Here is a 72,089-nt window from a genome sequence, read left to right as displayed (position 1 = left end):
CTGGACTGGACATTCTGCTACAGGTATGTTAATTTGGACTGATTAATCTGATAATGATGATGCTGTATTGTGTGAACGACTCCCCCACCTGAAGATATTAAGATTTATTTTCTCTATTCTACAGTCTCAGTCATTCTGAAATCATTTGATGACCTATCCACACTGCTCAGAGAGATCACCAGCAACCGGGCATTTGGAGCAGATGTGCGCATTGAAGCAACAGGATTGTTGCAGAGCATGTCTGAGCCCAGCTTTAAGTTCATTGCTGAGATGGTGCATAAGATCCTTGCATATCTTGATCCCCCAAACAAGATGTTGCAGTCCGAAGACATGGATCTGCTTACAGGTGAAATTATTAATGTAGATGGTGAAAAATGTATACCTACTTCTGAGCAAAATAATAATAATATAATAATAAACTATGCGTATAGATCCTTCCATGCAAGAAATGCAGCTCTTTACAACAAAGAGTTACATGAACTAGGTGCTTCACAATGAACATAAAACATGTTAAAAAGAGATGAATGAAAATAACAAAAAAGAGTAAGAATAAAACACATAGCTTCAGCTCTATTTCTGGTTCAGTAGAAGCAGTAAACTCATTAACCCATTTTTAAAGGATTTGCAATAAACTCCATTTTAGAGGTCTCTTAAAATTTAATCAACTTTAAATAATCTTTAAAATCACTCAGTTAATTTTGTTAATTGATAACTTATAGTATCTTCTAAAAAAATTAATCACTTTAAGTTGTTGTGGGCATCCCCACAGGAACAATTGTTTTGTTATGTATGTTACACAATATTTTAGAACTTATAGCTGGATTTGTTTGTTTTGTTTCATTTTCCTGTCTTTTCATGCAATGCTGCACTTTAAGTTGTGTTATATTCTGTACAGTAACAATAAGGTTTTTTTTAATTTTCTTCTAGGCTTGCAGCTCGTCCGCAGTGCATGCACCTGTCTTGAGAATATCCGCACTGAGACTGAATTCCAGGCAATCCTAGCGCATTGTGACAGTGTCACAAAAAGGCCATCAAAAAGAAAACGGTTTCAAAACACTGCCTTTGCTGACTATGTTGTTGAAGACATCAGCACATATGTAGATACAAATGAAGAAACAGAACTACGCAGGATTTTTTACAGCTGCATTGACTCTGTGTGTGGGGAAATGAAGGATCGCTTTGGGAAAAATAACTGTGAACTGATGGAGGCACTCACTGCCCTGGATCCTGTCCAAGGCACATTCTTGGATGTCAGCAAGGTGAAACCTTTACTTGACCTCACCAAGACACCTGCTCTGGACTCTGAGTTTGAGGTGGCCCGCAAGTTCCTCAGGGCACAGATGGAAGAGTCTTCTCCACCGGATGGGGAAAAGTGGACAATGAAACAGGTGATAAAGACTAGGCAAAAGTTCATTATTGTTTTTATTGTACCTTAAAAAGCTACATGGCTCCTTTAGAATTATTAAATAGCCTATATTGTCATGGCATGGTCATTTGGTGACCTTTAAAAACAAACTGATATTTTTCAGCATCAGGGCTTCATGAAGCAGTGAAACAGATCACACATGATTTGGTTCAATGAGATGACAATTTATTTGATTGTTCAAACTACTGTACTTTTGTGTATATTATTGCAAAGTGTTACCATTGTTCAACATGATGTTGCATTTATATTGTTATCTGGGGAATCATTATGGTTGTAATGAAATTGATTTCAACCTTATTTCTCTATCCTCACAGATCTTGAAACAGTTCCAGAGGCCGCTGGAAGCAATGCCTACCGTCTTGACAGCATTCAAACATGGCCTGACATTCGGAGCAAACACCGCGTCCTGTGAAAATTCATTTTCCACTCTTAAGAATGTGTTCACAGAGCATCGCCAGAGCATGCTTCATCAACGGAAGGCCAACCTTATCCAGTTGGCGTTTGAGAAGGACTTGACACAAAAATTTCGGGATGAGTGGAAGGACATGGCCTTAAGAAGGTTTCACACAGTCCACAGACGCCGCCTGCCACTCTACTAACACACTCACACACTCACACACACGCAAAAACACACAAACTTAGGTCACTTGTAGGCAGAAGGGTTACACTGCTTTGTGCTGCTCCTTGTGCTCCCTAGCTGCTGTAGCTACCTCTCCCAGCATGAATGTTTACTTCAGTGTTCAGGTTGACATCAGTGCTTCTGTTTCCAGTAGTGAAGCTGCTGTATGGTGCTATCTTGAATACATGCTTTGTTGAATAAATGAATGGACACAGCACTACACTATTTAGTTTGTTTGTTTTTTGAATTTTCTGATGAACTGCCCCTTTTTAGTAAGAGGAAAATTATTTCTCCGCACTATAGGAGTGGTCACAGAGCCATATTGTTCACCCTGAAGCAAATAAATTGTAGGTTAAAAAAGTTTGCCCCCCTGAAAAAATGTAATGCCCCCCCTTAAATGTTTTTCTGCAGCCGGGTCTGAGTCAGGGACAAAGAATCGCACCAGTTACGTAAACATCTCACAACTCGCTCGTGGTCTGGGTTCACAGTTGTGTCAGGCTTTGCCTGGTTTACACGCATACACAGGCTGCGACACTGTAAGTGCATTTGCAGGTCGTGGTAAAGTGTCAGCCCTAAAACTTCTTCAGAAGAATGAATACTTCTGTGAGACCTTTCAGAAGGTTGGGGCAGGCTGGACAATGACACCTGAGTTGTATGCAGTCTAACAGGAGTTCACATGTCAAATGTACAGCTCCAAGTCCAGAATCACCAACATCAATGAAATGAGGTATGCACTTTTTTGTGCAAAGAAAAGCGTAGAATCCTGGCAGTTACCTCCATGCTCAGATTCTCTCAGGAAGCACTGTCTCAGAGCTAACTATCAAGGTGCTATCTGGAGAAGATGCCTCGAGAACAACCCTGAAGTTCCTTCCCCAGTTGAGCATGGGTGGTCTAGAGTGGACCAAGATGGTGACTTGCAGCTCTCCATAGACTGGTTCAATGTCTCCATAGGTCCACAAGCAGTACTTGAGTTTCTGTCCTGCTCATGCAAGAGGGACTGTGTCACTCCATCATGTCAGTGTGTTGCCAACAACTTGGCCTGCACTGACCTATGCCATGCAAGACAGTGCAAAAACCAGAAGGATGACTTTGCTGATGAGAAACAATCCTATTCCTCTAATGAGGATTCCGACGAGGAGTTTGATTAGTGTCGTGGCCTTGAATGATGCAATCTGTACGAAAATGTCATAAAATGTCATTGACCATGCCTAAAAGTCATGACCTTGACCTTTTACAGTAATGGCAATGTCATAATTGGGTTTACCACACCTTAAAACATAGGAATCCATGTCTCATTTGTTATTTGTTATACCGTTTTTTAGATTTTCAGCTATGTCAGTGTTCTGCTTAATTTATAGGCATTATTTTCTCAAACGCCATGTCTGATATAACACTGAAAATCACCCCCTCCAAATCAGATAATATGGGTAAATGATACATTTTCTGAATCCTTAGGGTCATGCCAGTATTTCAGTGTTTGGATTTTGTTTCTTTGATGCTCCCTGGTGCCACAGGATTAAAAGACAAAAGATGACTTAGGCGAAAATGGCAGGAAAATGTGTGTGATTAAAAGTTTGAAGAGCTCCAGGGTTGGCTGTACTTATCCAAAATGTTCACAAAAGGATTTAAATGAAAGCCCAGAGTCTCCCCTTTAAAATGATACCAAACATAACAAAATAAAATATTCCAATATAGATTTTCTGCTGTCAGTGTTCTGCTTGATTTATACGCATTATTTTTCTCAACCTTAGTTTACATTATGTGTGATAACTCAAAACAGCTACTCTTGTCAGATGGCCATCATACATCATTGAAAAGCTGAGATTCCAGGCTTTCAGAAAAGGTATGGTAGCCTTTGCCACTTTTTCGGTAACGACCAACCCCTCTGGCTCACGGACTACTGGTGTCCGTCATGTTGAGGTAGCTTTATAGAAGATGCAAAAATTGCTCAGCTCTCTGTTATAATTGTAAACATAACCCACTACACCTACTTACTAATTTCTATACTGGGATAAATATGAAAAAACATAGACTTTGACTGCCACAACTCAGTATTAGTGAACTCTTAGCCATTAATCAAAGTTCTGTGAATCTCACTCAACCCAAACAATCAGTGGTGAAAAGCCATCATACAAAAGAAAAAATAAAATAAAATTCACTGGGCCCTAACATCAAATGTTATACCCATAAGAGTGCATTATGGCTTAAACATTCCCACCAACTCACTGATGAGACCCTGAGATTGGACCGATTGACCAGATAAGTGTTAGAGCGCAGCGCTCAGTATTTGGACGGTATCCTTGTAGCGGAGAAGCTTAATGACGAAGGCTCGTGGTGATCCGCTCTCCTGTGGCCTCCTCCGGAGCGTGCGGTGCACTCTCTATCTCCGGCGTGTCAGAGAGACCCAATATCGATGGTAACCATTTTTCTAGGAAGGCAACGGCAACCCTGCGATCCTCAAGTTTTTCCTTCTCTGACGATTCTCCTGGTCGTCGAGTTGTGCCCTAAGTTCAGCCTCAGCCTGCTCAAAAGTCTGCTGCCGTTCACTCTGCCACCATAACCGGAAACATCACCATGTACTCTTCTGCAATAAGAGTTTTCACTGTAACACAATTATGAATAATGGTGTATCAATACAACATGTAGAATCACTAGTATGGTTCAACAGTATATAGTCAGTACTGTATTGTATGTTCAGTATTCTCAGGTGTCCAAGTGTTATATTAATCTATATATAAAATGCAGGTGAAACAAAAAGCCCAACAAATTCACATTCATCAGTTGAAAGTTTCTCTGTGCTCATTGAAATAAAGTTTTAAGGGCGGGGCCTGCCAGCATGACATGCACTCTAAAACCAAACCAAGAATGATGACTGTATTTAAAGCCGTCTATAAATATTATTGGATGGATGGTAATTGCTAACTTAGTTGGCTAACTCGGACTAATGTCTTATCTTAGAAAATGGTGTGTGAAACTGTAGCTTTTCAAGTGTCAGAAAGAGCTGCTTCCCTCATAGATCTATTTAAAAAAAACTGTAAATATAACCAGAATTGCCAACTCTCACGCTTCTGGCATGAGACACACGCCTTCACTCTCAATCTTACGATGCCCGAACACTTCTCACGCCAAAACCAGTTAAACCAGTGAGATCGTATTATGGTTGGTTATCTATCATGTTGATAGACAGCTGCTCAGGCTCACAGCCCGCTAGTACTAGCCAATCACAGCACAGTAGGGCAGCAGTTGCTTCAAGCAACCCAGGCGGGGAGTTCCGGTCCTCTGAAATGAGGCCAACGCGGAAGTGACATAAAAGTGCATTCTATCAAAAGGCCACCAGGGGGCCTTTCGTGAAATTTTGGCCTCCCTGATTTTATATTTGATGATAAAGCAGGGTATGCATTATGGCGTGGCTACGTTGTGATTGACAGGTTGATTGATTCACAGGTTCAGGAGCGCGGACAGATGGGTTACTGCAGGAAATAGCCGTGAACCTGTTTCTCCTGAGTTTTGTGGTTATAGTTAGTCGTAACAGCTAACTTGGTTAGCATCACCAGATTGCCGGTGTGGACTGTGGTAGATCCAGCCCTTGCAACCTCCCCCGCTCCGTCCTATTGCTCCTCCTGATGCCCATATAGGTAGAATCCGTGTTTTTATATTTCCCGGCATGCACCTGAATTTTTCAAGATGGCGCTGCTCAGATCTGAAACTATTGGCCTCTGAGCAGCAGTCCACAAACCAATGGGTGACGTCACGGATATTACGTCCATTTATTATATACAGTCTATGGTATAACCTGATCTCAAAGAAATACATGACGGGCACAAGCTCTTATTATAATTCCGTGGTGGCAGCACGTAATTTGTAAAATTAATGTCCTCACTACAGAAACAGTACCAGTGTAAAGTCATATAGGATCCTCTTTCATTTTTCCATCAAAATAAAGGTTCAAACAAAGCTGAGTATTTTTGAAAATTTTATTTTATTTTTTATAATACTCTATATACTCTATAATATAATACTTTAATAATACTAAAATAATATTGACTAATTAAATATTTCCCTGATAAAATTTGGTGACAATTTAGAATGTCCAATTGACCTAACCTGCATATCTTTGGAGTGTGTGGGGGGAACCGGAGCACCCGGAGGAAACCCACGCAAACACGGGGAGAACATGCAAACTCCACACAGAGAGAGCCTAGATTCAGAACCAGGCCTTTCTGCTTCGAGGACACAGTGCTAACCACTGAGCCTCCGTGCTGCCCCTGTGTATATGTGTGTGTGTGAAGATATCTGACTTTCCTCCTCCTCGTCGACACCGGTCCAGCAGGAGCACATGTTCCTCCTCATCCAAGAGCAGAAGCGCCGGAAGCAGTTCTTCTTCTTCTTCTTTTTCCCCTGCGGCTGCTGCTGTTGGGTCTTACCTGTGGTCGCAGCAAACAAGTCATAAACAGACTTAACCCTTGTGGTGTTCGATTCCTGACTCCCTAGTCCCACAGTGTTCTCTGGCGCAGCAGGATGAACCATGATGACGGGTCTTCTTGGTCGTGGTGTAGATGGCCTGTGGTGGTCTCCTTCAACGTCCATGTTGTTGTCCTCCTTCACATCAGGTGAGTCCTCAGCATTGGATTCAGACTCCAATGTCACTGTGTTTTCTGGCGCAGCAGGACGAACCATGATAACACGTGGCATTTTTGTTGTTGGAGTGTGCTGGTCTGGCTTGATGTTGGTGATTCCATCTTCCTTCACAGAGGCTGGAGGGTCACTGTCGGCACCATCAGATTCTGCTTTGCAGTCCTCACTGTTGCAAGCCTCATCTACTGATGTCACATGAGTCTTTGAGCTAAAAACACAAACACACACACAGTTAAAACATTATCCTTGATTGTGTTATGAAAGAAATGTTTCTCTTCTATCTGACGGATGATGATAATCAGTGAAAATCATCTTACCCTGTGTTGCTTTCTGTCCCCCCATCTGTTTCCAGGCTAGCTGTGGCTGCTGAATGCTGCTCCTGGTCTGGTCCTGGCTGTGGCTGCTCCTCGTTGCTTCTGGTCTGGTCCTGGTCCTGGTCCTTCGACGGATGAGCAGCTGCCGACTCCGATGCTTCATCACTATTTAAAGACAAACCCTTATTGTTATATTGATGCAAATGCAAATAAATTCACGTCTGACAACATATACTCAGATCACTAGCAATATCACTTATATCTCAGTACACACAAACAAACACACTTACCAAAAGTTGAGGTCAACCGCTGATATGAAAGGGTGCTCGAGGATTAGACTGGCAGTGATCCTGTCAGCCTGATCCATTTGGAGCATACCCTTTAGCAGCTCTATCATCTGGTCCTGATCCTTTTCCTTATAATCACCTTTCACCACAGGAACCTAGTAACAGAAACAATGGTTAAAATCCCCCAGCAGTAAATTTGTACATATGATTCATTAAAAGACAAGAACTAATGATGACAATGATAGCTAAGATCCACTTAACACATACGTATTTGAGATGATCCAGTGAAGGAATCGGGTATTTCCTGTAGCTCTGGGAACTGACACCTGGTCCGTAGAAAAGTAGAGGTGTCTAAAAGAGAGTTATAAATAGCACATCAAGTTTAACTGTTTAACTGTTAAATGTTGGAAATATGAAACAAGTCATCTTAATTAAAAAAGAGATTGGTAAAATATTATGGTACCTTGAGATGCCATTTTCCAAACATCTTCCTGAAGTACAGCGATGACTTAAATTCTTGAGCCTTGTTTAGTAGAAGGTCTGATGGTGGTCCCAGGAGGGCAACCATGAATCGGATCTGGAGATAAAGCACAGCATAATAATAAGATTTGTTTAGATGGTATTACTAAAACTACTCACTTTACTAATGTATAGAGTAATGTATAACCTTGATCACAGCACTTTACTACTGTGGTACTGATGGTAAAAACACCACTCAGTTTTACAAAACTAAAGAGAATTTTACTTTTAACCAGTCATTCTTTAAATAGCAAACTACGGTTATACTTTCAGGATGAGTACATTTAACAGTACTTGATCTATTAAAAACAGAGTGGACAGTATAGGATAGAAGTGACTTACTGTTTCATATTCATCCCACCCTGGAAACGGTTTAAAGCCGAGGATCATGTAGGCCATTACGCATCCCAATGCCCACACATCAATGGCCTCCGAAAATGGAAGGCCTAAAAGGATTTCTGGAGACCTGAATGTGGAAGAGATCAGTACACAGAATGAGGGACACTGTCATACTTTAAAGGTTAAAAGTACAATCCAGCACTAAATACATAAACTAACTCCAGTAGAATATACAATGATGATCAATATCTATATAGAGTTTACCTATAATGAAGGCCCTGTGCTATCATGCCCTGCCTGATCTTGTGTTTGCGCATGGCCAAGCCAAAATCTATGAGTTTGATTTGAATTGGTCTTATCCGATGATCCACCAGCATTATGTTGTCCGGTTTTATATCTGTGTGGACGAGATTCATAGCCGTCAGTGCGTAGATTGCTGTAGCCAACTGTAAGTAGAAGTAATGTCAGTAACAAGGTCAGTAATAAGATTAGTAATATAACATATGAGCATGTAGCATAGTTTCAAAGTGACAAAGTGTTCAGTGCTATGTTTGCTGTCTGGTGGTACTGTACTCATACCTGCTGGACGATATTTCTGATGTCACTCATAAATAATGGGTGGTGGCCATCTATATAATCGTGTAAATCCATATCCAGGTGCTCAAACACCAATGCCGTTCCACAATTTGTTTCAAATGTGCCAAAAAATGTCACAATGTTGAACATGTTCATCATGTGACCCGTCAAGAATTCGAGCACTTTAAGCTGTAGACAAATTTAAAAGGATTAGTTGTTTACAGGTGGTTAATATGTTAAAAGTCAGAAGAAACAGAAAAGCAGAGCTGTAGTGCTTCAATCTCACTACAGATAATTAGTCACTACGTCTTTACAAATTAAATGATTGCCTAATAGTTGCCTTTTTGCACCTGTTATTACCAAATATAACTTCATTCTGGGTACTCTTTGCCAGTGTACAAAGTAAAAAAGCACTTTAAAATAATAAAAATCATATTTCTTACCTCCCAGTGGAGACTGATGGGGTTGGCGCCTTTAGGGATCTTGACAGCCACAATGTCCTGTGTATCCTTTTTTAAACACTGCAGCACCTTACCAAACGCACCCTGTCCCAGAACCTTCAGGAACTGATAATTTTCTGGGAGTTGAACTACAATGTTCTTGGCTTCTCCTTCTGCCATTTTTTTCTCTCAGAAGGCTAAAAAGAAATTGGACATGTTAATTTCATCCACTTTAAAGGACAACAATGTTTTAATTTATTCAACTACAGCTTGACATAGATTGTATGAGCTTTGGCTGCTGTCAAAGGTAAAATACATACTAGGCAGCTCCTTTAAATGACTGAACAGATCTTAACATTGTACATTTCTGTCTTCTGTCCACCTGTTTGTAAATTAAAGTATAACTGGAGCTCAGAAATGTTGCTACATGTTTCTACATTAAAGACAAAGACAGATAACTTACCTGTATCACAGAAGTTGATTTACAATCTGCTTCTTCAGATCACTTACTTGTTAATTTGAGTGTTGTGTGTTCAACTGCTTCAAATTAAATGAGTTCACACAGATGTCTGCTTATATGAAGGAAGTTCCAAAATACCTTATGTCACAAAGTGACATGACATCACATTACTCTGTGACATCATACCACCTTTATAATGTGTATGACATCACATTTTTCCTTTGTGACATCACATTACTTTGTGACATCACGTTGTCACAGCAACATGACATCGTCACAGCAACATGGCAACATGTTAACTTGAGTTTTGAAGGCCTCATGCCATCATAGAATAGAATAGAACTTCAGTTTAAATCAAATTAAAGCACTGAACCATGTACTCTTCTTTTTTTCAACAATATCTTGATTGTTTTTTTCAGATAACAACCCTAGAGCTCAATGATAGGACAATGTACAAAGATATATCAGATAGGTACCAGATCAGCCCATCCCTCCCTCTCAACCACCCCAACAGGTCCGACCATACATTCCTACAGAGTGTGTACCAATCCAGATAAGAAAGAATAAATGCAAACCTTCAGTATATCATAAAACAATTTGAAATTCTCCAGGTTTACCCTTCAAATTGTACATAATCTTTTCACTTGGTATGAATGATGCTAGTTCATTCGTCCATCTAGCAAATGTAGGTGATAATACCAATGCATAGCTATACATTTGTTGGCTGTAATAAGAGCAATTCTAATAAATTTGAGTTGGTTGTTATTGACTTTCATCATAGATGTGTTGCCCAGGAGGATGACTCTTGGCTATGTGGGGATGGTTAGTCCTGTAATATCATTAAGCACTTTGAGTATAGACACCCAATATGAATTAAGACAAGGGCAAGTCCAAAACATATGTACCAACGTTCCTATTCCAGATTTGCATCTTGGACAAAACTGGGAGTACTGAGGCTTTATTTTACGTAATCTGTCAGGGGTAGAGTATGTTCTATGAATAAGATTGTATTGTGTAATTTAATGTCTAAAGTTAAAAGAAAAACACTGACTACTAGTACACAATGATTCCCAATCCCCTTCTTCAAAACTACACTCCAGGGGCCTCATGTACAAAGGGTGCGTACACACAAAAACGTGGCGTACGTTCTTTTTCACGGCAAAGTTCAGATGTATCAAGAGTGAAATGACCGTGGAAATGTGCGGTGCCTCACACCAACTTCATGGCTGGCGTACGCATGTTTCTAAAGCTGTTGATCCTTTGGCGACACTTAGAGGTGATGCTGGGAAACTGTTATAATAAATTCATGTGAAAACAATTAGTCATCAGACTGAGTGATGTGCACATCAGAGACACATGAACAATTAACACTGTTGAACAATTAACACACCCACGTGTACGCAATTACATGAGTGGATTATTAACAATGAACAAACATTGTGGCGAAGTGGCCTGGTTCAACGCACGATTCATACGTTCTGAATAACAGCATGGTTGGGAATAGACTACAAGCTGACACTGTGCGCGATGGGTGGCTTCTTGGTGAGTAAATGTCTTCTTTTAATTGTCCTAATATTAATACCCGTGATGCGTACTGTACATGTGCAACGCCCAAATACTATCCCGTCTTCACAGCATCATTACTAGTCAGTGGCTAAAGTGAGTGACTTGCTGGTTAAACTACAGCTTCAGATCTTTGTAACAAGCCCCTGATTGTCTGTGTGCAAAGTACTGTTAATAACCCTGTACGTAAAGTGTGAAATGTCTTAATCAGCCTCATCTTTTCCCCGGCGCACTTCTGCATTCATTTGCAACAATAGTGTGTGATCCATGTAAGTGGTGTATAAAATGGAAACGGAATCCAGTTTACTTGTCTCCTTTTAATTGACCCCAGGTGACCGTGGCTACCCATTTAAGAGCTGGCTGATGACCCCTCTCACCAACCCTCAGACTGACCAAGAGCGGAGGTACAATGACCTCCATTCCCTCACTCGGTCAGTCGTTGAGAGGACAATCGGCCTGCTGAAGGGACGGTGGCGCTGCCTTGACAGGACTGGGGGTATGCTGCTGTACAGTCCCGAGAAGGTGTGCCGCATTGACGAACCAGAAGCTGGACCCACGAACGTACATCCTACCCAGGAGGCCATTCGGGCCCGGCAACATTTGATTTCAACCATATGAAAAGAGGCAAGGACGCATAATTCACTTATTCACCAATGTATTTATTGATTAACTGATATTTGTGAGGACACCTATCAATTGATCTAGGCGATCATTTATGCCGCCTATTGCTCTGACTATGTCTTGTTGTGACTCCAGCACAGCACGGGTGAGGACACGGCCAGTCGGGCGGACAGCAGCAGCAGTAGGTGGTTGCGGTGCACTGGCACCGGAGGACGGTGGAGGAATCCCCCGAGTCTGTGGTACGTGGCTGCGACTGCGTGTCCTCTCCTGTGTTTTAAAATAAATTGAGTAATCAAACATGAGTCAAAGTCTTTGATATGCTGGCATGTTTAAAATTTAAATTCAAAAGATTTATTTCAAACCAAATAATACCATACATACAGCATTTACGCATGAAACTCTTATAGTATGCACACTTTTTTGAGTTACACAAATACATAGGTATTTACCTTGGGGATAATCGGAGTCACCCACATGTGCTCCCACCACCCCTGAGAGAGAAGTGTCACCCATGATTGCGGCGACTCTCTCTTCAAACGGGGTGGGCCCCTTTTCTCCTGTGCCCCCGCCTGTTTTGGCCACACTTTGGCGGTGGGCAGCCGTCCTCCGCTTTACATCCACCTTGATGTCAGACCACTTCTTTTTTAATTCAGCGTGTGTGCGCTTCTCTGACCCCACATCATTTACAGCTGCACACACACTCACTCCTCTTACATTTGTTGTTAATGCCGGAGGAAAGCGTGCCAAAAAGAACATTTTTGCGCGCCTCCACTTGCGCGCCTCCACTTCGTCTCCAACTCGCTTTCTGTGAAATTCTTCTTTTTTCCCGTCTTACTCATTCTTTTGTTTTAATTTTCTGATCGTGCAGAGAGGAAAATCTCAGGTGCACGGCCCATTTAAATATGATTTGCGTATTTAAATGAGGGCGTGGACAGGGAGGGGTCGGGTACGCCAACATGTGCATTCAATTCCACGTTGATTGGGATGTACAAAGGAAATGTGCTTGGATTCATGCGTACGCACAGATTCATACATCTGGATTTTTTTGTGCGTATGACGTTTTCTGGGTTTGAGCGTACGCCATGTTTCAGTAGGAAATCCACGGACGTCTTTGTACATGAGGCCCCAGGTCTCCTTCCCATTTACATTTCACTCTTAGCTCTTCCCAACCTATAATCTGAGAAATTCCTGAGTAAGAATAGGATATTAACCCCATCACTCCGTTTACTATGAACGAGTTTACTATGAACTATGAACAAGTTTATCTAGACGCTGCTCTTTTAATGGTTGAAGATGGCCACCTTGTTCCGAGATAACAAAGTGCCTAACCTGGAGGTATTTGAAAATTAATACGTCCGATTAAAGGTAAATCATTCCATCTCTTACAGTCCTCATTTGTCTTTTTTAGTAATGGTGTATAGTTCAGCAAGAATGTATTATGCGCTTCATTTGGAATTTTAAGTCCAAGATAGGTAATGTGATTAGGGCTCCATTGAAACATAGTATCAGGAGGGTCAGCTTCAGCTTTGGCGTTCAGAGGCATGACAACACATTTAATTATATTGATCTTATAGCCAGATATTTTACCATATTCTGTCAGTGTGTCCATAAGAGCTGGGATAGATTCCTCTGGACTTGAGCGGTATGCCAATTTATCGTCCGCATATAGAGACGAAATATAATTGGGATCACCAATTTGTATACCATGAATGGCTGGGTTAGACCTTATAGCTGTAGCCAGCGGTTCAATCGCGACAGCAAATAATAGGGGCAAAAGGCAACAGCCTTGTCTAGCGCTGCTTGATAAAACAAATCTGGCCGAAATGTCTTTGTTAGTTTGTATTTGCGCTGTAGGGTGTTTGTAAAGCAGTTTGACCAGGTTGGTGAATGTGGGACCTATATTAATTCTTCCCATTGTCTCAAACAAGTACTGCCACTCTACACGGTCAAACGCCTTTTCTGCATCTAGTGACACTGCAACACATGGGTTTTGGTCAGACTTGGAGCTGTGAATTATGTTAAAAAATAATCGTACATTGTCAATTGATGATCTATTCTGAATGAATGCTGTTTGGTCCATGTCGATAATGTCAGGAAGTACCTTTTCAAGTCGTAGAGCAAGGACTTTAGAAATGTTTTTATATTCGCTGGGCAAAATTGAAATAGGCCTGTACGAGCTGCAGAGTTTAGGATCCCTCCCTAGTTTCGGTAAAACAATAATCAGTGCCTGCTCCAGTGACTCTGGAAGTCTACCTGTTTCTATGGCATAATTAAACATTAAGAGCATAGGCTCCATCAGTTTGGGAATAAATGTTTTTAAAAATTCCATGGGAAATCCGTCATGACCTGGTGATTTTCCTGAGGCAAGTGAGGTCAAGGCTTTCATCACTTCCTCTTTCGTAATACTCCCCTCTAGTGTCTCCTTCTCATCATCAGATATGGCTCTTTTCCACTATACAGTTCTAGCACTACTCGGCTCGACTCGGTTCCAGGACCAACCTTTTCCATTATAAAAAAGTACCTACTCAAAACATGGGCGGGGTCGTCATAACACGGCTCGGCCGGTATTTAAAAATGCCGGGTTTGATTTTTGTGTGGGACGGCTCATGACTCTTCTAGCGACAACTCTTCTGACCAATCAGTGGCCGGCAGTCTGTTGACGTCACATTTAGTATCGCCTCGGCTTGCTTGGAACCTCACCAGAGCAGGTACTATCCCTGATGGAAACGCAAAAAAACCTCAGTCGAGTCGAGTCGTGCTGGAACTGTGCAGTGGAAAAGCGGCAATAGTGTAGGAACAACAAGTGTATCCAAATAATGCTGTATACTGACAGTGTTACATCCTTGTGATGTATACAAGGTGTATGAGGCAAGGTTAAGTTTGCTGATTTTCTTATTTCTCCTCATATTATTCTAATTTCTACATTTTTATATTGAAGCTTTGAGTTTGGAAGTTTAGTAATGGCCTAAATGTTATGTATAAGTATGTTTTATTGAATTTGATTATTTGTTAATCCTTTCTGTCTAAAATAAGCTATTTCAGTGAGTTTTGAAACTTGGGTACTGTAGCTTTAACACACGGGTTTACTCACACACGGGAGGCTGTGGAGCTGGGTAATTAGTGGACCCTAGAGTAACTGTGGAGACACATGGTTTTCATACCGTGTCCTGTCCTATATAGTTTTTTATAAAGAAAGGCCAATTCTGTGAAATTATTGGCCTCTGAGCAGCAGTCCACAAACCAATGGGTGACGTCACGGATGTTACATCCATTTCTTATATACAGTCTATGGTATAACCTGATCTCACAGAAATACATGACGGGCACGAGCTCTTATTATAATTCCGTGGTGGCAGCACGTCATTTGTAAAATTAACGTGTCCTCACTACGGAAACAGTACCAGTGTAAAGTCATATAGGATCCTCTTTCATGGTGGACACACGGATTCCCTGGTTCAGCAACGTCACGCAGTGGCTGGTAGTTAAAGTCCGTGTAAAGTAAGAATTAATATGTGTTCTGAGTTTGACATACCACAGAAAAGTGTATGTATTTATACCACTACAGCAGCAGGGGCGGGTTTATGCCAATAACGCGGCTGTGATTTTCAGACCCACCCACTAAATCCTGAAGCCTAGCTCCACAATTCAAATCTTAATGGTGAAATGCTTTTTACACATTTTTTAGAAATACATTTATGACCTATTTAGAAGAAAATGTCTGAATTCACTTCAAACGGTCTTTAATACTATGTCAGCAGTCTGATTGGATGCAAAACAGCCAAGCGCAGATGAAGTGTCATCTTTGACTTATATTGTGACCCTAACCCTTATATTGTGAAATTGTGAGTATTTCCCTTGGTGGAAGTCCTGGGGTGGCTAGTCAGGCTATATCCTTAAACCCTTACATGTGTTAGCAACAGCATACTTTTTAAAACCATGATGGTGAATTGAGTCTAAATATGTGCCCGTGAATTAGCTAACGTTAGCTAAGTGCTAGCTGGTGCTAACGGTTAAAATAACTAGCAGGCTATTGTGTAACATGGTAAATGTGAAAGTTTATTTTACTGTCTGAATCCTGTACAGACTCAAAGGGGTAAACTTTATCTTCCTCCTGTATTATAATAAATCACAATTGACAATACGTTGACAATAAATAACCAAACCTCAATGTTTATCATTTAATGGACACTGATAGAAAACTCAGAAAATTACGTCTTTCCTTTAACTCTTGTACAGTGTCATCAATTGTTGTAATATGATGTATTATGATGCATATATGATGCATGAGTTGATCATTTGGATACAGACCACAGTGACTTGTGGATTTTAAATTCTACAATCTACTCATAGTTTTTCCTGCCAATAAATAAACGGTTGTTAATGAATGATGTTTTCTCATTTCTGACTTTTAATGCTTAATATACTGTGGTTTTTTGCATAGCTAAATACATAAATAATGCCACATGACAAATAGAAGGCTTCAAATAGATACTAAAGATATACATGTATACAAAAGTCAAAAATGGTGTGGACCAAAAACATCAGCCTTATAAAATCACATGTATGCATGAATGCACTTTTTTTCTCTTCATAAATCACAGCACACCAGGTAATGTGTGCATGTGGTTTAGCCTTGACCAATCACTGTTATACTGAGTCAGTATATCTTCAGTCTCACTGTCACTTGTGCTGCTGAGGAACAACAGCTGTGAACATATTTTTATTGTTTTATTTCCCAGTTTTCAAGCTTGTTGAAGTTATGTTTGTAATCCAAAACAACCATTTACAACTTCAATAGACATTCCTGATATCATAGCACCTAATGGTTTATTGTGTCAAATGCTTTATTCAAATCTCTAAAAATGGTTTCAACCACATCTCCTTTATCTGACAAGAATTTCATTTGTTCAACAAAATAGCAATTTGCAGACTCTGTAGAGTGGTGTGCTCTAGTTGGCTAACCCAGACTGATGTCTTGTCTTAAAAATTGGTGTGATGAACTGCAGCTTTTAAAGTCTCAGATAGAGCTGCTTCCCTCATAGATCAACTGTAAATATAACATAATATCTATTGTATTGTATCTATTATATCACATGGAGACCTATTCTACCAAAATATTAACAATCAGCATTTTGATATTCAAATTTTTCTAAAAACCAATCAAAGCACAGACTGAGTCACAGATTTCTATGGTAACAGAGAAGATGGTGACAGAGCTGATAATATGTCAAAGAGTTTTAATAAAATGTTAAGGCCTGATGTTATGTATGACATCACTCACTGAGTGTCTGAAGATTTAAAACAATACACATAACTGTGAAAATGTGAGAAGTGCTGAAAATGTCATGAAACTTGTTCTGACTGTTTGAAGAAGAGTGGCTTTGATTGACTTCCATCATAACAAAGGTTCAAACAAAGCTGAGTATTTTTGAAAATTTTATTTTATTTTTTTATAATACTCTATATACTCTATAAAATAATACTTTAATAATACTAAAATAATATTGACTAATTAAATATTTCCCTGATAAAATTTGGTGACAATTTACAATGTCCAATTGACCTAACCTGCATATCTTTGGAGTGTGTGGGGGGAACCGGAGCACCCGGAGGAAACCCACGCAAACACAGGGAGAACATGCAAACTCCACACAGAGAGAGCCTAGATTCAGAACCAGGACTTTCTGCTGTGAGGACACAGTGCTAACCACTGAGCCTCCGTGCTGCCCCTGTGTATATGTGTGTGCGTGTGTGAGTGTGTGTGTGTGAGAGTGTGTATGTGTGTGTGTGTGAAGATCTTCATCTCTGACTTTCCTCCTCCTCGTCGACACCGGTCCAGCAGGAGCACATGTTCCTCCTCATCCAAGAGCAGAAGCGCCGGAAGCAGTTCTTCTTCTTTTTCTCCTGTGGCTGCTGCTGTTGGGTCTTACCTGTGGTCGCAGCAAACAAGTCATAAACAGACTTACCCCTTGTGGTGTTGGATTCCTGACTCCCTAGTCCCACGGTGTTCTCTGGCGCAGCAGGATGAACCATGATGACGGGTCTTCTTGGTCGTGGTGTAGATGGCCTGTGGTGGTCTCCTTCAACGTCCATGGTGTTGTCCTCCTTCACATCAGGTGAGTCCTCAGCCTTGGATTCAGACTCACATGTCACTGTGTTTTCGGGTGCAGCAGGACGAACCATGATAACACGTGGCATTTTTGGTGTTAGAGTGTGCTGGTCTGGCTTGATGTTGGTGGTTCCATCTTCCTTCACAGAGGCTGGAGGGTCACTGTCGGCACCATCAGATTCTGCTTTGCAGTCCTCACTGTTGCAAGCCTCATCTACTGATGTCACATGAGTCTTTGAGCTAAAAACACAAACACACACACAGTTAAAACATTATCCTTGATTGTGTTATGAAAGAAATGTTTCTCTTCTATCTGACGGATGATGATAATCAGTGAAAATCATCTTACCCTGGGTTGCTTTCTTTCTCCCCATCTGTTTCCAGGCTAGCTGTGGCTGCTGAATGCTGCTCCTGGTCTGGTCCTGGTTGTGGCTGCTCCTCGTTGCTTCTGGTCTGGTCCTGGTCCTGGTCCTTCGAGGGTTGAGCAGCTGCCGACTCCGATGCTTCATCACTATTAAAAGACAAACCCTTATTGTTATATTGATGCAAATGCAAAGAAATTCATGTCTGACAACATATACTCAGATCACTAGCAATATCAATTATATCTCAGTACACACAAACAAACACACTTACCAAAAGTTGAGGTCAACCGCTGATAAGAAAGGGTGCTCGAGGATTAGACTGGCAGTGATCCTGTCAGCCTGATCCATTTGGAGCATACCCTTTAGCAGCTCTATCATCTGGTCCTGATCCTTTTCCTCATAATCACCTTTCACCACAGGAACCTAGTAACAGAAACAATGGTTAAAATCCCCCAGCAGTAAACTTGTACATATGATTCATTAAAAGACAAGAACTAATGATGACAATGATAGCTAAGATCCACTTAACACATACGTATTTGATATGATCCAGTGAAGGAACCGGGTATTTCCTGTAGCTCTGGGAACTGACACCTGGTCCGTAGAAAAGTAGAGGTGTCTAAAAGAGAGTTATAAATAGCACATCAAGTTTAACTGTTTAACTGTTAAATGTTGGAAATATGAAACAAGTCATCTTAATTAAAGAAGAGATTGGTAAAATATTATGGTACCTTGAGATGCCATTTTCCAAACATCTTCCTGAAGTACAGCGATGACTTAAATTCTTGAGCCTTGTTTAATAGAAGGTCTGATGGTGGTCCCAGGAGGGCAACCATGAATCGGATCTGGAGATAAAGCACAACATAATAATAAGATTTTTGTTTAGATGGTATTACTAAAACTACTCACTTTACTAATGTACAGAGTAATGTATAACCTTGATCACAGCACTTTACTACTGTGGTACTGATGGTAAAAACACCACTCAGTTTTACAAAACTAAAGAGAATTTTACTTTTAACCAGTCATTCTTTAAATAGCAAACTAAGGTTATACCTTCAGGATGAGTACATTTAACAGTACTTGATCTATTAAAAACAGAGTGGACAGAAAGCAGAGAGTACAGTATAGGATAGAAGTGACTTACTGTTTCATATTCATCACACCCTGGAAACGGTGCAAAGCCGAGGATCATGTGGGCCATTACGCATCCCAATGCCCACACATCAATGGCCTCCGAAAATGGAAGGCCTAAAAGGATTTCTGGAGACCTGAATGTGGAATAAGAGCAGTACACAGAATGAGGGACACTGTCATATTTTAAAGGTTAAAAGTACAATCCAGCACAGGGACTAAATAAATAGCAAAATATGGAAAGGAAGCACACAGCTACTTATAATAAAACTGCTAAACTATAAACTAACTCCAGTAGAATATACAATAATGATCAATATCTATATAGAGCTTACCTATAATGAAGGGCCTGTGCTATCATGCCCTGCCTGATCTTGTGTTTGGGCATGGCCAAGCCAAAATCTATGAGTTTGATTTGAATTGGTCTTATCCGATGATCCACCAGCATTATGTTGTCCGGTTTTATATCTGTGTGGACGAGATTCATAGCCGTCAGTGCGTAGATTGCTGTAGCCAACTGTAAGTAGAAATAATGTCAGTAACAAGGTCAGTAATAAGATCAGTAATATAACAAATGAGCATGTAGCATAGTTTCAAAGTGTTCAGTGCTATGTCTGCTGTTTGGTGGTACTGTACTCATACCTGCTGGACGATATTTCTGATGTCACTCATAAATAATGGGTGGTGGTCATCTATATAATGGTATAAATCCATATCCAGGTGCTCAAACACCAATGCCGTTCCACAATTTGTTTCAAATGTGCCAAAAAACGTCACAATGTTGAACATGTTCATCATGTGACTCGTCAAGAATTCGAGCACTTTAAGCTGTAGACATTTAAAAGGATTAGTTGTTTACAGGTGGTTAATATGTTAAAAGTCAGAAGAAACAGAAAAGCAGAGCTGTAGTGCTTCAATCTCACTACAGATAATTATTCACTACGTCTTTACAAATTAAATGATTGCCTAATAGTTGCCTTTTTGCACCTGTTATTACCAAATATAACTTCATTCTGGGTACTCTGTGCCAGTGTACAAAGTAAAAAAGCACTTTAAAATAATAAAAATCATATTTCTTACCTCCCAGTGGAGACTGATGGGGTTGGCGCCTTTAGGGATCTTGACAGCCACAATGTCCTGTGTATCCTTTTTTAAACACTGCAGCACTTTACCAAACGAACCCTGTCCCAGAACCTTCAGGAACTGATAATTTTCTGGGAGTTGAACTACAATGTTCTTGGCTTCTCCTTCTGCCATTTTTTTTCTCTCAGAAGACTAAAAAGAAATTGGAAATGTTAAATTCATTCACTTTAAAGGACAACAACGTTTTAATTTATTCAACTACAGCTTGACATAGATTGTATGAGCTTTGGCTGCTGTCAAAGGTAAAATACATACTAGGCAGCTCCTTTAAATGACTGAACAGATCTTAACATTGTACATTTCTGTCTTCTGTCCACCTGTTTGTAAATTAAAGTGTAACTGGAGCTCAGAAATGTTGCTACATGTTTCTACATTAAAGACAAAGACCGATAACTTACCTGTATCACAGAAGTTGATTTACAATCTGCTTCTTCAGATCACTTACTTGTTAATTTGAGTGTTGTGTGTTCAACTGCTTCAAATTAAATGAGTTCACACAGATGTCTGCTTATATGAAGGAAGTTCCAAAATACCTTATGTCACAAAGTGACATGACATCACATTACTCTGTGACATCATACCACCTTTTTAATGCGTATGACATCACATTTTTCCTTTGTGACATCACATTACTTTGTGACATCACATTGTCACAGCAACATGACATCGTCACAGCAACATGACAACATGTTAACTTGAGTTTTGAAGGCCTCATGCCATCATAGAATAGAATAGAACTTCAGTTTAAATCAAATTAAAGCACTGAACCATGTACTCTTCTTTTTTTCAACAATATCTTTATTGGTTTTTTTTCAGATAACAACCCTAGAGCTCAATGATAGGACAATGTACAAAGATATATCAGATAGGTACCAGATCAGCCCATCCCTCCCTCCCCTCCCTCCCTCCCTCTGAACCACCCCAACAGGTCCGACCATACATTCCTACACAGTGTGTACCAATCCAGATAAGTAAGAATAAATGCAAACCTTCAGTATATCATTAAACAAACAAACAAAAATAACATAAAACAAGACTGTTGCAGAGAGGGAGTAAATAGAGCCAGTGTACATCACTTTAGTTGTGAGACTGGGATAAGAAGAAGGAAAGAAAATTAAAATAAATAAAAATAAAGTTAGAAACAGCACCAGTTGTTGAATAAGCATGTTTAACAATCACATGACATTGGAGATTAATAGTTGTTTAAATATAAAATGATTACTGTATTGTGGACTCTGTGTCCACATATGTTAGAAAACCACCTCAGATCTTTTGAAATTCTCCAGGTTTACCCTTCAAATTGTACATAATCTTTTCACTTGGTATAAATGATGCTAGTTCATTCGTCCATCTAGCAAATGTAGGTGGTAATACCAATGCATAGCTATACATTTGTTGGCTGTAATAAGAGCAATTCTAATAAATTTGAGTTGGTTGTTATTGACTGTCATCATAGATGTGTTGCCCAGGAGGATGACTCTTGGCTCTGTGGTGATGGTTAGTCCTGTAATATCATTAAGCACTTTGAGTATAGACACCCAATATGAATTAAGACAAGGGCAAGTCCAAAACATATATACCAACGTTCCTATTCCAGATTTGCATCTTGGACAAAACTGGGAGTACTGAGGCTTTATTTTACGTAATCTGTCAGGGGTATAGTATGTTCTATGAATAAGATTGTATTGTGTAATTTAATGTCTAGAGTTAAAAGAAAAACACTGACTACTAGTACACAATGATTCCCAATCCCCTTCTTCAAAACTACACTCCAGGTCTTCTTCCCATTTACATTTCACTCTTCTCTCTCATCTCTCACAGTCCTCTTTTGTCTTTTTTTAGAAATTAGTGTATAGTTAAGTGAGAATGTATTATGCGCTTCATTTGGAATTTTAAGTCCAAGATAGGTAATGTGATTAGGGCTCCATTGAAACATCGTATCAGGAGGGTCAGCTTCAGCTTTGGCGTTCAGAGGCATGACAACACATTTATTTATATTGATCTTATAGCCAGATATTTTACCATATTCTGTCAGTGTGTCCATAAGAGCTGGGATAGATTCCTCTGGACTTGAGAGGTATGCCAATTTATCGTCCACATATAGAGACGAAATATAAATGCAATCACCAATTTGTATACCATGAATGGCTGGGTTAGACCTTATAGCTGTAGCCAGCGGTTCAATCACGACAGCAAATAATATGGGCGAAAGGCAACAGCCTTGTCTAGCGCTGCGTGATAAAACAAATCTGGCCGAAATGTCTTTGTTAGTTTGTATTTGCGCTGTAGGGTGTTTGTAAAGCAGTTTGACCAGGTTGGTGAATTTGGGACCTATATTCATTCTTTCCATTGTCTCAAACAAGTACTGCCACTTTACACGGTCGAACGCCTTTTCTGCATCGAGTGACACTGCACCACATGGGTTTTGGTCAGACTTGGAGCTGTGAATTATGTTAAAAAATAATCGTACATTGTCAACAGGGTTGGGGAGTAACAGATTACATGTAACGGCGTTACGTATTTAAAATACAAAATACGAGTAACTGTATTCCGTTATAGTTAATTTAAATTAGTGTATTCAGAACACAGGTACTTTCTTAAAAAAGATTACTGATTACTTTACTGCGCCACGCAGGTTGCACTGTGCAGGTGGCATTATGCACGCGCTGCAAATCAATGTGCAAGAGCACTTTCCACACAACACCAAATGACAATTGCGGAGGAGGACAAAAAGGCCTACAGAGAACATTTTACCTACACACCTGGTAAAGAAGGTCGCAACATCAAAGTGCAGTGCAAGCTTTGCTTACCATCAATGAAGCTGCTTTCAGCATCGAGAGATTCCACGTCTAATTTGAAGAAGCATCTTGAGTTAATTTGGCTAATCAGCGTTAGCTAGCCGGTCGGGTGATGTAAGTTATAACGATTGGGTGGGGAGTGGGGACTGACAAAACAATGGAGAAATCAACCCGGCAATTATTATTTCTTAAGTCCAAGAGCGTGAGCTTCCACATCACTGATCAGTTTCATTTTGTCTTCATTCACTAAATGATTATGATGATATGCTGTTGTCACTGCTGTTTTGTCATGCAGCCAGCTTTACATTACCATCATAACACTACATGGCTGGATGGAGTTTTCTTGAAAAACGTTTTTATGTCCACCATTCTGACTGATGAGCACTCAATGACTGAGAAAGATCAGACAGTGACTTAAGCTACAGCAGACTGACGTTAGGCTTTTGGCGGTGCAGTTTTGTTCAGCGTGGCAAATTTCTTTCTATTTTTTCTGGCATAGACACCTTTATTTGAAAATAGAGAGACAGGAACTTACAGGAGAGAGAGGGGGGTGTGACAGGCAGAAAGGTCACAGTATTGGAGATCGCAAGGCAGGCCTATTAATGACCCCCAAAGTAGACTATAACACAACTGCTATAATTTACTTCCTATAGGTTACTTCAAAAAATTGCTAAGACTACTGTACAATAATATACAACCACACAAGACTCACCAGTCAGTCAGATTTTACTTTAAAAAGAAATGTATACAGGTTTCCATAATGCCACACATGGCTTAACATTGCTATGATGTTATAATGTTAAACTCTGCATCCTTAATAAACAATAAACAGCAACAAAATTCTATATAAAAAAAAAAAACATGTCCAATAGTCGTTATGAAAAGTAAAGAAGCCAAACAGAACAGATTTTCATTAGTGCAGGTTCTTACATTAATGAGTTGGAATGCCCACTGACGGGTCTTTTTGTCAGCAAAATCATGGATGAGGTCTGTAAAGTCCAATTTTCTGGCCAGTTGGCTTTCAATGGATAGGAGTTTAAGACTTAAGAAGATTTATTTGAAAACGAAAATATTTCTACAAAATAAATCATTATGTTTTGCAGTCTCGAGTCCATGTGAGGTGGGGAAAGATGGGACGGTCTGGAGTACCATCCACCCTGGAGGACACCCTCGAGGGAGACACCAGGCACAAAATGTGCTTACGGAATCCGTGGGTCCTACAGCCTTTGCCAAGCGCAACATCGAGGATGCTCAGAGCGCTTTTTTGTGTTTGCTTGACGAGAAAACGTTAAATCACATATGTGAGTGCACCGTGCCAGAGGCAAGTCAGGTTGAGAAAAACACGCAGTGGGATCTCTCTGTTAGAGAGCTGAAAGCCTTCCTCGCTCTCCTCTTTGTCAGAGAAAGAAATGGAGAGCTTTTGGTCCGAGGAGTGGGGGTTGGCGTTTTTGAATTCAACAATGCCAAGGAGCAGGTACAGGGAAATAATGCGCTACCTTCACTTTGATAAGAAGGAAAGCAGGCGTGCCCGTCTCTCCAATGACAAGTTTGCACTAATGTCTCATGTGTGGGGGAGATTTGTAGACAATTGTGTTGCTTGTTACAAGCCAGGGCCCAATCTGACCGTTGATGAACAGCTCTTCCCAACCAAGGCACGGTGCCGCTTCACGCAATATATGGCGAACAAGCCAGATAAGTTTGGGAAAAATTGTGCGTCGATGCATCGTTTGAAAAAAAATGAATCGTTAGATTAATCGATGCATCGAAAAAATAAGCGCTAGATTAATCGATTACAAAATAATCGTTTTGCCCAGCCCTATACAGCAGCAGGGGCGGGTTTATGCCAATAACGCGGCGGTGATTTTAAGACCCACCCACTAAATCCTGAAGCCTAGCTCCACAATTCAAATCTAAGTGGTGAAATGCTTTTTACACATTTTTTAGAAATACATTTATGACCTATTTAATGTGTTTAGAAGAAAAAGTCTGAATTCACTTCTTTCACGGTCTTTAATACTATGTTCTAATCTATAAATCTTTTATTTTATCGTTATTTTAATAGTCATTTAACTGAATTTATTATAGTGCATTAAATAGATTTTTTTGTTGTCTAGAAAACATTAAGTTGTGCGAGATATAACTGTCATTTTGGTGTGATGAAGTAGTTATTATATTTATTACAGCTGGATATTTCCTTTTATTTTACTAACAATTGTCCTCTTTAATCATTTTTTCCCACATGAATAATTATATTAAATATATTTTATTTTGTAGTAGGCTAATTCTAATTCTAATAATGTACTAATGAATAAAAAGAGTCAGTCGTTACCACGACAACACCAGTAGCGCACCTGTGCAATAAACCCTTTTGATTTTTTAAATTTCTATTATTATTCCATTTCATTTTCATTTGGAAAATATAACTGCTATATGACTTGATATTTAATAGGGAGATATTTATCCTTGTTAAGTATTTATCTCACATTTATCCCGCTGTCAGACCGGATAACCCTGCTTGAAGTAGGCGTGTCCTTGATACCTCAACAAAACGATGGCTAAACGTTATGATCATTGGCTTTAATTATTTCACCTTCGATTCTGTTATAAGGGGGGCAGTTTTGGACGATAGCAGAAGCCATTGTCTTCTAAGTTCTATTTTTTCTTGTTAGATTTAATAATGAAATGCTAATTATACAGTTTTTGTTGTTTGATTTTTAATATAGCTGAATTATTTTGATTCTAATATTAGTATCATTTTGGTTCATTTGAGAACTGGTTAATGATTTTTAAAGGTACAGGGCAGCTGGGGCACAGAGGTGAACCTATTTCTATAGGTAGGCAGGTATAGGACCAGCACAGATATACGTTTTTTTGTTTATTTTTTTACCAGGTCAGAGAGTTGGCAGACACTATTGATTTTTTCCTGTTTGCTAGCAGAAAATGGTAAAATAGACCAAAAGAAACTTCATGCTTGCCTGGAAAATGAACTTTTATTCCCGGCTTAAAATTCATTCCTGAGGTGCCTCAGTAGCCATTGATTTTGAGTTTATTTATTCATTTTTCATCATTTGTTTTTACATTTTATTGTCACGTTAAGGACAGATCTCCACTACACTCTTGCTGCATCGTTTTCAAAATCCCTCCTTTGCCTCTTGAGGAAGCAGTCTGATTGGATGCAAAACAGCCAAGCGCAGATGAAGTGTGTTCTTGCTACAAAACAGTGCCGTTTTGATTTTGGAAACAACACATTTTCATTAGTAAATGAAACGTTGGGCCCTTTATTGGGTTAGTATGTCTAATATTGTGAAATTGTGAGTATTTCCCTTGGTGGAAGTCCTGGGGTGGCTAGTCAGGCTATATCCTTAAACCCTTACATGTGTTAGCAACAGCATACTTTTTTAAACCATGATGGTGAATTGAGTCTAAATATGTGCCCGTGAATTAGCTAACGTTAGCTAAGTGCTAGCTGGTGCTAACGGTTAAAATAACTAGCAGGCTATTGTGTAACATGGTAAATGTGAAAGTTTATTTTACTGTGTGAATCCTGTACAAACTCAAAGACTCAACTTTATCTTCTTCCTGTAGTAGCAGCAGTAGCAGTGCTGCATCAGAATTTAAATGATTACGCAGACTTTTTTGTTGTTGTGTTTATACATAATATATTGTTTGTTTTTGACCAGTGTGATGGATAAGGAAGTGTATATATTTAATGTTATTGACATTACGTTGACAATTAATAACCAAACCTCAATGTTCATCATTTAATGGACACTGATAGAAAACTCAGAAAATCGTGTCTTTCCTTTAACTCTTGTACAGTGTCATCTATTGTTGTAATATGATGTATTATGATGCATGAGTTGATCATTTGGATACAGACCACAGTGACTTGTGGATTTTAAATTCTACATTCTACTCATAGTTTTTCCTGCCAATAAATAAATGATGTTTTCTCATTTCTGACTTTTAATGCTTAATATACCGTGTTGTTTTGCATAGCTAAATAAATAAATAATGCCACATGACAAATAGAAGGCTTCAAATAGATACTAAAGATATACATGTGTACAAAAGTAAATGTAAATTAAAACTGCAAGCAGTGTCGAAGGGCCCTCGCGCATCCACGCACGTCGGACTGTGGCGCAGTCGGAGGGCGCGCAGGTAGAGGTCTTCTTACGCAGGAACGTCAGTGCTTGTCGCAGTCGCAGGGCATTGACAGCAGCCATGTAAAGGTCTTTGCTCCTGCTGCTTCAATGGAACATTGTGTGAAGGGGGGTTAATGTCTCCACTAGATGGCACACCAAGACCAGAAATGAAAGGGGATAAGGTGTTCATATAATGGTTAAACTTTGAAATCTTCCAGGGGGCGCTGTGGAGTCATCTTCTCACTTAAAAATCCCAAACTTTGTCAGTAGTCAATCTTTGTGAATGTTGACGTATGTGTTCAATTTGGTGAGTGTAGGAGTTTGTGAAAATGTACAAAATGGATAAAGGCATTAGGGGGCGCTATTGAGCTGTTGTGCCACGCCCAAGGGCAGTTATGGTCTCAAATTAAAGTGCTCCTGAGTGTGAACCTATGTGGCAAATCTGGTGATTCTGTGAAGACGGGAAAGTCCTCTAAACGCAGAGGGAAAAACGGAAAAGTGACGCAGGAAATGCACAATAACTCAATTCCTGTTAGAGCGAAAAATTTGAAAAAAATAATTTGGGCGTTTACCCATGAGTGCTATGAGTCCTGTAAATTTCACTAAGATCAGACAAAGTCTTTGGTCACATGACCTGCTGTTAGGGGGCGCTATGGAGACCCCTTGCCACACCCACCCCCAATGATGTTGAAATTGAAACGGCGTCACCAAGTGTGACATTTCACGTGATGCATGTATAAACATCCGACAATGTATTGAGGAGTTATAAGGAGTTGTTTGTTTATACAAACAAACGACTGCCACGCCCACCTGGTATAACTTAGGTAAAATCTGTTATCAAGTTTACATAATCAAGATCTGAGGATGATATAGTTCCAATCTGAAGTCTGTGGAGTCAAAACTGCAGGAGGAGTTCGTTAAAGTGCGAGACCTGGAAATGGGGAAAATGGCGGAAAAAATGCACCTGTGATCCAAGATGGCCGACTTCCTGTTGGACTTAGGGTATGGGTCCAGGAGGCTTTTTTGTGCGTCTGGTCATGATATATATGAATCCTAAATTTCGTTCATGTATGTGCATGTAGAAGGCGGGGCTTCAACTTTTAATTTTCTAGGGGGCGCTGTAGAGTCATTTTGGCACTTAAAAGGTTGCGGTTATACCAAAAAATAATATTCGTGAGTCTTGACGAGTGTGTCCAATTTGGTGAGTTTTAGAGCTTGTCAGTACATCCTAAGTGGGAAAAGGCATTAGGGGGCGCTACTGAGCTGTTGGGGCAAAATATTGGGCAAATGTGGTATCAGATGAAAGAGCTCATGATTTGAAACCTACGTGGCAGGTTTCATGATTCTGTGAACATCATAAAGTCCTCGAAGCGGTGTTCGAAAAAATGAAAATCGGTGCACGCCACGCCGCGTGGACGACTTCCTGTTTGGTAAAAAAATTCCACAAAATTAATTTCCCAATGATCCGATGTGAGCTGTAACATATTTAAATTTCATGCCGATCCGAGAGGATTTGTGGTCACATGACCCGACGTTAGGGGGCGCTAGCGAGTCCCCTTACCACGCTTGCGTCCAATCACGTTAAATTAAATACATTTTCACCAGCTGTGACGTGTGTGCAGAATTTCATGAGTTTTCATGCATGTTCAAGCCGCCAAAAATGCGCTCAAAGTGGCGGCATAAGAACGTGAAAAATAATAATAATAGGAATAATAATAAAAATTCCGGCAAAAGCAATAGGTCCCTCACTGACTTGTCAGTGCTCGGGCCCTAATTACAGCACACCAGGTAATGTGTGCATGTGGTTTAGCCTTGACCAATCACTGTTGAGTCAGTATATCTTCAGTCTCACTGTCACTTGTGCTGCTGAGGAACAACAGCTGTGAACAGATTTTTATTGTGTTATTTCCCATTTTCAAGCTTGTTGAAGTTATGTTTGTAATCCAAAACAACCATTTACAACTTCAACAGACATTCATCATATCATAGCACCTAATGGTTTATTGTGTCAAATGCTTTATTCATATCTCTAAATATGGTTTCAACCACATCTCCTTCATCTGACAAGAATTGCATTTGTTTAACAAAATAGCATTTTGCAGACTCTGTAGAGTGGTGTGCTCTAGTTGGCTAACTCAGACTGATGTCTTGTCTTAAAAATTGGTGTGATGAACTGCAGCTTTTAAAGTCTCAGATAGAGCTGCTTCCCTCATAGATCAACTGTAAATATAACATAATATCTATTGTATTGTATCTATTATATCACATGAGACCTATTCTACCAAAATATTAACAATCAGCATTTTGATATTCAAATTTTTAGACATTAATCCACCAATCAAAGCACAGACTGAGTCACAGATTGCTATGGTAACAGAGAAAATGGTGACAGAGGTGATAATGTGTCAAAGAGTTTTAATAAAATGTTAAGGCCTGATGTTATGTATGACATCACTCACTGAGTGTCTGAAGATTTAAAACAATACACATAACTGTGAAAATGTGAGAAGAGCTGAAAATGTCATGAAACTTGTTCTGATTGTTTGAAGAAGAGTGGCTTTGACTGTTTTTTCTAACAGACTTCCATCATAACAAAGGTTCAAACAAAGCTGAGTATTTTTGAAAATTGTATTTTATTTTATTTTTTATAATACTCTATATACTCTACTACTATAATATAATACTTTAATAATACTACAATAATATTGACTAATTAGATATTTCCCTGTTAAAATTTGGTGACAATTTAGAATGTCCAATTGACCTAACCTGCATATCTTTGGAGTGTGTGGGGGGAACCGGAGCACCCGGAGGAAACCCACGCAAACACGGGGAGAACATGCAAACTCCACACAGAGAGAGCCTAGATTCAGAACCAGGACTTTCTGCTGTGAGGACACAGTGCTAACCACTGAGCCTCCGTGCTGCCCCTGTGTATATGTGTGTGTGTGAGTGTGTATGTTTGTGAGTGAAGATCTTCATCTCTGACTTTCCTCCTCATCGACACCGGTCCAGCAGGAGCACATGTTCCTCCTCATCCAAGAGCAGAAGCGCCGGAAGCAGTTCTTCTTCTTCTTTTTCTCCTGTGGCTGCTGCTGTTTGGTCTTACCTGTGGTCGCAGTGAACAAGTCATAAACAGACTTACCCCTTGTGGTGTTGGGTTCCTGACTCCCTAGTCCCACGGTGTTTTCTGGCACAGCAGGATGAACCATAATGACGGGTCTTCTTGGTCGTGGTGTAGATGGCCTGTGGTGGTCTCCTTCAACGTCCATGGTGTTGTCCTCCTTCACATCAGGTGAGTCCTCAGCCTTGGATTCAGACTCCAATGTCACTGTGTTTTCGGGCGCAGCAGGACGAACCATGATCACAAGTCTTCTTGATCGTGGTGTAGATGGCCTGTGGTGGTCTCCATCAAAGTCCATGGTGTTGTCCCCTTTCACATGAGGTGAGTCCTCAGCATTGGATTCAGACTCCAATGTCACTGTGTTTTCTGGCGCAGCAGGACGAACCATGATCACACGTGGCATTTTTGGTGTTGGAGTGTGCTGGTCTGGCTTGATGTAGGTGGTTCCATCTTCCTTCACAGAGGCAGGAGGGTCACTGTTGGCACCCTCAGATTCTGCTTTGCAGTCCTCACTGTTGCAAGCCTCATCTACTGATGTCACATGAGTCTTTGAGCTAAAAACACAAACACACACACAGTTAAAACATTATCCTTGATTGTGTTATGAAAGAAATGTTTCTCTTCTATTTGACGGATGATGATAATCAGTGAAAATCATCTTACCCTGTGTTGCTTTCTGTCCCCCCATCTGTTTCCAGGCTAGCTGTGGCTGCTGAATGCTGCTCCTGGTCTGGTCCTGGCTGTGGCTGCTCCTCGTTGCTTCTGGTCTGGTCTTGGTCCTGGTCCTGGTCCTGGTCCTGGTCCTTCGAGGGTTGAGCAGCTGCTGACTCCGCTTCATCACTATTAAAAGGCAAACCCTTATTGTTATATTGATGCAAATGCAAATAACTTCACGTCTGACAACATATACTCAGATCACTAGCAATATCAATTATATCTCAGTACACACAAACAAACAAACACACTTACCAAAAGTTGAGGTCAACCGCTGATAAGAAAGGGTGCTCAAGGATTAGACTGGCAGTGATCCTGTGAGCCTGATCCATTTGGAGCATACCCTTTAGTAGCTCTATCATCTGGTCCTGATCCTTTTCCTTATAATCACCCTTCACCAAAGGAATCTAGTAACAGAAACAATGGTTAAAATCCCCCAGCAGTAAACTTGTACATATGATTCATTAAAAGACAAGAACTAATGATGACAATGATAGCTAAGATCCACTTAACACTTACGTATTTGATATGATCCAGTGAAGGAACCGGGTATCTCCTGCACCTCTGGGAAGTGACATCTGGTCCGTAGAACTGTAGAGGTGTCTAAAAGAGAGTTATAAATAGCACATCAAGTTTAACTGCTTAACTGTTAAATGTTGGAAATATGAAACAAGTCATCTTAATTAAAGAAGAGATTGGTAAAATATTATGGTACCTTGAGATGCCATCTTCCAAACATCTTCCTGAAGTACAGCGATGACTTAAATTCTTGAGCCTTGTTTAATAGAAGGTCTGATGGTGGTCCCAGGAGGGCAACCATGAATCGGATCTGGAGATAAAGCACAACATCACAATAAGATTTTTGTTTAGATGCTATTACTAAAACTACTCACTTGACTAATGTATAGAGTAATGTATAACCTTGATCACAGCACTTTACTACTGTGGTACTGATGGTAAAAACACCACTCAGTTTTACAAAACTAAAGAGAATTTTACTTTAACCAGTCATTCTTTAAATAGCAAACTAAGGTTATACTTTCACGATGAGTACATTTAACAGTACTTGATCTATTAAAAACAGAGTAGATAGAAAGCAGAGAGTACAGTATAGGATAGAAGTGACTTACTGTTTCATATTCATCACACCCTGGAAACGGTACAAAGCTTAGGATCATGTGGGCCATTACGCATCCCAATGCCCACACATCAATGGCCTCCGAAAATGGAAGGCCTAAATGGATTTCTGGAGACCTGAATGTGGAAGAAAAGCAGTACACAGAATGAGGGACACTGTCATATTTTAAAGGTTAAAAGTACAATCCAGCACAGGGACTAAATAAATAGCAAAATATGGACACATATGCACACAGCTACTTATAATAAAACTGCTAAACTATAAACTAACTCCAGTAGAATATACAATAATGATCAATATCTATATAGAGCTTACCTAAAATGAAGGGTCTGTGCTATCATGCCCTGCCTGATCTTCTGTTTGGGCAAAGTCAAGCCAAAGTCTATGAGTTTGATTCGAATTGGTCTTATCCGATGATCCACCAGCATTATGTTGTCCGGTTTTATATCTGTGTGGACGAGATTCATAGCCGTCAGTGCGTCGATTGCTGTAGCCAACTGTAAGTAGAAATAATGTCAGTAACAAGGTCAGTAATAAGATCAGTAATATAACATATGAGCATGTAGCACAGTTTCAAAGTGACAAAGTGTTCAGTGCTATGTTTGCTGTCTGGTGGTACTGTACTCATACCTGCTGGACGATATTTCTGATGTCACTCATAAATAATGGATGGTGGTCGTGTATATAATCCTGTAAATCCATATCCAGTTGCTCAAACACCAATGCCGTTCCACAATTTGTTTCAAATGTGCCAAAAAACGTCACGATGTTGAACTCGTTCATCATGTGACCCGTCAAAAATTCGAGCACTTTAAGCTGTAGACAAATTTAAAAGGATTAGTTGTTTACAGATGGTTAATATGTTAAAAGACAGAAGAAACAGTTGTACAGAAAAGCAGAGCTGTAGTGCTTCAATCTCACTACAGATAATTATTCACTACGTCTTAACATATTAAATTATTGCCTAACAGTTGCCTTTTTGCACCTGTTATTACCAAATATAACTTAATTCTGGGTACTCAGTGTTAGAGTACAAAGTACTTTAAAATAATAAAAATCATATTTCTTACCTCCCAGTTGAGACTGATGGGGTTGGCGCCTTTAGGGATCTTGACAGCCACAATGTCCTGTGTATCCTTTTTTAAACACTGCAGCACCTTACCAAACCCACCCTCTCCCAGAACCTTCAGGAACTGATAATTTTCTGGGAGTTGAACTACAATGTTCTTGGCTTCTCCTTCTGCCATTTTTTTCTTCTCAGAAGACTAAAAAGAAATTGGAAATGTTAATTTCATTCACTTTAAAGGACAACATTTTAATTTATTCAACTACAGCTTGTGTATACTTTGTATGTTTTCAACAATCTCTTGGGTTCCATTAATTAAAGAACATGTAAAACTGCATTAGGCCTTTACATAGACTAACATGTTCCTAACTAACATTACATATCTCAGTGTTCACCTGTCTGTGTGGGCATTCCCACCAGGTGTTAGAACTTAAAGCTCAGTATTAAATTATTAAATGTAAGCTACACTTTAGTTCACTTCACATGAACACATAGATTGTCTGTCTGAGCTTTGGCTGCTGTCAAAGGTAAAATACATACTAGGCAGCTCCTTTAAATGACTGAACAGATCTTAACATTGTACATTTCTGTCTTCTGTCCACCTCTGGTTGTAAATTAAAGTGTAACTGGAGTTCAGAAATGTTGCTACATGTTTCTACATTAAAGACAAAGACCGATAACTTACCTGTATCACAGAAGTTGATTTACAATCTGCTTATTTAGGTCACTTACTTGTTAATTTGAGTGTTGTTTGTTAAACTGCTTCAAATTAAATGAGTTCACACAGATGTCTGCTTATATGAAGGAAATTCCAACATTACTCTGTGACATCATATCACCTTTTCAATGTGTATGACATCACGTTTTTCCTTTGTGACATCACGTTACTTTGTGACATCACGTTGTTACAGCAACAATACATCATGTTGTCACAGCAACATGACATCACGTTGTCACAGCAACATGACATCATGTTAACTTGAGTTTTGATCAATCATAGAATAGAATTGAACTTCAGTTTAAATCAAATTAAAGCACTGAACCATGTACTCTTCTTCAATAAGAGTTTTCACTGTAATACAAATATGAATAATGGTGTGTCAATGCAACATGTAGAATCCCTAGTATGGTTCAACAGTAGCCTGGCTAACATCATACCGTGCCTCAATCTCATGTGAGATTGAGGTAGGGTCTGGCAAGGAGCCGTTCATTTCCTCAAATTTGAGGCGGGATCAACGATAGACGATGGCGTATTCAGAGCCTGTAGGGAGCAGCGCGAACACACTTTTTATGAAGGAAAAATTGTGTAGTGCAAGTTTTTGTTCTATTTTCAAAGTGAACTTGCCTTTCAATTTATTTAGCACACAATCTACTGCTGCTTCGAACGGTTGCTGCACCTCCGTCGCCGCCATGCTGGATGTAAACAGATTTGCTCTACGGTCGTCATTGCCTTGAGCCCGCCTCCTCGTTCTGTGATTGGTTCCCTATCTCAGGTGAAAAAATGTTGTCTTGGTGGCCATGCTAACTTTCTGAGCGAAGTAGAATCTCGCTGGAATGAGAGCATGGGTATACCCAGGCTAGTTCAACAGTATATAGTCAGTATTGTATGTTCAGTATTCTCAGGTGTCCAAGTGTTATATTAATCTATATATAAAATACAGGTGAAACAAAAAGCCCAACAAATTCACATTCATCAGTTGAAGGTTTCTCTGTGCTCATTGACATACAATTGTAAGGGCGGGGCCTGCCAGCATGAAATGCACTCTAAAACCAAACCAAGCATGATGACTGTATTTGAAGCTGTCTATAAATATTATTGGATGTATGCTAATTGCTAACTTAGTTGGCTAACTCAGACTGATGTCTTATCCAAGCGGGGAGTTCCGGTCCTCTGAAATGATGCCAACGCAGAAGTAACTTAAAACTGCATTCTATCACAAGGCCACCAGGGGGCGACCGTTTTGGTGTCAAAAGGACTTCCATCTCTATACAAGTCAATGGAGAATTCACCAACTTCTCACTTGATTTCTAACCTCAGTAAACGTTTTCAAAATATGTTTATGGTCTCAATCGCTAGTTTAAAGCCTTTCTTCAATGCAGTATGATGTTCATTTGTGAAATTTTGGCCTCCCTGATTTTATATTTGACGATAAAGCAGGGTATGCATTAGGGCATGGCTACGTCGTGAATGACAGATTGATTGGTTCACAGGTTCAGGAGGGCGCCTCATGCTCCTCCTAATGCCCATATAAGTAGAATCCGTGTTTTTTTTTTTACCTGGCATGCGCCTGAAATTTTCAAGATGGCGCTGCCCAGATCCGAAACTATTCGCTTCCAAGCAGCAGTCCACAAACCAATGGGTGACATCACGGATGTTACGTCCATTTTATATATAGTCTATGGTCTTATCTTAAAAAATGGTGTGATAAACTGCAGCTTTTCAAGTGTCAGAAAGAGTTGCTTCCTTCATAGATCTATTTATGAACCTCTAAATATAACATGTTACCAAATGAGACTCTGCCTATTCTACCAAAACATTAACAAAGGAAATGTCATTTTTAATTTTTAAATGTTTGTAATTATTGACTTTTGACAGCATCACTGAGGTACTTTAGACAGCTTTGTTGCAAAGGCAAGGTGCCATGCCAGTTGATGTGATGACATTTGATTGTTTCCGAACTATAAATGATAAATCTCTCAATGGAGCTGAGGAGAATTCTTGTATGTCAGACATTTCACATTACAGTCATTTGGTCTACTGTTAATATCAAAATGTTGATTAGAGTCCAAAATGTATCTCTATAACAAATGAATATGAGTTATTTTAATTCATAAACTCTTCTTTAAATCTAACTTGAATTGTAATGATTATGAAATGATGAAACAAGCACAAAATGTCCCAGACATTCTTTCATTGCTGGGTGGTTGATGTGTACTCAAATCCAAAGTGGAAAAAAATACATTTCTAAAATGTATGTCAAATGACATATTGCTCAATATGTGAATAACTCAAAACTGAATGTGTCCCTTTCTAATTCCTATTTATTTTGCATTTTATTAACTTTTTTGTGTGGTAGTCCTAAATATTGTCCACCGGTGTGACAACATTTTTAATGTTAATATTTAAAGCAGAGATTGTTTGACAGATAAGAGAAATATGCACAATCCTTATCAATTTGTCCTAATTATATTCCCACATCAAAAGTAACAGTAATTGTAAAAATTCACAATCATGTTATTATCCTACTATAAGATGTACACATAGGGACTTTACCCAAACGTCTGGATTATATTCATTATAATTAGTATAAAACCTAATGAAGCTTCATTCCATCCTCATATGTGCATAGTGATGATATCATTATTATACTATTCAACACTTTTTACATGAATTTGTGCATTAAAATGCCTTTTCCACTTATAATTCAGTTTGTCACACCACAGGACATTCCGTCACACCATTGGACAACAAAAAGCTGCTCCTGTTGTGTACAAAGTCACATTTATTATTGTTCAAATTCATTTAAAAATTAAAACTTTAAAAATTCATTAAAATAAAGTTACAACTTCAAGTTCAAATGTTTTTTGTACAATAAAGTTAGAAGAAAGAAGAAGAAACCAACATTCTCAAAAAAAAGACTTGGGAGCCATCATAACATTTAGCAATACAACATGAACATGGAAACAAAAGAGTTTGGGGGGAGGTTAGGAGGGAGGGAGTAATGGTTTTGTACCCCTTGATATAGCCTACATCCACTGGTGTGACAGCCATTTCCACCCGTGTGACGCTGATTTCATGTCACACTATAGGACAGTGCTGTCACACCAGTGGACGTTTTCAAGATCAAGGCCAGTTTTAACCCTTTTAACTGCCTTCTTGTGTGCTGTGGTGCAGCTGCCGAACCACAAAGAGATACAGTAGGTGAGCACACTCTCAATGGAACAGTGGTAGAATGCTGTCAGCAGCTCCCTCTTTAGGTTGACACTTCTGAGGATCCTCGGAAAGTGGAGGCGTTGTTGGGCCTTCTTCACAACCTCAACCACGGCTGAAGAACGGGCTTCCTCCTTCTGTAATCCACGATCAGTTCTTTGGTTTTTGATGTGTTGAGTACCAAATTGTTTTCAGCACACCACCCCGCCAACCTCTGGATTTCAGTCCTGTATGGCATCTCATCCCCCTCAAAGATGAGTCCCACCACGGTGGTGTCGTCAGCAAACTTAACAATGACATTGCTTGGGTGGGTGCAGACACAGTCATATGTGTACAGAGTGTACAGAAGAGGGCTCAGCACACAGCCCTGTGGAGAGCCAGTGCTGAGGCTGAGGGCTGTCGAAAGATGAGGACCCACTCTGACTCTCTGCACGCGCTCTGATAGAAAGTCCCTGATCCAGCAGCAGGTGGTGAAAGGAAGTCCAATGTCCAGTAATTTTCCTGTAAGTCTGTCCGAGAGTATAGTATTGAAGGCAGAGCTAAAGTCAATGAAGAGCAGCCTGGCATAATGCCCTGGATGTTCCAGGTGAGAGATGGTGGCATGGAGTGATGTGGCAATGGCATTCTCTGTTGATCTGTTAGCTCTATATGCAAATTGAAATGGATCAACTGTGGCAAATTACGTCACACCAAAGGACTGCATAATGCATCCCATTTCCAACAGTGCACGGAAATAGCAATAATATGAAAATATTTGAGACAGAACTCACCTTGTCTGGAGTCCATGTGCTCCAGTGATGTCTACTGTACTTCATGGATGAAGAAGGGCCCCTCTCAGTAATAGGGTGCCCAAATTAATGCCCGTTTTATATCTACAGAATGGCGTCACACCAGTTTTGCGGACAAAATGTAATGTGTCACAATTATTCTAAATGGGGACCTTAAGACTTATAACCTTTAGTTTCATTAAGTTAACACTTATTACTTACTATAGCATCTATTCAAGTATTTTAATGTATTTATACACTTATTTTAAGATAAGCAACGCTACCCCGGACAGTCACGCGGGTGGACAATAAATATTTACATATTTGAATTATAATGCTCATTAATTACAGATGTATTAGTCCTGGAAGATTAAACTGGAGATAAAAACAGGTATTTTAATGAAATAATATACATTTTTATTTATATTTGTCACCATGGACACAAAAATGGAGCGTCACGTCAACCACCCTGCTACAGCATGAGAACATATGGATACTCTGCTGTCACTTCATTAATCAAACACAAAACCTGGTTGTGGGGTGGAAAACTGTCCTTCCTTGTAAAGTGTAGTTGGGAGCAGCACCAACAGCAGCTTCAACAAAATATCACATTGTTTGTTTGTAGAATCAAAATATATTTAAAATGTAACTGATTATATGTGTAACTAACTTAACTCAAGTTTCGGATCTGGGCAGCGCCATCTTGAAAATTTCCGGTGCATGTCGGGAAAAATAAAAACACATATTCTACTTATATGGGCATCAGGAGGGGCATGAGGCGCCCTCCTGAACCTGTGAACCAATCAATCATTCAATCACAACGTAGCCACGCCCTAATGCATACCCTGCTTTATCGTCAAATATAAAATCAGGGAGGCCAAAATTTCACAAATGAACGTCAAACTGCATTGAAGAAGGCTTTAAACTAGCGATTGAGACCATAAACACATTTTGAAAACGTTTACTGAGGTTATAAAATCAAGTGAGAAGTTGGTGAATTCTCCATTAACTTGTATAGAGACGGAAGTCCTTTTGACACCAAAACGGTCGCCCCCTGGTGGCCTTTTGATAGAATGCAGTTTTAAATTACTTCCACGTTGGCATCATTTCAGAGGACCGGAACTCCTCGTCTGTGTAAAACACAGTTAGCATCGAGGTTAGGATACATTTTGATACACATCATCATGTCACAACAGTAAATGTATCATAAATGTGCTCATTATTAATTTAATTAATCTAATTAACAGTACTGCAGGCTTCCTTTGAAGGGCAGCATAGCTGGCTAACGTACATATTTTGACAACATAAATCCTATGAGGCATCACATACATTTTACAACGTAGCTAACGTTAGTTAAGTGCTCGCTGGTGCTAACGGTTAAAATAGCTAGCAGGCTATTGTGTAACATGATTTTACTTTAAAATCAAACCAAGACTGATGACTGTAGGCTTCATTAACATTTGATTTATTTTTATCATAGTTTTACCATTTCACCCTCTCCTGCTGGAGCAAACTGAGTTGAAGGTCAGGTCTCTGTCAAAAAAGTAAATAATTAACTAATTAAACGAAATAAATAAATGAAAATATTCTGGACGAAGAATAATGAGTAACAAATTAGGGTTGTATGTATCTCCAAGCGATTGCAGTCGGTCACTAGTTTTAACCCAGTGTTAGTTCAAACTCACACAACCTATTACCCAGCAGTTGCTTTATTAATAGAACTCAGCATTTTTCTTGAGACACATTTGTGAAACTAGAAAGAACCATTCCTGAATAAATTGCACTGTGAATGCTGTCTGCTGTCAGGCCCATAAACTGGAGAGCTCACTTTACATTGGAAGAAGAAGCTGAAGGAGAATGAATGATTTGGAAAAGTGGAAAATGGGTCAATGATTATCTGTGTTGAATAGTTTCAACAAGTATGAATGAGATTTCAAAGTTGAATAAAACTAATGTATGAAACATGTGAATGGAGGTTTGAATGAAGTATGACACAGTAGAGTTGAAAATGCATGAGAAGGCAGATGAAGCAGTATGACAGTAGAAGTGACGAAGGATGCAAAATACAGACTAAACAATGAAATAATTTTATATAAGAGTCTTAGAGCAAGGACTTAAATGGGTTTAAGAGTCTGGATTGTTCAGTGATATCAGAATCAATCATTTAATTAAATTATCACCCCAATGTTTATATTTATTTAAATCTACCTGACTTTGTTGTTCGATTTTTTAATTATTATTATTTGAACATCAATTTGATACTCAATATAAAATGTTGTCGTTTCTGAGGTTACTTAAACGTCTCAGTGGTCTGAACTGTAATAGGCGTGGTCTCGGTACCAATGGCTCCGCCCCGGATACACTGCCCCATATTTATAAAGCCACACACTCTTTCACCATGCCTTTAAAATAAAAGCATTGAGAAAATACAGACGGGGGACAAATTGAAGGAAAAACAGTACAAGTCTGGATGCTTGACCCCTACAGTGAGGAGATCCATCCCTCCAGGAGAGTTCAGAGAGTGAAAAATCAATGCCAAGGTACCTTGAAGCTGTTTTGGAGGCATGTGATAAGCGTAATACTTTAACTACATCACTCATAATAATTATGTACTTTTACTGTAATACTTTAACTACGTCACTCATAATACTGCAGTACTTTTACTGTAATACTTTAACTACATCACTAATACTTGTGTACTTTTACTGTAATACTTTAACTACATCACTTATAATACTTACGTACTTGTACTGTAATACTTTAACTACATCACTCATAATACTTCAGTATTCTACTGTAATACATTAACTACGTCACTCATAATACTGCAGTACTTTTACTGTAATACTTTAACTACATCACTTATAATACTTACGTACTTTTACTGTAATACTGTAACTACATGACTCATAATACTGCAGTACTTTTACTGTACTACATTAACTACGTCACTCATAATACTGCAGTACTTTTACTGTAATACTTTAACTACATAATACTGCAGTACTCTTACTGTAGTAGGATTTTGTAATGGAGTATTTTTTACATAGTGAACTGAATACTTCTCTACCACTGTATAATTATAGATGTATTATAAGGACTCATGTAATACATACACGTATTTAATACACATTTGGTCAACAAATTCAGTCTTTTATTTTGAAGGTCGCTTTAACGGAGGTGGTATTCTTGAGTGGAGCTTCACTGAGGCTGCGCAGCACAGAGCAGCACCGCCTGCTTTCTGTGTGTTTCCAGTGTCGTTCAAAGCGGACGGAGAACAAACTGAGATCTGTTGTGCTTTTAATGGAAAAAAGGGTTGAATATTTGTAGGTAAACCAGCCAGAAAGGAGAAGGAAGAGGAGGAGGAGGAAGAAGAAGAGGAGGATCAACAGAGAAGGCGAGACAGAGGAGAGGAGAGGAGGACTGGGAGAAAAAATCGGGAGAGAAGAATGCCACAGATTTGACTGGAAGGTAAGAAAAAGCGCCTGATCAATACTTACTGCTGATTGACTCCTAAAGTCATCGATGCTGAGTTCGTGGATTGTGAGGTGAGGGAGGTTAGAGCCACAGCAACCGCAGCCTGCTGCCGCTCAATGTAGGTCATTGTGTCTGTGGGCCGAGCCGAACCAAGCCGAGCCAAACCGAGCCTGTCCGGGCTGTCGTACAGCTGTAGGCAGGCCGCAGGCAGGCTGAGGATGAGGCTCTGCAGCTGGACCGAGTGACTGGTGCTGCAGTCATCAAACTCATGCATCAGCACAAATGATAAGAACACACACATATGTATCACACAACAGTATGATTACAAATATGGAACTAAATTGAGCAGACTAGCAATAAAAAGTAAAATTAAAAGTAAAGATTTAAAAAGCAAATGTGTGGAGGAGAGTGATGAGAAAACTAAATGAAGGACATGACATTACTCCAAATGAAAAGAGATAAGTCTTCACATGATCACACAACAGTGTCAACATGATACACAACTTCTTCAACCTGAGGGACATTTTTATGCCCAAGATGTTCACATCATACACATAGACATAGTAGAATAAAGTATACACAAAGTTTCAATATTCCATAAATACAGTAAAAGTAGAAAATGTAATTAAGAGATGTGTAGAGCTACAACCATTAGTTGATTTATTGATTAGTTGCCAATTATTTAATGAATTGCCAACTCTAACAGTTTTGAGTCATTACTTAAGAAGAAATGTTCAGATTCTCTGGTTCCAGTTTCTCATGTGAATATTTTGTGATGTCTTTAGTCCACTTTAGTTTAGCATGGCAGTAGACTGACTGTCTTTAGGTTGTGGACAAAACAAGACATTTGAGGACTTCACCTCTGACTTTGGAAAACAGCAACATCTTTTATGGTTTTCTGACAATTAATAGACTGAACAACTCGTTGATTAATGAAGAACATATGTGACTGATTCATCAATAATGAAACGAATCTTTAGTTGCAGCTCAAACTGAATTATTATGTGTATTTATCTGCTTTATTGGAGAGTTTGAAGAGAAGATTATTACCACAAGCTCGGCTATCAATATTTTACATTCAGTTGATGGTTAACTTAGTTAAGCTTAAAGCCAGGATACAAGAGGAAAAACAAGTTCCCCCCCATGAACACCTTCTAAAGCTCACTAATTAACATGTTACATCATGTTTGTTTAATCTCTACAAAAACTCCAGTGTCAAAATGACAAGTTGTGGTTCCGATGAAATAACCCCCGCCCATAAAAAACACTACTTGTTTATTTTACATTCACTTGAGTGTGAATTGAACAAGAAAGAGACGTTCTGCTATGTGGAATATTTCACTTTGGGACAGAGCACGGAAAACTGGCGGAATTTTTAACGTCCAGGCATGAGAACATACAATATGAAAAAGTATCAGTCCTTCATAGATAAAAGAATGAAACAATTGGTAATTTAAACCAGCCAACCGAGTGACAAATGTTGAACCAACCAGATGGTTTTGTTAATAATATACAGTGTAGAGAGAGAAAACAGGTGGTGTTTGGTGTCTCGCCTTAAAGGTTTCCAGAGAAAGAGCTGTTCTATTGTCTGTAATGGTTTCCACCAGCTAGCTCCAAACTAGGCCTGCATCTTACTTATTGTCATTATTATAATCTATAGATAATTGACTGATATGTAAACTAACTGACTGATTTATGGACTGATTGCTTTAACTGCATAAACATACTGATACAACAGATAGTAAATCACTGACTGAGCTCAATGTGAAGCCAAGAATCGGAATCTGCTGGAGAAATGCCAGCTGAGAGAAAATCCTTATGGGAAACCACTGTGCTGTCTCTGTAATACTCCTGTAATACTTCACTGCTGATGCATTCACTGGTAATAGTGATGCTTCAATGGTTGACTTTATTAATAGGACTTTTATTCTCTAGAATTGATAAGATATTCATACACACACATTAGCTCATACAGGGACTGTGAGACTGTGGACTAGTATCTGAGACTGTGGAGTGATGTGGACTCAGAGTGTGTAGTGGGTTGTGTACCACTGACAGTGTTGTGTGTATGTGTGTCTACAGATGTCCATCGTTACCATGGATGCGACCACCATCCTCTCCATCCTCAAGAAGAAGCTGGCCTTTTTGTCAGGTAACATACACACATAAATACCACGTCTACATGTATGTCCTCATTGTCCTCAGTGTGAGGACTGTAATGCAGTCTGGTGTGTCATCACACGTGTGTGTCTCTCTGTGTGTGTGTCTGTTTGATTTTAGGAGGCAAAGACAGGCGCAGTGGTCTGATCCTGACCATCCCACTCAGTTCAGATCAGACCAGCATGGAGGAGCTCAGCGTCACACTGGACTACCTGCTCAGCATTCCTAGGTACACACACACACACACACACACACACACACACACACACACACTGGTAGCAGCACTAGCAGCAGTGTGTGCATTTCTGTTTATAAAAGGCGGTTTGGTGTCATTTTTAATATGTGGACATGTTTGGAGTTAAGAGGAGCTGCTGCCTCTGTACTTTGTATCTGTCACAATCCAGCATGTTCACATTTACCGTAAAAGGTTTAAAAGATCATTCCGGTTTATTACAGCTTGTGTTTTACCGTATTAGCCTGAATATGAGACAACCCTGATTATAAGAGACCAGCCACCACCACCACCACCTTTTCCAACAGCTGATCGAGACACTTTTCAAGACACACTTTGAGACTAGTCTTTTTGGGAAAGTTTCCCAAAGACGCTGATCAGTCAGTTTCATCTCATTTCATTAGCTCCTCATCAGCTGTGACATCACTTATCCTCAGCTGCTTTACAGAAGAGTCAGTCTCCACTCTGTTTCTGCAGTGAAGATGCGGTCGATACTTTCTACTCATCAGTCATGGAAGTTTTTCCTCCAAAATACTTTACAGGAGCTGTCAGAAACTTGGCGTGCATCACTACTGTCCACATACAACTAACACATACTCACTTTTTAGAAAGAAATGTCATCATATATTTGGATCAGTTGGTATTTCCTCATCTTAAATTTGTAGTTTTTGATATCATTACTTTGGTTAAGATGACATTGTCAGACTGTCCTAACAAGGTTTCTTCCTATTAAAGGGGAGTTTTGGTCTCTGTAAAATAAAGCTCTGTGTGAAAAGAGCCCTGAGTTAACTTCTGTTGTGATTTGGTGCTGTATAAATAGAATTGAATGCTATTACAACTAGAGCTAGACCGATATATTGGTCAACTGATATTATTGGCCGATATTGGCTTATCACAGATACATCGGTACCGGCATGTTGTCCAATAAAGTTATATAGCTAGTACATTATGTATGTGTATCCTTTTTCTTACTTCAATTTTTAATATATATCACATATGTTTTTTTGTTGTAGTTGTGTTTTATTATTTATAGGAATTTATAATGATTACATTCCCAGTGTAGTTTACTGTTTCAGTGCGCTGTAAAATATAGACATCACATATCTTTATCTCAAGTGTTTGATAACCACATTGCCAAAAATATGTGTTTATGTACATATTCTGTATAAATAAGATTATTGGCCCATATATCAATATTGGAAAAAAACATTTGTATTGGTATTGGCCCCAAAAAAATCCAGTATCGGTCGGGCCCTAATTACAACTGATAGAAATGATAGAAATGATAGAAAACTACACAAATAAGACCCAGGTTGTAACTAAGCGTAATTATTATTTAAATCCATGCAAGTAGACGTCATCATGATTTTAAGTCTCTAACAGCATTGCATTCAAAAGCTTCTGATTAGGCAGCTCATTTTTCCACTTGTCAATAACAGGACTTGAATGCAGCACACTGACAGTCTACACACTGATCTTAATGTAAACACAGAGTGTGGAAAAGAACAAATGATTGTTTTTTTTTATTAAGGCAAGTCAATCTGGAAAGGCAACACAAACATGTTTGAACAGGAAACACTATGTAAATGTTTGTGTTTATAGTTTGAAAGATATCCTTCTCTCTCTCTCTCTCTCTCTCTCTCTCTCTCTCTCTCTCTCTCTCTCTCTCTCTCTCTCTCTCTCTCTCTCTCTCAGTGAGAAGTGTAAGGCTCGTGGTTTCACTGTCATCGTGGATGGACGCAAGTCTCAGTGGAACATAGTGAAGACTGTGGTGCTCATGCTACAGGTAAACACACATTTAACACTTACCAGTATGGTTCCTAATAATCACATACATGCCTGTGTTACTTTATCAGGATGTTTAAAAGCTGACGATGATGATGATGATGATGATGATGATGATAATAATGCTGTTTCAGAATGTGATCCCTGCCGAGGTGTCCCTGGTCTGCGTGGTGAAACCAGATGAATTCTGGGATAAAAAGGTCACGCATTTCTGCTTCTGGAAGGAGAAGGACCGCCTGGGCTTTGAGGTGAGATTCAGCACCAACCAACCAGCTTCAGGGTTTATTTGGGGGGGGGGGGGGGGGGGGGGGTTCAAGCTGCAGATTTACCCTCACTTTAAACTCGCTGACTCTGCAAGCATCCAGCAATGAGAGATAACTGGAATCGGTCTAGAATTTAAATTTAAACTTAATTTGACTCTAATTTTCAAATAACTGCACACCAGGTCTGTGTTTCCAGCTTGTATAACACACACACACACACACACACACACACACACACACACACACACACACACACACACACACACACACACACACACACACACACACACACCTCCATTGTGTTACCTAATATCAAACAGAGAAACTGAGCCTGTTATAATAACCTTGAGCATCATTAACCGTTGTGAGTGCTGCTGGAAACCTGAGCCAGGATCAATGGTGTGTGTGTGTGTGTGTGTGTGTGTGTGTGTGTGTGTGTGTGTGTGTGTGTGTGTGTGTGTGTGTGTGTGTGTGTGTGTGTGTGTGTGTGTGTGTGTGTGTGTGTGTGTGTGTGTGTGTGTGTGAGAGAGAGAGAGAGTGTGTGAGTGTGAGTGTGAGTGTGTGATTTTCGGCCACTGTCCTCTCCGCCTCCTCTATTACAACAGATGGTTTTACCGACAGAGATCAGTAGTCACTGTGACCCAGATTTCTGCAGCCATCTTGGCTCCACGCTTGTTGCCGGGGTAACCGGAGCATGCTGGAGGATCTTTAGCGACTTTAAAATTCGCTGCGCACAGATTACTTTTTTTTTTTGTCATAATGACATCACCATCATCATCGTATGCTGAGTGGAAAATGCTACCTGTCGTGGTGTGTTCAAGGATGCTCCGACATCTGAGATTTAATAGTTGGTTAAAAATGGCCACATTTTTAAAGTGAACAATGACTCAAATTCCCATAATCCTGTTCACAATATGCATGTTTGCTTATGTGTAAGTTGTGAGTGTTGAATCATGTAATTTACATGACATTTTTTTTTAACACAGACACACAAACACACACACACACAGCTGGTGGAAGGGCGATTCCAGTAAGGGTGTTGAAATGTGACTCATCTAAACTATGGTGTGTGTGTGTAGATGTCACAGAGGGGTGTGTATCATACAGCTGCCCTATAGTGTGACCCCAACATTTAAATAAACACACACACAAACACACACACACACACACACACACACACACACACACACACACACTGAGCTGAGCCCAATACCTCTGACAGCATCTGTTACAGTGACAGCTGGAGGACACACTCACCACCGTTTGTCTGTCAGTCTAGTCTAGTTTATGTGGAAAGCAGCTTCTTTCTTCTTTAGTGCTTTATGGAGTCATTAACAATGTTAAGGGATAAAACCTAAGCACAGACACATGAAGACACTAGTTTATATGTAGAATCTCATCTTCATAGAAGGATTGTGAAGCCTCAGATCAGCTGGCAGGTTTATTCAGAAACACTGAATGCTCTATTTCCACATTTAGAAAGTGCTCTGGGAGGCTGGAGGAGAAGTATGTGTCACATGTGTCTTGTGATCTGTTGTGTTTCTAAACTGGAAGATTGTTTGATTTACAGTGTGTGAGCAGGGCCAGTAGGTTAAAAAAACTGTAGAAAGGATCAAGAATAGTCCCTAACTTTATGATTCATGACTCAATGGTTAGTGAAAAATAGGCGAGGCTTTGTATAAGAAGCTAAAAGTAACTTTAGGTGTGGTCCTTCACTGTTGGAAAAAAAAAAAAGGGTACAATTTGGCACCCAAAGTACCCGCCCTCAGACTTTGAGTCAGCCAATAGGAAGCCTCTGGGGGGGATGCAGCCATGCCACATCACAGCAGTCACCATGAGCCTAATGCTCAGGTTAAGAATAGTCATCACTGACTGTATTCATCATGTGATTCACTGCTGAATCATGCCAGTAGAAAGTTTATATTACATTAAAAAAAACTACAAAATACATTAACAACATACAAACTACACAATAAGACGGTGTGATTATAGTCTGATTAATATGCTCTCTGTCAGGTGATCCTGGTTTCGGCCAATAAGCTGACTCGTTACATCGAACCGTGTCAGCTGACAGACGATTTCGGAGGAAGTCTGGACTACGACCACAACGACTGGCTCAACAAGAGACTGGTCACTATTTCATTCTTAAATAATCATACGCTCGCACATACAACTTCAAATGCTCATCACCATGGTATCCAAGTTTTAACCTTCTTTTTTTTTTCTTTTCTTCTGACAATTATCGCAGGTTTTCGAGAAATTCACCAGGGAGTCGACGTCGCTGCTGGATGAGCTGTCCATCATCAACGAGGGTGACAAGAGCAGCTCGGTGGACAAGGACAAGTACGTGCACGCGCGCGCACACACACACACACACACACACACACACACACACACACACACACACACACACACACACACACACACACACACACACACACACACACACACACACACACACAGTTTAGAGTAACAGTAGACAGATGTAATCCAGAGCCGTGTGTTCGTCTGTCCCTTGCAGACCAGCTGACTGTGCCCTCCTGCCGTCCTTTGACCCAGAGACTGTCCTTCAGACTGGTAAATATCACCCGCTCTCATTTACACCCACACATTCAGTGAAATGGCAGTTTTATATGCTGGTTCGCATGATATCTGAGACCAGCTGACACCAGACTGGAAACAACTCAGGATCCAGCAGGAGGACCTGAAGGTGATCTGCTACCACTAAGACTTGCAGCTAAATAGAGGATAGAGGATGGATGGATGGATGATGGATGGCTGGCTGTGTTCACTGTACTGAGCAGCTCTGTGTGTTGGGGCAGAGGTGAAAGGAGCCTTTGTTTGTGGTACCACCCTCCTCCCTCTGCCAGCTCCCTTCATAATGTCACAGCATGTACACAAACACTGACGCAGTATTGTTTCTGATGCTTTTATAACAGACTTTAAAACCTAAAACCATCTCTCTCTCTCTCTCTCTCTGTCTGTCTGTCTGTCTGTCTTACTGTCTGTCCGTCTGTCTGTGTGCAGGTCATGAGTTGCTGTCAGAGTTGCAGCAGCGTCGATTCAACGGCTCCGAGGGAGGAGTGGGAGGAGGACAGGGAGGTGAGGAAGCAGCTGTTATTGCACTGCCACTGCTCCACCTCTGATGTCACTACAATTGTCATCTGTAGTGTTTTGTGCATATTTTTCTCTCTGTGTTGGAGATGGATGTCTGAATGCTCCATTCAGCTACTCCAGAGCACTAAATACTACTCTGTGACATAGTGAGGGAGGGGACTGAGTAGACTATTAGAGTTGTAGGCTCTGTGTAAAGATTTAACACCAGAAGTGAAATGTCACAACTAAAGTGTCCATTAATTCAATCCACTGTGACCCTAACCTCAGAAACAGCTGTCCAGAAATATTCCAGCACATCTGTTTTATATATATATATATATATATATATATATATATATATATATATATATATATATATATATATATATATATATATATATATATATATATATATATATATACATACATATATATACATATATACTCTTTATTGTCATTTAGACCTGTTCAGATTTCATCATTGTCATCATGTATCATGATGATGTTGATAATGAGGTTATTGTATGATAAGTTGATAATTATTGTGACAGGACTACTGTCATCATTTCATTTTATACATCTTGCTACGTAGTGATGACAACATTGTTTTTGTAATGTGATGTCACCCAGTGATACATCATAACAAAAAAAACATGTACACATATATATATATTGAAATTGAATTAAGAAAAAGGATCAAATATACATTAAATGTGCTCGTATAACTTTAAAAAAAATGATTTGCACATATCCGACAACATATATGTATATAGTAGGTCAATATCTGCAGATAATATCATCTGACCGATATATCGATCAGGCTCTAGTACTGATTTAGATTATTACAGTTTATTGTGGTTATTTGAAATTCATAGAAAATACATAATAAAGATGAAAAAAATCTACTTTCCAACTTTCATGCAAGCTTCTAAGAAAATTTCAAAATAAAATACAATTTTTAAAAAAGGGAACAAAAAATGAACTGTGTATGATTGTCCCACAGTGTTTTATATCACATTGTAGACTCATATTAGAAGCTCTGACCTGCTGCTCTCTATTAGATTAGGCCAAAATTGCTTCCCGAGATATCATTACCCCTCATCCTCTTATAATGTAATAAGTGAAACACACCCTTCGATAACTTGACTGGCCTGCACAGATCCCCCTCTGACCTCAGCCCCTCCTAGTATCAGCCTAATATCTTTAGGATAAACTGGAACTGACCCATCACCCAACAACATCACTGTAGAACCTCACTGATGATGTCGTAGCTGTAAAATGGGGGCAAATCCCTGCAGCCAGGTTCCAACATCTGGCGGAGAGCCTGATAGCAGGAGAGTGGAGGCTGTAATAGTAGCAGATTAAAGCCCATAACATGTTCAGCCACATCCAATCTGCACATACGTCCACTTATAGCTTTAACGTTCTGGTGTCCACATATGTTTGGCCATGTGTTCTGTATTTACTGTGAGATGAGTAATGACAAATGCTTCAATCGCTGCAGAACACTGGAGGTGTGCATCACCCTTAATATGAACAGAACAGCCTGACAGAGTAGAGATTTTCAGATAGGTTTTATATGATTAGACCAGACACAAAAAGACATCCTGATTCTCTGCCTGACCCCTCTGTGACCTCTGACCACACAGGTCCGGCCTGGTGTCCCATGGAGGAGGAGCTGCTTGCTCAGCCTCAGGTGATGAAGCTGCTGGACTCGCTCAGGGAGCAGTACACACGATACCAGGAGCTCTGCAGACAGCGAAACAAACGCACCCAGCTAGATGAGATCCATGCCAAGGTCATGCAGGTACAGTGTCAAATATTCACCTTTACTTCTGACCTGAAGGTGCAGACAGACATGAGTAATGGAGAAAGAGAGACATGCACAAAGGATAGAGTGCCATGAAATGTGTCACAGGCATTGTATCGTGTCTTCTATACTCTCACAGCTCTCTACAGACAGTGTCCTGTATTATCAGCCTCCTCAGTCTTTACCCTGTGTGTCTTGCCCTTATTCTTTTATCATCAAGCCTTTGACCTTTGACCCTCACTAACCGTGTCAATGAGCAGGCAGAGCTATACTGCTTCGCTCTGCAGCACTTCAGTAAAAGAATAGTCAGTGATTACTGGGGTTCCTGCAGCCCTGCAGGGGCTGATGGGTAATGCCAGTGTCTTGGAGATGAGCCTGGGGTTGCCATAGTAACTTCAACATGCCGGTTGGTAGCCTGGAGGATTTGAGGTGGTGGTGGGGGGGGTTGGCCTAGTTCTGGATTGTTGCAATGTGTGTATGTGTGTGCTGTGTGTGCATGGGTCTGTCATAGGCTGTGTTTGGAGACAAATTTCGAACTAAAGACCAGTTAATTGGGGCGGCTTGTCCAATTGGGGACAAAAGCTGTGTCCCCAATTGGTAAGATAATGATTACGTGGGTCAGTGGTTAAGGTTAGGGTTAAAATAAGGTGAGGCAAGTAGTGGTGATGAATGTAATGTCCCCAAAAGTGACCTAAGCAAACGTGCGTGTGTGTGTGTGTGTGGGTGTTAGCTCTCGACATCACTGACCTGATAAATACAATGATCATAATGCTGACACACATCTGCATAGACAGTTCCAGAAATTTCTGTGCTGTAAGTAATATGATGATCATTTTGACTCCAGCTCATAACAAAAATGTAAGTGTGTGTGTGTGTATATATATATATACACACATATATACATATATTTTTGTACACACTCAGCCACGTTCCTCAAAGTGCTTGGGAGGCTCTTTCATAACATCAGCCATCAGACTGTATAACACCACAGCTCCCAGTACCTCCCACTCCCACTGATGTTTTACATATTTATTATTTATTGTATATACTATTTGGAGATTGTTTTATTGTATATAGTATTTTATTTTATTTTGTATCACTTTTTTATTTGTTGTTCTTAGGAGATGCTTACACTAATATATGACTAAAATTTGTCATGACGTTTAAAGGGGCACTTCACCAATGTCATTTGGGTGTAATAGTAACTGTGTCACTGATGATGTCATCAGGGTTATCTCAGATTGACACTTGACAGCCTGTGTTACATATGTGGGATATGGACTTTGAAAGATGTGAGCATTTAGCTGGCAAAGACACCTTGAAGTTGCATTATGGGAAGTGTAGTATCCAGTGTGTTACAGACTAAAAGTCAGAAGATCTCTGCTTGCACTGCTTTGATTTGTAACGTTTTCAAATCTGTTTCTATTGTCTTTTGACTGTTAGTGCAATGCTAAAATGCTGCAACGCATGAATTCAGCTATACTTAGATCAGCTGTTTCTATTCTACCCTCATATGCTTCAGCTGTTGTATCAATTTCAGTTTTTCTTTTTCAGTCAGCTGTAACAGTCATAGTGTTTTGAATTTGTGTTGCCAAAGCAACAAAAGGAAAATGTGATGGATGAAAAAAGCAATGCTGACTTTAATATAAATAATTCATAGGAGAAAATATTTATGGACGGTGATCATTAAAGAAAATCATTTTGTAATGTGTGAACTCTGCACAGAAAGGCTGAATGCCCCCTGCTGGTCGCTCTGCTGAACTAAAGCTCAGAGACTGAAGGAGATTCTCACAAACAACAACACAGTCTCTCAATGCAGTTCATGTCAGTGAGGCTTTATCAGCCTGATGTTTTAAATCAAACACGTTTCCAAAGCATATACATACACTGTATAATGTAAATAATACATCAATACATCAAATACAAGTGACAATGATACACAGCTTATTCATAGGTGTTGTTTTACCAAATGAATCTGTAACTGATCCTGTGCAGACAGCGCTGTTGGCTGTTGGTTATTTATTCACATGATTTAAGAGCCTTAAGGTTGAATATTTTTAGGAAAGCGTGTCAGCTGTTCCTTCCACCGCTCAAGCAGAGAGCTACTTATCAGCGATACCTCAGCATCAGAGTGGAACACAAACTGCTGACATCCTCTAGTAGCTGCTCTCCCTGCAAAACCACCACATTCTTCCACATTAACTACATTAGTAACCAGATCTCTCCCCTGGCAAGCTAAAAGCAGGAAAACCCCAAAACATTATGTATTTGGTGGAGTTAATGGAACATTCCAGAATTCCCTCAAATGTGTTCCTTACAACACAGTCCAGGCAGTGTTTGGACATTTGCACATTTGTTTTTTTGTTCTTCAGGCTCTGTTCTTCAGTGCTTTTAATTTGAAATAAAATAATAGATACTATATTAACTTGCCATGTCTCAGCTTTAATATATGAGTATGTAATATAGAAAGAACTGTGTGGGAGATATAACCCTTTTTTAACACATGATGTACTCCCACAGTACATTAACAGAGGGTCAAATAGATTTGGAAGCAGGGTGGAGGTTCCTGGCACAACTTTACCTACTTCCAAGGTTAGGGTTCAACCATAGCTTCATGTTGATCTAAGCCAGACATGTCCAAATTATTCCATAAAGGGCTGTGTGACTACAGGGTTTTTGCTCCAACCAATCAAGAGCACACAATTCAACCAATCAACTGTCTGAAGACTGAGATCCGTTGGTTAAATGAGTGAAGCCTGGTGTGCTCCTGCTTGGTTAGAATGAAAACCTGCAGACACAGTTCAGACATTCCTGATCTAAGCTGTAGAAGTGCTTCAACCGTCCTGAATGAACGGCACTTCACTGAACCAGGGATGCCCGAAATAGCTTCGCCACCTAGCTGCTCTACAGGAGATATCTCTATCTATGTCTGTATTTGCTCACGGTGTGTAATTGTAACAGTGTTTTCTTTCTGTCTTTTCTCTCAGGTGGTCACCTGGCTGCAGGGTCCAGGTTCGGAGCTGTTGAAGACTCACCAGGCGATCGGGGACTCGATGCGAGCGGCTCAGACCCTGCAGCAGAAACACGAAGAGATCGAGAGCCAGCACAGTGTAATGAACACAAACGCACCATCATGTGATGAGGACAAACAGATGAATCACATTTTGAAGTTAAAGTTAGATCTGAGAGCAGTTTGTTTCCATTCTGCAGTCTGTAGTTAGAAACCATGAAAACGTCAGAAGATACAAATTCACTCTTAATGCATTTAAGCATTTAAGCCTGATAATTAGGGTCACATGACTTTCATGTTGCGATCAATGCAAGAGCTGAGACTCGTCACACAGAGCAGTGAATACAGTTAGAACACTAAAGATCTGCATGTCAAATCAGAAGCATTTGTTCAGTCAGTCAAAATGTCTAAAGGTCACACTTTGAGCATTGGGCTGATTCTTTGTGTGTGTGTGTGTGTGTGTGTGTGTGTTTACAGGAGTGGTTCGCAGTGTACGTGGAGTTGAACCAGCAGATTGCTGCCTTGCTCAGTGCGGGGGAGGAGGAGGAGGTGGTGGAGCTGAAGGCTCTGCAGCAGCAACTGAGTGATGTCTGCTATCAACAGGCGGCTCAGCTGGAGAGCAGACAGAACGTCCTGCAGGCAGCGCAGTGCTTCCACAGCACCACACAGGAGGTACAACACACGCACACACACACACACACACACACACACACACACACACACACACAAAGAATCAGCTGCTGTTTGTGCAGTTACTGGGTGTCCAGACTGAAAACAACCATGTATTTAAAAAGCACAGGGTGGTAGTGTTGATGTGTTTTAATAGAGAGCAGTGTGATGATGAGATACAATCTAACAAGTCCATTAAAGTAAAACATCTATTAGTTGTGAAAGCTTATCAGACACTGCACAGAGCATCATACTATGAGACAGGATTATACAACTTATCATGGTGACACAATCAGAATTCTTCCATTTTAGCGCTGTGTCTAAAATCACACACTTCTGTTAGTACACTTCTGTTAGTACACTTCTGATAGTACACTTCTGTTAGTACACTTCTGTTAGTACACTTCTGTTAGTACATTTCTGTTAGTACACTTCTGTTAGTACACTTCTGTTAGTACACTTCTGATAGTACACTTCTGTGTAGTTACCTGTGTACTAACTTGTGCAGTGCGCAAATTCCGACAGGTTATTGTCTCAAATCAAACACAGCCGTTGCACACTTACTGGAAATGATGATTAGCTAGTTAGCAAGCTAGCATTAGCATTCGCGTTATCAGTAACGTTACCAAATCATTACAGACTGCTAAATGAAACCAATAAACCTACTGATGGTTTCTATGTGACAACAGTATAGTGGTGCTTAGTGCAAAAAACACATGTATAATTTACATTTGTATAATGCGGCGATGTTCACTGTAGTTACAAAGTCCTCTGATGCCATTTCCTGTTTGAAAAGGGGCCCCTCCCCTTCCGCTATGTAGCCAAAGATGGCGACCGTTGAGGGCGAGAAGTGTGCATAGTGAAGTAAATGCACTTACGTACTCAAAATATTAGGTGTAAGTACAGAAGAAGGAGATTTGAGACACAGCACAGATTTGAATAGATTACATGTTTGACAGAGCTCAATAAAAGCAGCTACGCGGTTTAACAGGCTGCTTTTTGAGCCACAAAGAGGTTAAAGTAGTGCTGGGAAATATATTGATATTATATCGTAATATGGTTGATATTGCAAAAGTGTTGTGTTTTCCTGCTTTCAAAGGCTGCATTACAGTAAAATGATGTCATTTACTGAACTTAGCCGACTGTTCTAGCTGTTCTATTATTTGCTTTTACCCACTTAGCCAATATATCCACATTACTGACGGTCATTTATCAAAAATCTCATTGTTTAGATATTTTGTGAAAGCACCAATAGTCATCACAATATCGATGTTGAGGTATTTGGTCATAACATCATTGTGATATTAGATTTTGTTTATATGGCTCAGTCCTAAGTTAAAGTAGTGTGTAGAAAAGTTGTAGAAGCATGAGCAGAGACTGTTTCCCTCTGCTATAGACACTCTCCATGCAGTGAAATCCTCTGTCTTCTGAGTTAAGATGAAGTTTGACATTTGTGCATTCAGAGATATAGTTGCTCCAGTATATTTTTAGCCTAATTTAGCACAAAGGCTTAGAGGGAAACTGCTAGCTTTGTCCCAGATTCTAGATTTCTTAGAATTTTAGCAGCTCCTCTGGTGGTAAACATACCGAGCTGAATGTGTCAAACATGTATGTGATTTATTCCGAGCAATCGAATCTCTGTGTGTGTGTCTCCTCTGCAGTTGTCCCAGCAGTTGGACGGTCTACTGGGCATGCTCTGTGCCGACGTGGCTCCAGCTGACGGAGCTTCCATTCAACAAAACCTCAAACAGCTGGAGGAAAAGCTGCAGACTGTCGGTTCGTCCTCTGAATGATGAATCTTGAGAATTTTCCACTAAAAATAATAATAAAACTTTTGTGTTAACGATCTATGTGCATCTACATGTTAAACACCTGTGGCAGAGCAGTTAACTGACGGGAGTAGAAAACAGGCCTCTGTTGTAACTCTCCCTCTCCCTCTCCCCTCGGTGCAGAGGCAGGTCTTGCTTCTCTGCGTCAGAAGGGCGGCCTGCTGCTGGAGCAGATGTGCAGCCAGCCGTCGTGGTCTCTGGAGGAAACGGAGGGTCCAGCTGGAGAACAACAGGACAACGTTCAGCACATCCAGGCTGTGATGGAGGAGATGCAGCTCCGCAAACAGAGGTAATTATTCTTCTTCTTTTGCTTTTCTTATTATCAACCAGGTGAAGCTCTCCTGCAGATTCAATTCATCTTTGTTGGAGAGACATCAGAAACATGTTCATCTGTCAGAACAAGCTAAACCCCCAGAGTCCAGCCTGCTGTCTGGCAGGGTTAGGGTCAGGGTAAGGGTTACAGACAAACTGCTGTAGCTACAAGTAATGGACAGATGGTGTGTTGTTAGCAGTGATACTGAGGGTAAGAACCACTCCAGACGTTTAACAGGACCAAAGTGACATTAGCAGGTATTTATATGTTGTTTAATGTGCTACAGCTGAGCAGCTAATTAGCTATCTAGTCTGTAAAGTGTTCTCTGGTTGGTGGTTTGTTCTGTTGTGTAGCAGGATGCGGTCAGGCTCAGTGTGACCGTCTTCCTATGATAGAAGGCTACATTATAATAAAGCTTTTTATTAAAGATTAAATTATTATTATTATTTTCTTTTTAGTCACAGGTATCAGTACATCTTTAGGTACAATGACACATACGTATATGTAGGTACCATGGAAAAAATAATAAAATACAATATTTTGAAAATGCAATCTTTGTTTACAAGTACATACATATGGTAACCCTTCCAATTCCATTGAGAAAACAAAAGAAAAAGCCAGAGTATCTTGTACCCAAAAAGTGGTTTCTTATCCTCAAGCTTGATTTATGCTTCTGCGTCGGAACGACGGCGTAGCTACGCAGAGCTCTCTGCGTTGACACGGACCCCTACGCCGTAGCCTGACGTGCACCTCCAAAAAATCCTAACTACACGTCACAGCAACGCGGACCGCAAGGGCTGTGATTAGTCCGCTCAAAACGTCAGTTCCTCCGGCAGTTGCTTTTTCCGGTCTTTCTTCCTGCAACACCGCCATTGTTATTAATAATGAACAAAAGGTATGCATTTTCTGTTATTAACGCACATAACGCAATGCTACATGCTACTGTGACCAACAAAAAACAAAAAAAAACATGCTACTGTGACCGGAAGATAAACAAGGATACGGATATGACTCCTCTGAAACCACACACACCCCCTAGTGGCATGGCGGTGAATTGCAGAGCAACGCGTTCCCTCGACGCAGAACTTCAAAAGGTCAATGACGGCGTTGGGCCGACGGCGTAGCTACGGAGTCGTTCCGACGCAGAAGCATAACTCAAGCTTTATCTTCATCCTTTTATTTTGAAAAGAAAACACAGGTCTAATGGGTTATGTTATGTGTATTAGGTCTTTAATAGCAGAGGTGTGTGTGTTGCAGGTGTGAGGACATGGTTGACGTGAGGAGGCTAAAGATGCTACAGATGGTCCAACTGTTCAAATGTGAGGAAGACGCTTTACAGGTCAGACACGCAACCACGACAACAACAACACATTTGCACATATAAGCACATTGTGTATTGATGAGATGACGATGGTTGTGTGTGTGTGTGTGTTCAGTCAGTAGAGTGGCTGAGCGAGCTGATGGACGCCTTGTTGAAGACTCACGTGAGACTGGGTGATGAGTCTCAGGAGACCAGGACCATGCTGGACAAACACAGGAAGTTTGTGGACGTTGCTCAGGTGACAATTATGGAATACTGATGACAGCCATTGGAATGTCTTGTTTGTGTGTATTATGTGTTTTAGTTAGTTTAGTACTTCATTAGTTTTAGTAATTATTACTCATTTATTTTATTCTTTTACAAGCACCTTCTTTCTTTTCTTTATAATTTCAATTTGGTTGTACATGTACAATGACAATAAAGACTATTCTTATTCTTATTTGTAATTTTGATCCATTGTTTTTTCTCAACTCCACTGTATCTGTAGCTACTGCTCACTTCCTTTGTGGGGCAGAAGAATAAATATCTAAAGTTTTATAGCAAGCCATGAAATACTTGTTAAGATATGTCATTCTGGACTTAAGTGGTTGATTGAATGACTGACATTTCCGTCCAAGAAGCCATGCTGCTGACATGGCGAAAATTGTAAAACAGTCAAATCTAAATGTAAAATCGACTGACAATAACTTACTTTGGTCTTCCTGCCTCTCCTCCCACAGAGCACCTATGACTACGGCCGCCAGCTGCTGCAGGCGACCGTGGTCCTCTGTCAGTCTCTGCGCTGTACCACGCGCTCATCTGGAGACACTCTGCCGAGGCTCAACCGAATCTGGAAACAGTTCAGCGTCAGCTCCGAGGAGAGACAGCAGAGACTAGAGCTGGCTCTGAGCTTCCACACCTCCGCGGAGAAGGTGAGACAGAGAAAGCGCAATGTGTCAGCTGTTAAAGTAGCGTGTGAACGAAAGAGACTAAATCCTGTTCTATCTACAGTAGCATCAGGCTGATATTATTGTAACAGACATATAAGAAGATGTAAACAGATGTAAGTTCCAAAGCTGATAATATACAGTGCCTATAAAAAGTTTTCCCCTTTTATTGCTTTTATAAATTGAATCATGGTCAAGATCATTGGGCTTTTGAAAAACATAATTTACAAAAAACAACTCAAAGTGAAGACAGATTTCTACAAAGTAATGTCAATTAATCAAAAATATATAATGCAAAATAAGTGATTGCATAAATATTCATCCCCCTTTAAAGTGACTGACCTAATTCAATAGGAGGTCCAGCCAATTATCGCTAGTATTCTCACAAATGAAATGGAGAATACCTGAGTGCAGTGAATGTGTCTCAAGTGAGGACTCTGGGTTTATCCCCCATCATTAGAAGTACATTAGGGGAACTTCTAATGGTCAGTATGAACAGGAGGAATGATTACAACAAGCAAACCCTGTTTTAATCTTAATATGGACACCTGACTATTGTTTTAAAGCTGACTTCAAAAATGAGAGCTTGTCCTTTAACGTCAGAGAATCACAAATGGTTGTGGAGTTTGTGTCTGGTCACATAAATTCAATGGAAAACATGTTGTTGTAAACACTTTACCTTGTGCTGTAAAAAACTGTAAAAAGGCCTTTATATGAAAGTGAGTCTTAAAAAGTGATTTAAAAGATGAAACAGATCCTGCTTGCCTGAGATACTCAAGCAGCAAGTTCCACAACTGAGGGGCCCTGATAGAAAAGGCCCCGGTCCCCTTTAGTAAGAAGACTGGTAGGTGGAACAAGTAGAAGACTCTTGTCTGAGGATCCAGGCAGTGTCGAGGCTCATAGAGCAGCAGTAAATCCATTAGATAGCTAGAAGCCTGACCCCGTGTGTGTGTGAGGCCTTTTAACATTATCAATACAATCTGTATTATATTGATGAAAGGATTGCTGACATGTTTACAATAGCATTTTTTTAGGTGGGGTGTTTTTTGAAAATGGACAGGTTGTCAGACTGACAGGTGCCATGTTATACTATGTTTGAGTTTACATGTTACATTGTGCACACACACACGATCCAGACCATAGAAATGCCTTCAGTACGTGTGTGTACTGTGTTTCAGGTGTTACAACAGGAGTGTGTGGAACCAGAGTCTCTGGATGAAGTCGACTCTTCGGGGAAAACTCTGCTGGACAGACTGACCATGCCCGTTATGTTCCCCGATGGGTACGTACACACACACACACAATCCTGTTTTTGGACTTTGAATTGGCGTACCTTGTGTGATGAAGCGAGAATAAAGCACATAAGCACACTCGATGTAATACAAAACTCCTAACTGGGATTGGTGTGGTTTCAGGAGCGAGCAGTACTTTGGGAGTCCCAGCGACACAGCGGTGGCTGCGGAGGGTGTCAGAGAGCGCCTCCTGCTGGTGGAAGAGCGGCGACTGCAGCTGCAGGTGGTGGGGCTTCATCACGACGGCGCAGAGGAGAAGCATAGCGGGCAGGACGCGCGGCTAGACGTGATCGGAGAGGAACTGAGTGAGAAAGAGGAACAAGAGGAGGAGGAGGAGGAGGAAGTGGTGGTGGAGGAGGAGGAGGAGGAGGAGGAGGAGCAGCAGCAGCAGCAGCAACAGCAGCAACAGCAGCAGCAGCAGCAGCAGCAGCAACAGGGGCAACAGGATGAAGAGTTAGAGAGGGCCACACAGGACTGCTAATGGATCACCGATGACAATAAAACCAAGCAGCCTTAATGAAGCTCGTGAACGAAGGGCTGCTGATTAATTTCTACAGAGAGCTCTGAAGCCAGATCATGTTGGTTGGAGGTCATTCTCCCTGCTGGCATCTCTCCACCTTAAAACTACATTTCCCATCAGCCTCATTGCTTCCCCTTCATGCATGAGGACAAACATGTTGGATGTATTTACTCAGTCATTCTTTTATTCTGAAAGCTCCACCACTGTTTGCTCCGGACATACGGCGTCCTGCAGCTGTTTTTCTGCCGTGAAGCGACTCAGCAGATTTCCCTCTAAAAAACGTGACCTGCTGAATCACAAATGTAAAATACTGGAATTATTAATACTTGTGTCTCTAAATGCTCTGCTGAATAAGGACACTCCTAGCACCCTTCTTCCCAGCATGCCATTTGTTCAGCAAAGTGGGAGGAGCTTCCATGGTGCTAACATGGCGACTAATGTTTCTGTCTGTGCCTCTCCTTACTAGTTTTTTTTCTTTTTTCTGCTGCGTCAGCTCCTGGTTTGTTCCCTCCTCTAACAGAAGATGAACAGGGTGGAGCTGTATTGTATCAGGTGTGCAGCAGCAACCTGATCTAGATCCTGATCCTGATCCTGATCCTGATCCTGATCCTGTTCCTGCATCAATAGACCATGTCAGGTGACCGGAGCATGTAAACTCTGGGATGGACATGAAACCCTTCTAGTTGAATCATGACTATAAACAAGCTGAAAAAAACCCAACTGCTTCATAGACAAAACGTCAGAAGGTATAAGATTGTATCTATAACAACATCAACAGTCCCAAAGAAACAATTAAAAAAAAACATCCAATCAGCTTCGAGTAAGATTTTGTTATGATTTCATTTCATTTATTAATAATTATTTCCCCTTTATAAGTTATCCTTTAAAGTCAAACTGAAATTTGAGTGTGAGGAAATATTGTGCAGATTTTTCTATATATATAAAAAAAAATAAACGAAGAAAGAAAAAAAGGAAAAGTGGTCGGTTTCCATTACAGCGGCTGACCGTCGACCACTAACCTAAAGAACGTCATGCTGTATATCCTCAAAATGTTTTCAACAAGTCATCATGTTAGCTTTTAATGATTTAAACTCGGAAGGAGCCATCATGCTGAGCTAAGGTAGTCAGCCTGTTTTAATATGCATTTCTTATCTTTCCTGTTATGTCAATACATGCAGATTAAATGGCAGCTCCCGCACATACAGTACTGTCTTTTTTTTTTTTTTTACATGGGTCTAAATGTATTGGTGTTAAATGACCAGACTGTCAAAACTCACAGCAGCAAGTTGTGCAATAACTAAAGAAGAACAAAAGTGGAAAGTTCTACTTAAAGCCCACTGATTGGACGATTCCTGTTGAAATGGTTTGTGGGACTTGTAGTAGATTCAAGGGCCCAGAGTCTTCTATAGAAACCCTCTGCCTTCATGAATCAAACCTGACCACAGGGGTCCATTTCACAGACTGGGAGAGCTGGGATTGGTGGTCATTTGGCGACACGGTGACATCACAATAAGATAGGATTCCTTTTCTATTTATTTGATTGTTTCGAAGCGAACCTTGCTGTAAATGGTTGGTATTTTTAACCAATAACTGCTGCTGTACGTGTAACCGCTAAAATGCTGCGTCTTGCTTTCTGGCCTCTCCGTCCTATGACATCATCCTCTAAATAAAGAAGCTTTTTGAAGTTACTGTTGGAGTTGGGATTTTTTTTTTTATGTCTTTATTTTCAAATTAGGATTACAAAGAATGGTTATATCAACAAATTAAACATCCACAGACAAAGCAACTAACATGCTACTGACTAATTATAGTAAAAAGAGGGACTTTGGCACAAAAAAGACTAACGTTGAAACATATCTACTTGATTTGACTCATTTGGACGGCTGAAGCTTCATATTAGCTTCACATCAACTTTTAAATACATGTTTACACGGAAGGAGGACTGTGGATTTAGTCCTCCATCACTTCCATTGTAAGAGCATTATGAAGGGATCTTCTAATGATCAGTATGACGCATAAAAAAAGCGAACTTTTCCTTTAACTCTAAATCTTGCACAGTATTCCTGTTCTTGCAGTAACTGAGCCATTTGCAGTATTGTGTCGCCATCTAGCGGCCAAACCAAATATAACGAGTGTCCACGTGGAATGGAATAATTAGCAGGCTGCCAACTCCCACTGACTATATTATACTGCAGCTTCTAGCATCAAGTAATAACCAAATGTGGACAATTTTTCTCCAAACTGTCAACAATATAACAGCAAGTTAATAAACAGGCTCTCGGTCTCGGTCCGGAGGGCAGACACCCTCTCTATGTTTAAGAGTAGGGTTAAAACGTTCCTTTTTGATAAAGCTTATAATTAGGGCCGGCCAGGCTTGTCCTGGACCAGCTCCTAGTTTATGCAGCTATAGGCTTAGACTGCCGGGGGACTCCCACTCCCATGATGCACTGAGCTCCTCTTTCCTCTCTCTCTCTCTCTCTATCCATCCATCTATATCCATTAACATTCATGTACTATTAATACATTCAATAACCTAAACTTCTTCCCCGGAGTTGTCTGTGCTTTCTCGTCTCACAGGTAATCTGGGCCTGTAGACGTCCGGATGACAGATTCCAGTCCCGGACCTACTAGCTTCAATGTTGATTTCCAATGTGCTTCTCTCCTCTTTACCCTAACCGGTCGAGGCAGATGGCTCCCCACTTTGAGCCTGATTCTGCCTGAGGTTTCTTCCTGTTCAAAGGGAGTTTTTTCTTGCCATTGTCACTAAGTGCTTACTCATGGGGGAATGTTGGGTCTCTTTAAAATTAAAACCTGAAGAGTACGGTTTAGACCTGCTCTATGTGTAAAGTGCCTCGAGATACCTTTGTTGTGATTTGGCGCTATACAAATAAAGATTGATTGATTGATTGGGTTACAAAGGTTGTTTGACGTAGTTAAAGTGTTAGAAAATCATGGCAGATTGCTAAGATTGGAAAAAACATCTTCATAGAAGCCAATTTATAACTCTCCACTTATAAAGAATCAATAAAAGTGTGAATTTAAAGTGTTATATATTCCATAAAATGTATACAGAAAAAGTGACCGGTTTTTAGAAAAGTTCAAAAGAAAATAAATTGAAGGATGCTTATTTACAGAAACAAGTACATGAGGAGTAATACAATCCTCATCAAGGCTTAGCTGAGGCTTTAGTTATGAAGAGGAGAAAGCCAAATACTTCCTCCACACACACACACAGACACTGTTGTTCAGTAGTAAATTATTCACAAATCCTGGTTCATGTTCAGTTTAAGCTGCTCTGCCCACACACTCAGCCACAGTCATTGATACACACCAAGAGTTTTCACATTTAATTTATTTAAAAAATGTTTCACCACTTCCACCATGACTGTTTAAACATGGTAATATATGAATGTATTATTCTACTGTTCCTTAAATAGTTTATTACATTACCATGTCCTGACATTAGTACACTCATACACTGATAATGATGACTAGAAGCAGTACTGTTCCCAGCAGTTTTCCCCTCCCATGACTTGATTCTAACATAGTAAATATATAGATTTAAAATGACAGTCAGTCTTCACAAAGCAATATTCCTAACCAAGAGTGAAGGAAATTTCCATGTATTATATATCTACATATGTTCCCATACTGTGTAAATACAGTCCAAGTTAAGTCAAGTAACCAGTATTTGGAAAGTATTTCTTCTGCTAACTTCCGGGAGCCTGAATAGAGGTTCATGTGCAGTACAACAGAGCTGAAATGACAGAGTGATGGGAGTCTTGAAAGTTTCCGGTAATAGTTCAGATCATCTCCGGTTCTCCTTTTCCAGATAGTCTTTGGCCTCGTTGATCTTAGCAGCGAGATACGGTGACCCACCTGTACACAAACATAAACAAACTATTAGTGTGATTCTGCGTTTATTCATTTTACACATGACCATCCACAAGCTTCTCACTGAGTCAAGTTGTGGAAAGTTATGCTATGTTATATCAAACATGCTATGTTTTTTCCCCCTGCTCAAGAGACCGAAATGCTACATAAACATGTTTTAGATTTATTTGAATTAAGGCATCCATGTGCCAATTGCTTGAAAATAAGTATCAATGAGCAACATGACTTGCAAAGCTGAAAAAAAGGCTGAGTAGGGAAAAAAAGTACCCTCTGACACAAAAGGAAATACGTCTTTGATTTAAAAGTTATGTGTCAGAAATTTCCTCATTAGTGACACCGGTGGCCATTAAGTGAACTGCAGTCAACATCCTGTCACTCAAATTCAGGAGATGTCATTTTCCTCGCTTACACTTCTCATAATTACATAAAAAATCTCTGACGTTGTGTTTTCACCATCTTTCAGCAAAGCATCTTTAACCTTCGGGGGTGTTTTGTGAAATGTAGTGTGGTGGATGGAGGGAATTAGCTTTCTCATTAGCCTGAGATGACTGTTTTTGTTGTGTTGTTGTGTCGTTATCCTGGTTGTCTGTCAAATCTGGAGCGCACAAAAATTCCACGTCCTTTGGATATTTGTGGAATATCCCAGGTCCTTCACATAAAAGTTACTCCACAGGCAGATACAGACCACCGGAAAATTTGGGGCCTGTCTCATTTTTTTTACGGTTCATTTCAACCTGTTCACTCACTGGCAGTAAAAACTATTTATACATGTAAATTGCTTCATAATTGCTACATATAGAACCTTCAAGGTAAAGAATCAGCAGCATTGAGAACTCTTACCTTTATCTGGATGGTTCAGGATCATTATCCTCCGATGGGCATCACGTATCTTGGTCTTATTGGTGACTGGGCTGAACAGAAAAACAAATAATACATGCATGTGATCAATCACTTTCCTTTGAACAATAAGGGGCACACACAGAAGAATTTTACCTATACTTTAAACAGATTAAAACATTTTTAAAATCCAATAAAACACATTTGTTTACCTGACTCCTAGAATAAGGCTGGCCTCTCGTTTGGACATCTTCTGGTCAAAGCCTCCTTTGTAGTACGATGAGAAAGCCTGGAGATGACACAAGAGTTTTGACTCACTAACCAGGCCCAAACACTTATAGTAACGCTTTATTTGGTTTGTTTAGTTTATTTCTTTGCGCCACTTAAAACTTCAAAAAGTACTGGGCCCAACACCTTTCAGAGACAAAGCTCTCAATCAAAGCTGCAGACATCAGTGGTCAGAAAGCACAAGTTTAAAATGCTACTGTTGATGGTGAACTGATGACTTGTACTGTGAAGCAGCTGCAGGGGGTGTTGTCTTACTCACATTAGGGCTAATTTAGCTGAGCTTAATGACATTATAGCAAGATTTATAGATAGGTATAGGTAAGTAGATTTACTGCAACAAATATACCTCAAACTTCCAACTCACAGAATCGAGGTAACCAACATTTGGTCCTGTGAGTAGAAATGAGACGCTAACTGTACGTCATGATAGAAGCTGTGTTTTAGTTCAGGTTCATTTAATCCTTGCAATGGTTCAAACTCAGGGAGAGGACTCCATGTTATTACCCATATCAGCTGGAGTAATGTCAGGCCCAGTTTTTGGGATGCAAGCTTTCTTTAGTAGGAAAGATGCAACAAATCTTAGGATCAGGCACATTTGCTGGGTATTGGTACTCGATACCTTTAAGGTGTCCACCGAAATAAACCTAGGATACCTAGTAGTATAAAAGCGTCTATCCTCAAATGATACCTGCAATCGATCCTTTTTGCACCCAGAGCTAGAAAATATGACTATTGGTGTGGACTTGCTCATAGCCAAGCAACACAAGTGTTCTTTGATTTAATGCCACATGTGATTGGCCCACTGCCACAGCAGATGCCTGTGGTGGCATTTTATGTAATTTACTGCTTCTATTCACATGATGGGGATGGAATGATGTGCTCAGTGGGTATCAGTGTGAATGATATGAGAAATGTAGCAGAACTGAACTGGAAAAGAACATCATGGCAGACACAGGTGTACAGATGGTTAATGAATAACTTACTGCTGAGGGCATCTTATTGACAGTGTTAGAGAAGACTTGGCCCAGAGGCTTCCACAGCTGGAATGCATAGCGACCTGTGGATCAAACACAAGATACATGAAACACTTCCAAACGCAGACATCTTGGTAAATGACTGGCTCTGTATCAAACTAATCTTACCTGCAAAACCTGCTGCAGCAACACCTAGACCCACTGCAATCAGAGTCCCACCCTGTCAAAAGCAAACATCCAGCAGTTACCACATTGAGCTAGTTATAATATAACACAGCTAGTAGAGGAGTTTAACATGTGTGAGGCAGCTTAAGTAACGACATTCTGTGACCAATCAGTGGCCGGCAGTCTGTTGACGTCACATTTAAGAATCGGCTCGGCTCGCTTGGAACTTCACCAGAGCAGGTACTAAAAAAGTACCAAGTACCAGGTACTATCCCTAATGAAAAGCAAAAAAACGAGTCGAGTCGAGCCGAGCCGAGTAGTGCTACAATTGTATAATGGAAAAGCTCCATAAATGAAGGCAGGCTAAATGTGGAGCAGTGGCGGTCGGTCAATGCGGGGCGCTGGGGCGCCGCCCCCATCAAATATCTGGCCAAAATCTACTTAAACATATTAAACATAAATGAATTAGAAAATGCTAAATAATTATGAAATAAATAGTATTTGTTTGCAAGATGGTCCTGTTAGCCTCTAAGCACCTGTCATCATTCATTATAAATCGATTCCAAATGGTATTTTATTAATTTCTATACGTACTTCCTGTATGTGGGGCGCCGGACTAATGGAAGTCAATGCAAGCCCTCAAACTTTTGACAAGCACATGACCTGAGGCTGCTCTCTCATTGGCCTGCGTCACGTTTCCCACGGGGCGCAGCTCAGTGCGCCCCGGACACGCCCACTTTTATTGGCAGCGAATTGTTGTTGTTTCATGTTTTTTAATCTACTGTGATTGGACAGTTCCGGCTGTCATTCACGCCCTCCCGTCAGCTGCTGTCACCCAAACTCCTGCTGACGGTAGGTTCAGGAGATGACGTTAAAGTGGAGCCGCGGAAATTAAAGAAGATTATTTTGTAATTTCTCTACAAAAACCTAATTTCACAAGACTTTAACTAGAAGAGAGAAAGAGGATAAAGCAGCAGCAGGTGATGGAGGAGCTGAGAGTATCTCCTGCTGCTGTTATGATAAACGGAGCTGGCTAGCTGGATGCAGTGTGAGTTATTGCTTTATCTGTTTGCTGTTTCAAAGTGTCAGCACCGAAACGTTGTGGACAACGACAGGGGAACGAGACCTAAAACATCTCTCTGAAAAAATGCAAACAGAAAGCTGCAGCCATTGAGACAATAGCATGGAGCTAAGTTGTTTTTAGCAGACTTAGCATTGCTGAGCTCTTTCTGCAGCTGTTTCACCACATCTGGCCACATGTAGACCTCTGCTATGCCAAGCTCCAGAAGAGGAACATAGATTCAGTCAGTGGCTGCATCCAGCAGCTCCAACAGGACATATAAAAGATCAGGTAGTAGCTGCATTGCTGTTATTAATATTGTAAAGTGTTAAAAAATACTTTATAAAAGACATAACTATGAAGTGTAAAAAACTAAAAAGCATAAATGCAGGATAAGAAATGATGGAAGTAATTTTGACTATTACAGTTTATTTGGGGTAAATTTCATTATTAAAATAAGTTAAATAAATTATGCCTAATCACAGCAGTGTATAGTGCTTAATGCGCCATCTATTGTCATGTTTAGGTATTGCAACAACTAACAGATTACAGTGAAATCAGGACTGAAGACACAATATCTAAAATATAGGTGGTGTCTCTTTTTAAGCATATTACCTTATTGGTAACTCTGCTTTAACTGCTGGTATCTTGAAGTGATGTGAGTGAAATGGGCATTTTATCATATCTGGTTATAATTTTTTATTCCTCTTTCTGTGGGTCAGAGATACCATACTGGGACAAACCAGGGGACATTATAGTGTGTTGTGTTGTTTTTAGATTAGTTTTTCTTTCTTATTTATATTTTTTTGCTGCGGTATGAAGTGGTGCTACGGCTTATTTGACACTAACCCTAGGACCACCAACCATCAAACTGCGCCCCCCCAAACATTTTTGTCACCAGCCGCCACTGATGTGGAAGATAGCCAGCAGCAAAATGACAGCAAACGTGTTATCTCACACCCGAGAGAGAAAACACAGTATACCTTTTTTTACTATACATTTATTTTAAAGCTGACTAGAAGACTAAACATGGCTCAAATGTTTTGAACTACGCTGTTAGCTAAGCTCATGTACCTGACGCAACAGACGTTAGCGGTCATGGAGGTTACCTAGAGAAACACAGCGTCTGCTTTAGTTGGACTGAGTCCATACATGTTTTCAGTATAAAAGCACATACTCACCAGTCTCTTGTCTATCTCTGCACCACTTATGTTCTGCATTTTCGGACTGTATTCAGCATAAGTCAGTCCATCTATAGACGCTCCGCCGGTGGTCGCCATGTTGTTACTGCTGCTCCGGGGATAACTTTCAAAATAAAAGTCAGCGACCAACAAGCGGGTATGGAGAACCAAATCGTACGTCGTGAACGTTCGCATTAATACGTCAAATGTGTACGTTTGAAGAGAAGAGAAAATAAGCTGTTAGGTAAATTTCATATTCACAAAACCAGTACATTAAAAAGAATCCCATCATTTCAATTAATTTTACTTTATTTATTTATTTTTCTTTCTTCCTTTCTATTGAAACTTTTATGTTTTCTTTATATACATATTATTATTAGCCTATTATTATTATTATTATTATTTTATTTTATGAATTGGAATGACTGGTTGTTTGTATATTCTGTTCAATAAAGAAGAAAACAAAAGAAGAAAACCCTATTTATACATGCCCATTTTGAACCTCTTAAGGTGTTTAAAATAAGGTGCCACAACATCATCAATTTTTGAGGGGAAACAATACTTACAATCACTGCATGAGCAAAAACACTTCCCCACTCAACCTACCATGTATGAATTGAGGTTAAGAAATTATATTCATTAAATTGGGCTTAAACCCCCTTCTAATGTAGTGTGGCTTTTATAAGACATTTCATATTTTTTGGAGTGATTTCCGGACAATTCATATTAGCAATACAGTTCGCCAAATATTTTGTGACAAATAACTTAATTTTGAACTCACAGTCAAAAAATGTTGAATATTGACATATGCAGACACCCTGCAACAGATCAATGCTTAACATATACATTATTTATTCCAATTAAACACTCTTTAAACCAGCTCAGCAGTAAAATCAGTAAATCTGATTGATGTGGGTGATTCTTACAGTAGAGTATGTGAGGCTTTCTCATCAGTTCATTAAATCCCTGCAGCATCTGAAAACAGCAGGGCCGATATGTTGATAAATCTGCAGCCTGAGAAGTACAAGGCCAGAGTACAGTGCTGTTACACATGGCCTTTCACTGTGTTTACCTTCATTAAATCATCTGATGTCACTAGCCTGCTACATAATAACCACACAACACCTTTACAGACATCAGAAACTTTGATATTTTGCATCCTTTAGGAGCTTCGTAACAACTACAAATACTCTCAACTGTATATCATGACCAGGCTTGCAATATAGGAATAAAGCAACACTGTGGTATTTTTTTTAAAGTTAAGGTGGGAGCTGCCATTAACATGCCACTTGTAAAAGAATTGTCAATGTTTCTTTTTTTTCTAACTACTTTAAGGACTTTATCCATATCAAAATTGCGCTTTTTTGAAGCAAACTGCTGAACGCTCCAGAGAAGCTACTAAATGGTCCTCTAAACAAGATGTTTTGTCAACTACTGTTTCCAATGTGAAGAATGAACTGTGGAGTTCAGCTGGTTGTTCTGGTTTTCAAAAGGATGTCCTGTGCTCCATCAATAAACCCTTGTTGTTCCAATATTTGCCACTAGATGGAGCCATTGAAATGTACATTTTGTGGTACTGTAAAACGTGAATGTGTTGCACAGAACGGTACTGACTAACAATAAGAATATGATTTGATTATTGAATGTGTTGCACTAAAAGTTAGTAATATTTAGTGTCATGTCTACATGTGTTTCTACATATTTGTGTTACATTTGTGTTTGTTTTGTTTTGTTTTGTTTGTGCTTTAGTTGTGTTTTCTTGCTGTAACTTCAGTAATATCTTTTCTTTGTTGTTTCTTCTTGCTCTTCTTGCTGGATTCAGATTCCACCGTTGTACCTCAATCACTGGATGTCATAGCACCTTTTGACACCATTGATCACTGTAAGATTAAGATCCTTATTGTTATTTCTCAGTACTTGCATACATTAAAATGGAATTGATCCTCTGCATTTGACCCATCCTATGCACACACTCGAGGAGCAGTATGGACACCTGTAATGCAGCATCTGGGGACCAGTGCTTTTTGCCAGTGCTTTGAGTACAGTATTAACCCTAACATATGTACATGTCTTTGATGGTTGGAGGAAACTGCAGCACCTGGCAGAAACCCACACAGACAGAAGGAGAACATGCAAACTGAACAGAAAGGAATCAAGGACCTTCTTGCTGTGAGGCAGCAGTACTAACCACTGAGCCACTGTGCTGCCCCTATACTATTAGATTCATTTGTAATGTCTGTGTCTCTGGCCTAGCCCTCTCTTGGCCTTCATCCTTATTTTCTGAAGGAACAAAGAGTGTCTACTAATAATAATATTACATCTAAACTCTTTGATGTTAAATATGGAGTATTTCAGGATTTTGGTCATCTGCTTTTGCTCTTGTCCAAATGATATGTATACAATTAAATTTCAGTTGTTATGTGGATGATACTTAGCTGTACTGTGTATGTCTATAAGCACTGATGACATTTCCTTCTTCTTAATTTGGTGTTACATTTGAGCCCAGCCTCTCCTTTGAGAAGCACATTAAAGAAATCACCATGACTGCCTTTTTCCACTAATGTAACATACCTTAAATTCAGTCTTCCCTATCCACGACTGGGCTGATGTAGAGACTCTTAATACATTAATTTGTTTTATTCAGACTTGATTAATATAATGTTCTGTTTTCTGGTCTGCCACATGCTAGTACTAAAAGTCTTCAGATAGTTCAAAATGCTGCAGATAGAATCTTACCCTAACCCTAACCCGCAA

General features: G+C 40.0%; 2 protein-coding genes across 2 annotated transcripts; one reads left to right on the top strand and one right to left on the bottom strand.

Annotated features, from left to right (window-relative positions):
* Positions 1–41,575: 41,575 nt before the first annotated feature.
* Positions 41,576–60,795, top strand: sestd1 (SEC14 and spectrin domains 1; the record flags this gene model as incomplete). The annotated part of the gene is made up of 19 exons (XM_062431683.1): positions 41,576–41,704; positions 43,793–43,862; positions 43,991–44,099; positions 45,798–45,888; positions 46,022–46,135; positions 48,167–48,280; positions 48,399–48,493; positions 48,672–48,727; positions 49,178–49,252; positions 50,896–51,053; positions 54,044–54,166; positions 54,544–54,738; positions 56,397–56,511; positions 56,688–56,853; positions 58,135–58,216; positions 58,314–58,436; positions 58,918–59,109; positions 60,303–60,406; positions 60,540–60,795. Coding segments are annotated over exons 2-19 (2,238 nt in total), but the record flags the coding sequence as incomplete, so codon positions are not given.
* Positions 60,796–64,279: 3,484 nt separating this feature from the next.
* dnajc15 (DnaJ (Hsp40) homolog, subfamily C, member 15) lies at positions 64,280–69,447 on the bottom strand. The gene is made up of 6 exons (XM_062431908.1): positions 69,336–69,447; positions 67,098–67,149; positions 66,939–67,012; positions 65,880–65,956; positions 65,671–65,741; positions 64,280–64,815 (listed from the first exon to the last, which is right to left on the bottom strand). Exons 1-6 carry the CDS (start codon positions 69,432–69,434, stop codon positions 64,745–64,747), a joined length of 444 nt encoding a protein of 147 aa, XP_062287892.1. The 5' UTR covers positions 69,435–69,447; the 3' UTR covers positions 64,280–64,744.
* Positions 69,448–72,089: the final 2,642 nt, after the last annotated feature.

This window comes from Scomber scombrus, chromosome 13 (genome assembly GCF_963691925.1).
Source record: "Scomber scombrus chromosome 13, fScoSco1.1, whole genome shotgun sequence".
Lineage (NCBI taxonomy): Eukaryota > Metazoa > Chordata > Actinopteri > Scombriformes > Scombridae > Scomber > Scomber scombrus.
Note: the sequence above shows the minus strand (reverse complement) of the source record. Positions and strands in the feature narration are given on the sequence as shown.

Coding starts and splice junctions, on each gene's coding strand:
- dnajc15 (XM_062431908.1), bottom strand. CDS start 69,434: ATGGCGACCACCGGCGGAGCGTCTATAGATGGACTGACTTATGCTGAA. Junction 67,150..69,335: donor CAGAGATAGACAAGAGACTG/GTGAGTATGTGC, acceptor TGCTTTTGACAG/GGTGGGACTCTGATTGCAGT. Junction 65,742..65,879: donor AGCCTTATTCTAGGAGTCAG/GTAAACAAATGT, acceptor TTTTCTGTTCAG/CCCAGTCACCAATAAGACCA.